We start from the raw sequence: 72,089 nt of genomic DNA on the forward strand, positions 1-72,089 counted from the left end.
GCTGTGAGCTGTGTAATTACCTATGTCTGATCTGTCTCAGGCAGTTGAAATAAACCCTCCCATCCCTTTCTTTGGCTCTCATGACTTAAATGTGTTCAGGACCATAAGCAGGTGATGTGAGACAGAAAGGTGCTTGTGAAGGGATACTAGTTGACCAGATTGCTCACTGCCAATCAGTAATACTTAGCTGTAGCTCAGTGAGAACTTGGGTGAGATAAATAAGTAACTGAACAGTACATTGACATTGTGTACAACTAAAGGAATAAAACGACACAATAGGGTTCTAAGGAAGGCCATATTGCATGGAAAGTGAGCACGTTGCAGAAGAAAAACACTGAATTAGAAGTTAGGAGACCAAAATCCTCTTTCAGGTCTCGCTAACACGTGACCTTGGAACAATAATTTTATGTATTGCAATAAATTATATATAAGCTACTTTCGAATGCATGATTCAATTGTGTGTCCTTACCTGTAATAGCTGACTTTATTGTCTTAGGCGTGCCTCGTATGCATAGTGACGTAAGGATAAAACTATCATTAAACTTTGGGTAGCCCGATTTTTCATCAAAGTGGTCACACTCTGTGTGGGCTTCTCGATTTCATTACCATCATTTCTCTTTTGTACAGTCACTCTTTTGGGGGGGAAAAAACAAAGAAAAAATATTGTGGTGACATTCTTTTATTGAACATGATAAATATATCAGTATTCATGTATGACATTGAGCAATAATTCATGGCAGTTTTTATTTGTCTGAAAGCTTGGGTTCTAAGAACCAAACATTAAGAAATGAAGCCTCGATAGCATTATCTCATTACTCTTAATAACATCTCATCTAGTCGACAGAATAATGTGATTTTCATTGCTTTTAATTTGAAGTCCATTAGATTACATGCACCAATAATAAGGCCTGGCATCAAAATCTGCACAAGGCAGAAAGAAACAAAATATAATGGATCCCGTGCAAGGCTTATCAGTTACTAACACCAGGTAAGATGCTAAGTAACATCCAGTCAGGAAATCAATACCTATTTATGCAGAATTTTTCTCCAGCAATGGAATGATAATATTAACATTCAGGCATATTAAAACATTGTGCTTGTACCGCTTCAGGTGTGAAACTACATAATAAAGTCATTCCAGTCTCTAAAGATTTACAGGATCTCTCTGATTCATTGATGGCACATGAAGTCAGAATAGTTATCGAAATGTACAGAGCACAGACCTTTGGAGATCTGATCCTTTCTCTTGCTGTTCATTCCACTCCCTTTCTCCCTTCCTCTCCTTTGATTCCATGCTGGGATATTTATAGAAAACTTTAAGCCTTTATATGGCTTCTGACATTCCCAGACTCAAGCAGAAGAGAAATTTCCCTATCAAGAATTTTTTTTTTTTTTTTTTTGGCTTTAACCTGAAACCCACACACTTGTGTTGGTTTGATTTACATTACCCTCAGAAGGCCCTTGAAGAAACAAAAAGATATTATTTGAGAAAAGATACTTTACCAAATTATATCCATGCCTAATTAATCATGGAATTGGGTTTTTAGATTAGCCTTTATCTTGTCAAGGCCATAAGCTAATGAATGCAGGCACTATTTGGTTGTATAATAACTTGGCAGGGCAAATGGAATGGTCTTATTGACAAACAGGAACCCTGGGATTCTATTTCTGTTGTTAATTTTTATCCTTATACATTTTTTTCTTCAGAAAGAAATGTTTTTCAACCATCCTAATATTTAAGCTCAACATCAACTTACTCATCCTAAAGTTACTTATCTGGCAACATTACCACCCCAGAGGATGAATGAAATGTGTGTGCGCGCTCATGTGCACGGTCACATATGCAGAAGGGGAATCCCCAAGGGAGACAGTGGAAAATTGAACATATTTCTTTGCATAATAATATTCACAAACACTTTTTCCTTTATTCTTCTCATATTGAGTAGGAGTAAAATAAATCTATATTGGCTGTTGACTTTCATATTGCTCCAGAAACGCTAGAGAACTATAAAAAATATTACTATTGACATATAACTTCTGGCTAATTATTGGCTGCTGACTGCCATTTTTTTACTCACAGAGGAGAGAGTAAACATTCTCAATTGGAGACAATTGTTATAAGGAAGTGGGTGCAGAGAATTATCCTTGTTAGAGCTGGAACTTGAACAGGGAGGGAAGACTAAAGCGCCTATCTTTGTACTTATCACTTAGTGGATTTTAGAAAATGCTCAAAAGTATCCGTGGCTTAGAAGCATATTTTTATATTATTTGGATAATATAAGTACTTCTATTATGCCTCTTATTCCTAAGTACAAGCTATCTGGTAACTCAAACAAATTCAGTGTCTGACTATGTTCTCTTCTTTCAGATTACTCTCAAATAATTGATAAATCTCAAAATCCATTCAAGTCCTGCTGTAATTGCTTTACATAGCTTAGATGTAAAGATGATTAAATCTTTTTATTTATTTATTTTTTTGGACTATTTAAAAATTATGTATATATTATTTTTATTTTTCAATTACAGTTTACATTCATGATTATTTTGTAATAGTTTCAGATGTATAGCAATCATACTTCAGGTTAGATAATCATATACTTTACAAAGTGCTTCCTCCCCCAATTTTTCAAGAACCCAACTGGCCTCATACATAGTTATTACAATATTGTTGACTATATTCCCTGTGCTGTACTTTACATCCCCATGACTATTCTGTAACTATGAATTTATACTTATTAATCATAATTTAAAAGTTACGTATACCAATTTTTAAAAGTGAAGAAATTATAGATTACAGGTTAAGTTCCTTGTATAAGGTGGTCACACAATATTTGCTGACCCAAAACTGAACCCAGCAAAAGCTATGAATAACTATGAAAGACTCATATACTATACATAGCAGATTCTTGAAATATATTAAATAATTTCTACTTCATACTTGTTTCTCAGGTATTACTCAGCTAAAAAGTTATTTTTCCGTATAAAACTGAGACGATTCACCAAATCTATTTAGCTTTTTCAGTTTCTCATTGTAGCTCATCTTCATTAGAAGATGTTTCTACCCTTATCAATCATTCCACCAGTTTCGAGGTTTCAGATTCATATAATATTCTGCTTAATAGAAAACTCCTGAAAATGTCTTAGAGACATATCTGTATGTATGAAATAGAGCCCACTCTTTCTACCCTTAGCCAGCTTCTGGAAGCATTACCTCAGACTGGTTTCTGCTGTTGTATTTCCCACCTTGTTCCATGATGTCAAATTCTACCCTGTCTACAAGCCAGAAACCATGGAGAACATGTGGCCCACTCCCTCTCTCTCTCATTCCTCATGTCCTATCCCTATAGACCTTCCTCAAATATGCTTCTTTTTCCCCATAGTTGATTTAAACTAAGCCCCTTTTAGTTTTTGTCTGGATGAAGGAATAACCCTATGATTTTCTCCAAATCTGGAACAGGCAGCTCTACCAGTGGCTATGGATTTGGCTTAATTGCTTACCTACACAAGAAGCTCAACCTGGAATAGAGCTATGTTGATCTAGTGAAGATCTATAATGACCCTAAAGCCAATCAGATCTGAATTCTATCAGGTCTGCCAGAGATTCCCCTCTCTTCTTGGAATGACTTCAATCTATTAAGCAATTATCTGTTCATGGAGTCGGATAAATGCTGAAATGCCCAGAGGTTCCTTAGGCTTTTCCAATCAGAAGCCTAACTCAATGCTGTGTACATCTGGTGCTATAGTCCACACATGCAACTATTGATTTATCTAAAAATCTAAATTCTAATTTTTAGAATGGTCTTTACAATTTTTATTAATTTTGAGGTGGAGTAAAAGAAATACTACAGTTTAGTTTGAATCAACTTCTATTCCCTTGGATGATAAATCCAGTGAATATATGGTTATATGGATAAGGTATTATTGGTACAATATAACTAGCTAATGCAAAGCCAATCCAAAATCCTACTTGTCAATCCTCCAAAGAAAAATGAAGGCAGATCACCTTTAGGCCATTTACTGGTTTAATAATGGAACAACAACAACAAAAAATCCACAAATCAAACTCAAAAAGTTAAACTTGAAAATATACATAGACTATGCAAAGCCATTTTATAAAAAGTATATGGAAAGAGAATAACATGCTGAAAGATTTCTTAACATTTTTTTTTATAAAGAAGATAAAAGGAAATGGGCCTCCAGGAAATACTTATAATCTAACTATATTGGGTTTTTGTTCCACTCAGTCAGAAACGGTTTACATACTATATATGTAATATGATTTTATGTTTACTATTTTTACTTGAGTAAAAGTAATTTCCTTTTTATTGATAGAGAAAGAAGCCCAACACTTTTCAGTGCAACTAGAAATCAGACTCCTTAAAGATAAAGAGAAAATTTACAAAGTCTCCTATTGAGACTATTTCTGTTTCAGCATGCCACCCCAAAGGCATTGTTCAAATTTGGGGTTGAAAGGGAAATTGAAAATTCTTTCTTTTTTTAAAATCTTTTTAATTGTTGAAAATATTACAGATGCCCCTTTTTTGTCCCCATTGATCCCCTCCACCTCACCCCCAGGCCTTCCCCAGACCAATGTCTGTGTCCATGGGTTATGCTTACAAACATATAAGTTCTTTGATTAATCTCTCCTTCCCACTGTCCCATTGCCACCTTCCCTCTGAGATCCTTCAGTCTCTTCCATGCTTCTATATCTGTATCCATTTTGTTCATCAGTTCATTTTGTTTATTACATTCCACATATAAGTGAGACCATGTGGTACTTGTCTTTCTCTGACTGGCTTATTTCACTTAGCATAATACTTTCTAGTTTCCTCCAAAGGATAAAAGATCCTTCTTTTTACAGCTGCATAGTATTCAATGGCATGAATGTCCAACAGATTTTATCCACTCATCTACTGATGGGCACTTGGGCTATTTCCAGATCTTAGCTATTGTGAATTGCACTGCTATGAACACAGGGGTGCATAAATACTTTCTGATTAGTGTTTCAGGTTTCTTAGGATATATTCCTAGAAGTGGGATCACTGGGTCAAATGGCAGGTCAATTTTTAATTTTTTGAGGACACTCCATACTGTTTTCCATAGTGGCTGCACCAGTCTGCATTCCCACCAGCAGTGTACCAGGGTGCCCTTTTCTCTACACCCTTGCCAGCACTTGTAGGTCATTGACTTGTTGATGGAGCCATTCTGACATGTGTGAAGTGATACCTCATTGTGGTTTTAATTTGCATCTCTCTGATGAATAGCGACTTTGAGCATTTATTCATATGTCTCTTAGCCATCTGTATGTCCTCTTTGGAGATGTGTTTAATTAGGTCCTTTGCCCATTTTTTAATTGGGTTGTTTGTCTTCTTTTTGTTAAGTTGTATGAGTTCCTTATATATTTTGGATATTAACCCTTTATCAGATGTGTCATTGGCAAATATGTTCTCCCATAAAGTGGGCTCCCTTTTTGTGTTGTTGATGGTTTCTTTTGCTGTGCAGAAGCTTTTTATTTTGATACAGTCCCATTTGTTTACTTTCTCCTTCGTTTCTCTTGTCCTAGGAGATGTATCGGCAAACATATTGCTACAAGAGATGTCTGAGATTTTGCTACCTATGTTTTCCTCTAGGATTTTTATGGTTTCACATCTTACATTTAAGTCTTTTATCCATTTTGAGTTTACTTTTGTGTATGGTGTAAATTGGTGGTCTAGTTTCATTTTTTTGCATGTGCCTGTCCAATTTTCACAGCACCATTTATTGAAGAGACTATCTTTACTCCCTTGTATGTTCTTGACTCCTTTGTCAAATGTTAATTGATTACCATGGCATCGGTCAATTTCTGGGTTCTCTGTTCTGTTCCACTCTTCCATGTGTCTGTTCTTGTGCCAGTAACAGGCTCTTTGGATTACAGTGACTTTGTAGTATTACTTGATATCTGGTATTGTGATCCCTCCAACTTTATTCTTCTTTCTCAAGATTGCCATGGCTATTCAGGGTGTTTTTTGGTTCCATATAAATTTTTGAAGTGTTTGTTCTAACTCTGTGAAATATGCTGTTGGTATTTTAATAGGGATTGCATTGAATTTATAGATTGCTTTGGGTAGTATGGGCATTTTAATGATGTTAATTCTTCCAATTCATGAACATGGTATATTTTTCCATTTGTTTATATCTTCCTCTATTTCTTTTTTCAGTGTCCTGTAGTTCTCTGAGTACAGGTCATTTACATCTTTGGTTTAGTTTATTCTTAGGTATCTTATTTTTTTAGTTGCAATGGTAAATGAGATTGTTTTTTTAGTTTCTCTTTCTGAGAGTTCATTATTTGTGTATAAAAATGCCATCAATTTCTGGGTGTTAATTTTGTAACCTGCTGAATTCATTTATTATATCTAGTAGTATTTTGGCAGAGTCTTTAGGATTTTCTATGTACAATATCATGTCATCTGCAAATAATGACAGTTTTGTTTCCTGCTTTCTAATTTGCATGCCTGCTATGTTTTCTTCTTGTCTGACTACTGTGGCTAAGTACTATGTTGAATAAGGGTGGTAAAAGTGGACACCCCTGAATTGTTCCTGTTCTTAGAGGAAATGATTTTAGTTTTTTCCCATTGAGTATGATGTTGGCTGTAGGTTTGTCATATATGGCCTTTATTATGTTCAGGTATGAACCCTCTATTTCCACTTTGCTGAGAGTTTTTATCAAAAATCGGTGTTGGGTTTTATCAAATGCATTTTCTGCATCTATTGATATGATCACACGATTTTTGTCTTTTAATTTGTTTATGTGATATATTACATTTATTGATTTGTGAATATTGTACCAGCTTTGCATACCTGGAATAAATCCCACCTGGTCATGGTGTATGATCTTTTTAATACATTGCTGGATTCAGTTTGCTAATATTTTGTTGTAGATTTTAGCGTCTATGTTCATCAGAGATATTGACCTGTAATTCTCTTTCTTTGTAGTGTCTTTATCTGGTTTTAGAATTATGCTAATACTGGTTTCCTAAAAGAATTTGGAAGTGTTCCTTCCCCTTGGATTATTTAAAATAGTTTGAGGAGGGTGGGTGATAATTCTTCTTTGAATGTTTGGTAAAATTCCCCTGTGAAGCCATTCGGGCCAGGGCTTTTGAGTGCTGGGAGCCCTTTGATAACTGCTTCAACTTCATCAGCAGTTATTGGCCTATTCAGGTTTTCTGACTCTTCCTAATTGAGTTTTGGAAGGTTGTATTTTTCTAAGAATTTGTCTATTTCATCCAGGTTGTCCAGCTTGGTGGAATATAGTTGTTCATAGTATTTTCTTACAATCCTTTGTATTTCTGTTGGGTCAGTTGTTATTTCACCTTTTTTGTTTCTGATTTTGTACATTTGGGTCCTCTCTCTTTGTTTCTTGATGAGTCTGGCTAAAGGTTCATCAATTTTGTTTATCTTTTCAAAGAACCAGCTCTAGTTTTCATTGATCTCTTGTCTTGTTTTTGTAGTCTCTATGTTATTTATTTCTGCTCTGATCTTTATTATTTCCTTCCTTCTACTTACTCTGGGCTTTTCTTGTTGTTCTCTTTCTAAGTTTTTAAGTTGTTGGATTAGAGAGTCTATTGGAAGTTTTTCTTATTTTTTGAAGTAGGCTTGTAGTGTCATGGACTTCCCTCTCAGGACTGCTTTCATTGCGCCCCATTAATGTGGAGTTGTTGTTTGTTTGTTTTCATTTGTTTGCAGAAAGTTTTTTATTTCTTTCTTTATCTTATTGGTAAGCCATTCATTGTTTAATAACATGTTTTTTAGCCTGTTGAGCCTTTTAGCCTTTTTAGCCTTTTTAGTGTTTGAATGTTTTTTGTGTTTTTTATTGTGGTTGATTTCTAATTTCATGCCATTGTAGTCTGAGAAGATGTTTGATATGATTTCAATCTTCTTGAACTTGTAGAGACATGTTTTGTATCTTAATATGTGGTCTATCTTTGAGAATGTCCTGTGTGCACTTGAAAAGAAAGTATATTCTGCAGCTTCTGGGGTGGAATGTTCTGTAAATGTCAATTAAATCCATCTGATCTAGTGTGTCATTTAGGTTCACTGTTTCTTTGTTGATTTTTTTGGTCTGGAAGACCTATCCAGTGAAGTCAGTGGGGTGTTAAACTCCCCTAGTGTGACTGAATTGCTGTTGATCTCTCTCCTAAAGTCCTCTAGAAATTTTATAAATTTAAGTGCTCCTATGTTGAGTGCATATATGTTTACCAGGGTTGTATCCTCTTGTTGGATTCATCACTTTAGTATTATGTAATGATCTTTCTTGTCCATTGTTATGGTCTTCATTTTGAAGTCTATTTTGTCCAATATGAGTATTGCTACTACAGCTTTTTTTTTTCATTTTCTTTTGCATGGAAAATTTTTTTTCCCATCCCTTCACTCTTATCCTGTGTGAGTTTTTTGTTCTGAGGTGGGTCTCCTGTAGACAGCATATATTTGGGTCATGTTTTCTTATCCATTCAGCCAACCTATGTCTTTTTGTTGGAGCATTTAATCCATTTACATTTAAGGTTATTATTGAAAGATACTTATCTACTGCCATTTTATTTCTTTATACTTATGCCTCTCATTGACTCTGTTTCTGCTTTTAATTACAGCAGTTTCTTTAACATTTACTGTAATGCTGGTTTTGTGGTGATAAACTCCTCTAGCCTTCTTTTGTCTCGGAAGCTCTTTATTTCACCATCTATCTTGAATGATAATCTTGCTGGATAGAGTAGTTTTGGTTTCAGATCCTTGTTTTGCATTACCTTGAATACTTCATGCCATTCCCTTCTAGCCTGTAGTGTTTCTGATAAGAAGTCAGCTGACAGCTCTATGGGGGCTCCTTTGCAGGTAACAGATTGCTTTTCTCTAGCTTCCTTTAAGATTCTTTCTTTGCCTTGAATTCTTGGCATTTTAATTATGATATTTCTGGGCATGAGCCTCTTTGAATTCTTCTAGCTTGGGACTCTCTGTGCCTCCTGAACTTGTGTGACATTTTCCTTGACCAGGTTAGGGAAATTTTCTGCCCTTATTCCATCAAACAGGTTCTCTAACCCTTGCTTACTTTTGACCTCCTCTGGCACGCCTATAATGCTAATATTGTTGTCCAACAGCTCCCTTAGACTGTCCTTCTGTTTTTTAATTGTTTCTTGTTTTTGGGTCTCTGATTGAGTGATTTTTTTTCTACCCTGTCTTCTAATTCACTGATCTGACCCTCAGCTCCCTCTAATCTGCTATTTATTCCTTCCAATATATTCTTTATTTCTGCTATTTCATTCTTAATTTCCTTCATAGTATCCATATCTTTTTTCACGCTGTTGAGCATCTTTACAATCAGTATTCTGAACTGTATATCTGAGAGGTTGCTTATCTCCATTTTATTTAGCTCATTTTCTGGAGACTTCTCTTGTTCTTCTATTTGGGGCTTCTTTTCTGGTCTCCCCATTTTGGCTGCCTATTTATTTGGGTTTGTTTCTAAGTATTAGGTAGATCTGCTAGGACTTTCAGTCTTTTTGGAGGGTCTCTGATATAGGCCAATGTCAGATGCAGTTTGTGACTGGCCCTGAGTACCCTGTTTGGAGCTATCAAGAACCTTAGACTTGAGGTCTCCTCTTTTGGGCTGGGTCATTTGGACTTGACCAAGATGCACACCAAAGTCTGCTTTTCCAAGGCCCAGGTCTTGAAGCAGATCAGGTAAAGAGTCAAAGCACTCTGAGGTCTGCCTCTGCCTACGTGCTGATTAATCTGATTCTCTTAATGATCCTCAGGCTGTAGAAGCTCCACAGGATGGGGTGCTGGTTGTTATCAGTCTCTTAACAAGACTCAAGCTATAGAAACTCCTCTGGGTAGGGCAAGAAGTTTTCCAACAGGGTGGCAAAATTGCTTCCCCCCTTAGACAAAAGTCAAAAATTGTCCGCTCAAGAAAGATGTCCTCCACAGTCTGGGGGAATGGCTAGGCCCAGGAATCCAGACTGGCATACCCTGATCTCACTCTCTAGAGCCCACAATCCCAGACTCTCCCCACATAGCTCCAGTCCACTCAGCTCTCCCTCCACTGGAGCCCAATGTGAGTGGCGGCACAGGAAACTTTGTGCATTGGCTCTTTCAGAGGGTGCCAGCAGTTCCAGCTGCCTCTTCCTGGCAGACAGAAACCCTGCTGCTTTCATAGCCAGATGTTATGTGGGCACCTTTTTCAGTTATGGTGCTGTGGGATGGGAAGCCCAGCCTGGGGTGTAGGCCCCAGAGTCCTCAGTGGGAACCTTCCACAGCTGAGATCTCCCTCCAAACCTTCAGGGCTGCCTGTGGGAGCCCAACCAGCCCTCTCACCTCCGCACTTCCTACCAGTCTCTCTGTGGTCTCCACTTTTCCTCCTTGGTGATGAGGGTGCTCTCCAGCTTGTCTGCAGTTGCAGTTGATTATTCAGGGTGTTTTTTTCTATATTTTAGTTGTAATTCCAGTTTGGTCCTGGGAGAGTGTCAGTGTAGCTTCCACTCAGTCAGCCACCATCTTGGGTCTTGTCAAAAAATCATTTTTTTTTTGCAGTGACATTTCAAATGCACACTTTTGACAATATCTGGTTAATTGAAGGATTTAATTAGTCAAATGAATGCCAAGGACCCCCTTTTTCCACCATTTTTGCAGTCTTTTATGCAGATAGAAATATAGCTGTGTGTATCTAGATTTTTTTCATTGTTTCCGTTTTTGGAAATAAGATAAAGCATATATATAAATCTACCCTGTGCACCTGACAAGGGCCTGTAATATATTTTCGTAGGTAAAGTTAATGGTTTTAGTATGGCCTTTTGTTCAGTAAATACTGACAAGCATAATTTGGATTCCCTCTTTGTGAGTGCTAAGAAAGGACATGTTCGGAGCTGGTAGTGAATTTGCTTTGTCAATTTCATAATTGCTTTCATGACTCATTAATATACTTAATCTCATAAGAGATAATACGGTGTAGAAACAGAAGGAAATCAAGCTGCCCTGGCTTTGTATCCCAGACTTATTAACTATGTGGTCCTAAGATAGTCACTCAAATTTTTCATACCTCAATTTTTACATCTAAATGGAGATAATGGTATTCCTTTTTAGATTTATTATTGATAATAAAGACAGTATCTACAAAGTTCATGAAATATCTACCTATGTAATTTAGGCAATAATCTATCCACATAAACAAGACAGTATTTCTTTAAATGAGGGCCATCTCCCTTGTAGTTGAATAAAATGGAAAATTTATTAAAGTAAGTGGAGAGATGTGTCATATATGCTATTTTCTTAACTCTAGAAAGGGAAAAATTATGAATAAATTACTAAATGATTTCCAAAATGCAATCACTAATTTGGGATAGTTGTTAACTTCTAAACTTGAGGAGTCTCTTTCACAAAGTAGGCTGACATTTTCCCCTATCAACCCACTATTTCAGGATTTTGGGGCTCTATTCCCTGTATTAATTTCAAATTAAAAACCACAGGGACAACAGTAAAAAGCCTAAAAGTGTTGCAATTTACAAAGAACTACCTTGTTTATTAACAAGTCAAATGTTCAAACTCTAACTCCATCTAACACCAGGATTAAATATTATATGATATTTTCTACTTTAGAGTTTAGTATGATAAGATCCTGAACCCACAGAACCTGATCTTGTAAACTGTTTTTTCACTGCAGCCATTGGGAACTAAAAGGAAGCATAATTGCTCAAGGAAACAACTTACCATTAAGGGAGTCTCTCTCTACTTCTGCAATTTCTCAGGAACAGTGTGATACTGATTAGAGTAGATAAAGGTGTGCCATTAAAGGCCTGATGGTCAAAGGGTCAATGGCCACTCATTTCTATCTGGATATAGGCCATTCAGATGGTTTATTCTGGGATGTCACTATCATTTTATCAGTTCAATTCAAGAAAATGCAATTGAGTGATTACTAGGTACCCAGCAATGTGCAATATACAGGGATATAAAACTAAGCAATGTGTTGGTCATGCTCTCAAGAACATCTCAGTTTAATGGGTGAAATGATATTAAAAAAAAAAAATCTTTATTATAATAGGTGCTAGGATAGAGAGACAGCTCAAAGTAAAATGGTGGTATCATCATAGCACAAAGACAGGACATTTTGAGGTTTCACAAGGTAAGTGAAACATTGCCTGACAGAGAGATTATTTGTTCCATTCACAATTCAACCTATTAAGTAGGATTAAAGCCTGGCCCTATGTGTGTTAGATTTTTCTGAATATACACCCTGTTGCATTGGGACCCAATCTATTCTGAATCAGAGACAATAAAAAGGTGATAAAATAAAAATTGTATCAGTTGAAATAAATAGTTCACAAAATTGACAATTCAAGAAATGAAAAAGACATTCTTACTTACTTTGCCACTAAACTGAAATAAAAATCATAGATTTTAAATTAATCAAAATGAAGACAATAACACACAAACCAAATCCAAATTTTAATGATCACATTAAACTGTAAAAATGATTAAATTCTAAATACATCAAGGTTTAATTTTGCAAAGGTCTAGGGCTATGGAATGTTCATTATAATTTGCTAACATGCTGAAGTTGTTGGTCATATTTTAATCCATTCTCCAGAATGTTCAATGAGTCCTTCTTGACTTGTCTATGTATGTAACATTGACTTCCATAAGTACATCTTTATTAGTTTTATTCAATTCCCCATCCTCTTTTATTTGAAGCAAAGCACTATTATGTTGAACATGCTTCAGAAGAATTAGATATAATTTAACATTTCTCCTTTAGAGTTTTAGTATGATAAAGAAATCTCCTAAACCCATACACCCCAACCTTATTTTCTAGGAGCAATTCTTTCTTCTTTCTCTTTCCTTCTTTCTCTTTCCTTCTTTCTCTTTCTCTCTCTCTCTCTCTCTTTCTCTCTCTCTCTCTCTTTCTTTCTTTCTTTCTTTCTTTCTTTCTTTCTTTCTTTCTTTCTTTCTTTCTTTCTTTCTTCTTCTTCTTCTTCTTCTTTTCTTTCTTTCTTTCTTTCTTTCTTTCTTTCTTTCTTTCTTTCTTTCTTTCTTTCTTTCTTTCTTTCTTTCTTTCTTTCTTTCTTTCTTCTTTCCTTCCCTCTCTCGCTCTTGCTCTCCTTTCTTTCTTTCTCTCTTTCAGAATATACCCGCAAAACTCCTTATAATAAAGCCAGAGTTTCTTGGGAGCCATACAACCCTGGATGTACAAAAATGTACATCCATCATTTCACATAGATACAAAAAAATAAAAAGAAAAATTGTTTTTCCTTTTGACAAGAACTTTTAAGATTTACTCTCTTGACAACGTACATACATACCATACAGAGATGTTAATTATTGCCATTGCACGTACATTACATTTAGTACTTATTTGTCTTGTAATTGGAAATCTGTACCCTTGACCACCTTCATCCAACTCCCTCTTCCCCCATATCCTGCTACTGCTAACCACAGATAAGCTGATCTGTTTTTTCTATGAGCTTTGTTGCTTGTTTGTGTTTGTATGTTTGGTTTGTTTTGTATTTTAATTCCACATATACGTGAGATCATAGAGTATTTGTCTTTCTATGACTGACTTATTCTGTCACAAATGGCAGATTTCTTTCTTTGCAGCTGAATAATATTCCTGTGTGTGTGTGTGTGTGTGTGTGTGTGTGTAATTTCTTTATCCATTTATCTGTTGATGGACACTTAAATTGTTTCCATATCTTGGCTATTGTAAAATATGTTATAATAAACATGAATGTGCAGATATCTCTTCCTTGAGATAGTGATTTTATTTCTTTTAGATGTATGCTCTGAAGTAGGAGTACTAGAGCATATAGTGGTTCTATTTTTTTAATTTTTTAATGCTGTTTTTCATACTGGCTGTATCACTTCCTCTCTCATTTGACCTGAATTTTGGACCATTGACCTCAGTTTTAAATTTGAGATTAACTGAAAGGGTGCCATTGACCTTGTTAAACTGGTGCGATTTTGTTCTCTTAATTTCTAAACTTACTTTCAATGAGATTGCTATATTTGTCTACACATGACCAGAAGAGAATAAACAACAGCAGTGGAGACAGGAGAATGGATTCATTTATTTCTTTGACTTGCTTACCACAATACTATTCCTTAAGGCACTATGCTAGACACAAGTAACTAAATAAGAGTTGCAAGTACCATTCAATGTCAAAATTCAAACAAAAATGCCCAGCTGGTGTGACTCAGTGGATGAGTGTCGACCCATGCAACAAGAGGTCACAGGTTCAATTCCCAGTCAAGGCGTATGCCTGGGTTGTGGGTTCTGTCCCCAGCAGGGGGTGTGCAGGAGGCAGCCAATCGATGCTAATGTTTCTCTCTCATCAATGTTTCTATCTCTCTCTAAAATCAATAAAACATAATTTAAAAAATTCAAACAAAAATATTAGAATTCTAGAATTAGGTAAAAATAAATTCAGTAAAATCTATTTTTAAATAGTTCTAGAAACTACAGCATAAATATTTCTCAAGGGTGGGGGCGCTTCACATCTGCTTTAGTAAACAACTTCAGAATTTTATATTTGAATAGTCAGGAAGTTCCTTTACAATTTGCTGTATGAAAAATGCAATCAGTTTTTTCCATCTCATTCTATTGAATACGTTCCTGTCCATAATTCAAGTTGGCAGAATATATAATATATGTTACTTCCTGGACTCAATTTAAAACTTGTGAATGCCTAATGTATCCTCAGAGCTCTTATTAATTGTAAAAGACATAATTTTCAGGTTCTGAAAGAAATGGGGAGAGTTATTTTAGCATGCAAAACAATTATCAATTGCATTTCTTTTTTAAAAAATATATTTTTATTGATTTCAGAGAAAGGAAGGGAGAGGGGGAAAGTTAAAAACATCAATGATGAGATAGAATCATTGATTGGCTGCCTCCTGCACACCCCCTGCTGAAGACCTAGCCTGAAACCTGGGCATGGGCCCTGACTGGGAATCAAGCCGTGACCTCCTGGTCACTGAGCCACACCCACCGGCTCAATTGCATTTCTTGATTCTTATTTTATATAAGTATATACAAGTGGTTCTCTTTGGTTACATTTTTCCCTCTATGGTTACAGTATGTGAAAAAAGCAATCACTGCTCAACCAATATTCTACATGCTTACCTCCATTCCTTTGTTTTCAGTTGGGGTTATGTGGCCAATTCTGACAAAAGGACTATGGGTTAGTGTGTCCTTTGTTCTCCTGGCTCTGCTCCCAGTGGAAACGAGTGCTTTGGTGGAGTAACTAAAAGACAGAGAATGGCCATCTGGCCTATATCAAACATTACATAATGACAAATAAACCTTTATTGTGTTAAATCACTCAGACTTTGAGATTTCACTCCTATGCAAACAGAATTACCTCAACTAATACTACATTTTGTATAATATTTAGGTAATTCAGAGTTGAGCAAGGAATTTGGTTCCTAGTTCTATATAGCTTTTTTATCTGGGACCAAGTTATATAACATCTTGAGTCTTGATATCTTTGCAAAATAGGAAAAAAATTCTGCCTTCAAAGATTATTATGAAGGTAAAATTTTCTATTGTAGGTGAAGTATATAGTATCTATACTGGCACATACTAGATTGTAAATAGGAGATATTGGGTAACCTCCTTTTCATTTTCAATTAGCCATGTACTCAACATTTTCCAAGTTTTCATAATTTTATTTGTATTTGTAATGTCTATGTAGACTTTTTATAAAGGTTTACAGTATAAGAATAACTCAGTGGCAGAGAAAAAAAGACATGGAGGCAAATTTACACAGTATTTTCAGGATGATATATCACACTGTTAGATCAAAGAGAGAGAAGTGTGAAGCAAATTATCAGTCTTATACTTGTAATTAGACCACATTCAGCTGGGTCATTGTGTGTTGGAGTGTGTGACACTTCTCATTGTTTCCACTTCTCATTGCCTTTCCTCTAAAAGGATTAAACACACCTGCCCCATTGCTGGCAGTCTTGGATATATGACCTGCTCACATACCTTAATGTGAGTACAAACAAAGTATGATGCTTTGCATAGAAGCTTTAAGGACCAAGTGTTGTTCCAATACTTGACATACCCTCTGCTATGAAGAGGAATATCGCAGTTAGGGATGTTACTTTAGACTAGAACAGAACCATAAATCATCAGTCATTTACATGCATCAGGATTGAGAAGTAAAGCTTTCTTGTGGTAGAACACTGAGAATATTGTTCTTTGGGGTTTTTTTGTTATTAAGGCACAATATAGTAAAAGTTGAATGTATCAATATCCAAGTAGGACTTTTAGATATAAGCCTTTTTTCCATTCCTGGGAGAACAGAAAAGCAGAGTAATCCATCTCTTCCCTGGTTCCAGATGGATAAGATGAATATGGGTATTCAGAACTGTTTTCAGTGCTCTCACCTGTAGCCATAACAATACATTGTGTGGGATGTTTGTTGTTGTGTTGTTTTAACTTTTATTTCAAAGTAATTTAGATAATAAAAAATGCATTTATACTTATCACTGGCGTTACCAATTCCAGTGCTATGCTTTCCGTTTTGTAGACCCAGATTTCTACCCTATCTCATTTTTCTCCACCTAATTGACTTCCTTTAATATTTCTTAGTTTAGCTCTGTCAGTGAGGAGTTCTTTCAGCTTTGTCTATCTCGAAGTGTCTTTATTTCTCCTTCATTTTTAAAAGACATTTTTGCTGGGCATAAAATTTTAGGTTGACATTTGTTGTCCTTCTGTACTTTAAAGATGTTGTTGCATCATTTTCTGCCTTGAAATGCATCCAAACAGAAACCAGCTATCCTCCTTATCAATATTTCTCAGTTTTTAATTTGCATTTTTTGCCTCCTTTAAAGATTTATCTCTTTAAGACTGAATTATGATGTGCCATGGTGTACTTTTCTTTATGTTTCTTGTGCTTCAGAATTCTTGGATCTGTGGGTTTAGAGGTTTCATCAAAACATTTTTTAAATAACTATTATTTTTAAAAATATTTTTCTCTTTCTCCTTGTCTCCATAAAATTTAATTACATATTTTAAATCAGCTAGAATTGTTCTTTGGCTCCCTGAAGTGTGTTTAGTTTTTCTCAGTCATTTTTTTATGTGTTTTATTTTGGATATTTTCTATTGCTATGTGTTCAAGTTCACTAAACTTTTCTTCTTCAATATCTAATATGCTGTTAATTCCAATTTGTGTACTTTTTATATCAACCATTTTAGTTTTTAACTCAAAAATTTTTATTTGTATCTTTGTGTATATTCCATGTATCTGCTTACCATATTTAATCTTTCTTTTAAATATTTGAACACATCACCCAGCAAGTGTGGATCAGTGGTTGAACATCAACTCATAAACCAAGAAGTCACCTGTTGGATTCCCAGTCAAGGCACATGCCCAGGCTGTGGGCTCAGTCCTTGGTGGAGGGAGTAAAGCAGGCTGTCAATCAGTGTTCTCTCTCATCGATGTTTCTATTTCTCTATCCCTCTCCCTTCCTCTCTCTCCAAGATACATAAAAACATAAAAAATATTGGAACACATATAGTTATAATTACTGATTTTATTTCCTTGTCAGCTAGTTCTATCATCTGTGTCACTATGAGTCTGCTGTTATGGATTTACCTCTCATGTGATTTGTATTTTATTGCTTCTTTGCCTGCCTAGTAATTTTTTATTAAATGCCAGATATTTTGAGTTTTATCTTATTGAGTTTTGAATATTTTTGAATTTCTTTAAATATTGTTGAGCCTTGTTTTACGATATATTAATTACTGGGAAACAATTTGACCTTCTTTGTCTTTCTCTTAAACTTTGTTAGTTAGAACCAGAGCAGGATATTGCTTAAGGCTAATTTTTTACCCAATACTGAGACAAAATCTTTCTGATTACTCTGCCCAATACCTCATAAATTATGGAATTTTCTAATGTGGCTGGTGAGAACAGGAGCTATTTATAGTACTATGTCAGCATGTGGTAATTCTTTTATGTATCTCTTGTCCTCCTTTGGTTAGTTTCTTTACAGGTATGCACTACTAAAGATTCAGCTTAAGAGTACACATATCTCTAGAGGTCTTTCCATGTTCAGCTTTCTCGTCTTTGTTGCTCATCCTGGCTCACTCTTGTCCTCTTGTTCTCCCTGGGTTCTCAGCATCATCTTGTCAACTCAAGTTCCTGCCAGGCTCCACCTGAGTTCTCCATCACTTATCAGGGTCTAAGAAGTTTCTCAGGGACATAAGTTGGGCGGTTGCAGAGTTCACTTCATTTGTTTTTTACTTTGCAGGGATCATTGTTATCCATATCTTAATGTCTAATATCTTAAAAACTATTGCATTATATATTTAATATTATTTTTAGTTGTTTCATACAGGAGGGTGTATTCCATCTCTGATGCTTATGGTAGCCTAAAAGAAATTCCCATTACAATGGATTTTATTTTTTATAAAAAGCCATTCCTCTATGAGATATTCTTTATATACATTATGCCTTTTAAACAAGTGTGTATAAATTAGCCTTTTTCTTAGGGTTGTGTTTATTGTTTTATTATAATTTTTGAAGACTGACATAATTTCTCCACTTCCACTGAGTCACCATATATGAAATTTAAATATAATCTAATATCTACTTCCCTTTTGTCTTCCCTACCTGTCTCCTATTAAAAGACAAACATGGAATGAGAATCTCTCCTATAGACACCAAATAAATGTTCAGTCATTCTTTGCTATGACACTTTTATTTTCTGTGAAACAGTCTTTTCTATGTTGGGGAAGATTCAATAAAAGAAACTCTTGCTGTTGTAAATTGAAATGTGTAACCCAGTGACATTCAGACACTGGTTTTAGCTTTGCCCTTTAGAAGTTCAAAAAATAGCTTGTATTTCCTCTCCTAAGAGATGGCCTCTCCACCACGTGAAGACAGTTACATGTGTCCTTCACACTCTCTCATTTGATGTGATGGTTCTTTTGCAAAAAAATATTTTCTAAAGGCCTCATTATTTCATTATTTTTTGTTTTCAAGCTTGTTTTTTGTGGTCCATACCCTAAAAGTCCATTAATTTTATTTATTTATTTATTTATTTATTTATTTATTTATTTATTTATTTACTTATTTACTTATTTACTCATTATTTTTGCTTAATTCCTTCACCTTTTTCACCCAGCCCTGCAACCTACATAATTATACCAACTAATGTAACCTTAATAAACTCAATAAAAAGGTGAAATAACTAAATAAATAACAGTCCATTAATTTTTATAGAAATATTGTGTTAAGCTTTGAGACCATTGCCTCACTTTGAGAAACATTTAGCCTCTTGCAGAACTAAAAGTATCAGATAATTTTCATGTAATTATTAAAGATACATTTAATACATTTATTTTGACTTCAATTGTCAATAACTTTTAGAAATTTTAAGATTTCAAACCCTGCCAAATTTCCATAAAGTAAAAAAAATCATATATTTTTAAACTTTATGGATGCCTGAACAGAAAATTAATTCAACAAAATTTCCTGAGTAGGAGATTGTCTGTAGCAATTGTCACCTAATATATGTTTAGATTTTTAGACTTTAAAAAATACCTTATATGAATGCATAACGATATTTACCATAACTTAATAATTATTTTTAAATATCCTAGAAATTGTCACAGGACTGTAACCTCCTCTAGGGTATAAACCCAATCTCATTTATTTATTAAATATATTTTTTATCCCTTAGTATCTGGTTTTATATTTGTAACAAAGCAAAGATTCAGTTCCTATGTGCTAAAATAACAGGTAGGCATTAGCTTTTCCAGAGAAAATGTGGGCACATTACAGGAGAGCAGACATTGATTTTGTATGACAAAAGATTTTCTAAAATTGAAACTCCTCCAAAGAGCTCTGCTTTGAAAAGTTACTGCTCTTCACCTGAACTATTCAAGCAGATAGCTGGTGACAGGCTGTCACTGTAAGTATTGCAGAGCACTGTACCAGAGTGAATTATCAGAGTCAGCAGAAATTTTATCTAGATAAGCTTTAGATTTGTTTGTTCGTTGGTTGGTTTTCCCAACTACTAAGACTCTATGCTACTAACTTTCTGTGATACACTTACAGTATAGGGACCTTAGTTGTATTATATTCCAATCATACTAAGACCAAAATTTTAAAAAGAATAAAGATACTTGTATATTTTGACATTTTTAGTCTAAAAACTAACATGGGCATAGTATATATGTAAAACTGAATCTGCATACATAACAATCAAATAAAATATATTATGAGGAAGAAACCATCATCTTTACAGTTTGCTGTTTTTTATATCCTTTGAGAATTGCAATTTCAGGTTAGCTCTGTTTTTAAGAATATTTTTTTAATATATGTTTAAGCTGAGTCCTGAAGGATGAGTGGATGACGGTTAGTCAAAAGAGGGCGAGGAGAGCTCAGTCTCTGCAGTCCTGGTAGCAAGAAAGAACAACGGGAGAAACCCACCTGGAGCTGCTTCTGCATGACCCCGGCCGGGAAAGAAGGCCGCACCCGAGGAAAATGCACTTCACTGAAGCCGAGGGAAGAATGGAGTACGCCGAAGATCAGAGTTTTTTCTGGGAGAGGGTCAGCTCCAGCTTTTCATGGAAGATTCTTCCCAAAAGGTGGCCGGGGAAAAAGAATGGCTACACATTGAAAAAGAACAGAAGGCTGGGGTGTGGGGGCAGCTGCCGGAAGCCTAGCAGTGGCTGAGAGGGCGTCCTAAATGCCTAGACAGAGGAGAAAAAGCATCAGGATCACCTCTGGAAACAAAGAAAAACAAAAACCAAAACCAACATGAAAGCACAAGAGAGAAAGAAGCAGCAATTGTGTCGTTTCACCTGGTGCCGGGAGAGCCACTGTCATATCGCAGTGTCACCACACTAGCAGTGTGCTCTCTGTTCCTCCTGCCAAGGAGAGGAGAAGGCACAGAGCTAGGTCATAGGATAAAACCAGACCACATCACCCTCATTTCAGCATTCCAAGATGAACAGGCGGAAACGATGGAAGATAAAAAATATTAAGAATTAAATAAAGCTCAGAGAATGGATTATTATAATGGACAAACACAGTCATCTCTGAAGTAAAAATGTACTTGGGACAGGGAGGGAGAGGAGCTGTGAGACATGCCTGGAATTTCTTTGATAGTCTGAAAAAGACCAAATCCAGGGAGGGTTTTGAAGGAATCCTGACAAAAATAACTTTGCTTTACATAGATAAAATAGTTAGGAATAAACCTAACTAGAAATGGACACTATATATATAAAGAAATCTTTAAAATCCTTTTAAAAGACACAGAGAAAGACTGAACCAGTGTTAGAGAGGAAGGCTGACTAGCATAAAGATATCAACTCTTTAATTTGCTTTAATGTGATCCAAATAATAATACCAATGATTTTTCTCACATCCTTTGAACTCAAGTAGGGACAGGACTAGGTAAAGTGTTTTGTTAGTTCACTTGGGAAAATATACAAACATTTTCAAATACTCAAGAAATTACAGAAAAAGTGATAATCAGCCTTAATCAATATTAAACCTTACAGCCAATAATTATAACTATGCATTATTGACATATAATACAATAAAATTATATTTAGCCAGACAGATCAATAAGTAAAATAGGAAGTTGAAAAATAAACCAAACCTATATGAAAATTTAATATATTTTGTATGTCATCCCAAGCCAGTGGATAATTAGGTGGGTCATTCAGTCAATGGTATTGAGAACACTAGGGGTCATCTGAAATAATCCAAAGGTGAATCTATTCTTCTTTGTACTGAATATCACAATGAATTCCAAGTCTGTCCCATATTTACATGCAAACAATAAAATCAAATCTATAAAAATAAAAGAGGGAAACATGGAAGCCTATTTTATAGACTCTTAGGGGCTGAATTCTTAACTGCTATAACAGCTTTTTAAAAGGATAAATTCAACAACATAAAAAATATTATATATATGGCAAAACACCATAACCAAAAACAAATGACAAACTGAGAAAAATATTTGCAATTTGTATCACAAAGGATTAAGGAGTTTCAGAAATAAGTATGAAAAAGATTAATAAATTGATAGAAAAATAAACAAAGGGTACAAACAAGCAATTAAAATAAATGAAAATAGAAATGCCTTTTAAAATATGACATCATGTTCAACCTCAATTTAATAAGGAAATAAAAGCAAAGACTATAATAAATTTTTTCTTTTATCTGCATGGCCAAAACACATAAAGCTGATAACACTGTGCTGTTGAGGCTGTGGGAAAATATTGCTATTGGAAATATAAATTTATAAAATCCTCCCAATAAGGAAATTGGCATAGATTTATAAATTGAAAGCACCTTTTGACCCAACTATTCAAATTTCTGATTTTATCCTACACACCTATTTTCACATATGTGAAATGATCTGTGTGGGGCTGCTCCACAGGAAATAGTGTATGGAAGAGTTGTATCATACATCAATGCTTTCCGATCAATGGGAGACAAACAACCTTTGCTTTATTTCAAAGGCGGCTGTCCAAGAGAGCAGTTGTTCCAATCAAGCCAAAAACTTTGAACACATAGGCATCTCTGGCTCCATGATAATCAGCAGTTTGTATGCAAACCGTGTCTCACTGCATTCCTCTTGGCAGTTGGCGTGTGCTGAATAGGTGAGGTGCTCAATGATTGCTGATGCACCATAGATGGAAGTCCAAAGTGCGTGAGCAAAATACCTGTACTTATCACTCTTTATCACTGTTGATGCATTTAGAATGACTGTTAGGCATTGCCGGGGATTGTCTACTCCCACTGCAATGTAAGTTCCACAAAGGCAAGGGTCTTTACAGGTTTATTAGAGATGTATTTCACCCACCTAGAACATTGCCTTGTATAAAGAAGGCAATAAGTTGTTAGATGAATAAATGAAGCAAATGTCGTTTCATGTTCCCTTTAGCAGGGTTGTATCTTTATTTGATGGACCTGTCCTCTTAGTATCTGTTTACCTCTGGGCTACTAACTGTCAATCTGCACTTTGGAGAACCATTCTTACCATTTGGGCCAGTTTTACATGTGTTTGTTTTTTTTTTTAAATGTATAATGTTAGAAAATTTTCAGATAATTTTCTTTAATTGATCTTACAATAGATTCCCCCCCCACAAATAAGATAATATGTATAACCGAGCATTCTCCTTAAAATGAGGATATGAATTTGTTTTGTCTTTGAATTAATTTATGGACATTAGTTAAGCCTCAGATATGTGCGGAACAGTTTTAGTGACTACACAGTTTTGGTAAAAGGACACAGCTTCTCAATTAGAGGCTATGCAAGCACAGAAATAAAAATCCTAACTTTGCAGATTAGGAAAATATTTCAGTATATAAAAATTTCCCATGCTCTAAAAAAATGTAAAAAAATATATATATATGTTCTCTAGACCAGTCATAACTCTCTCTTCATGACTCCTGCTCTGTGTTTTAAATGTCTTTATCCTGGTGCACTCATTTATAGCTTCTGAGTTACTTAATCTTTTAATAAATTATTTAAAGACCACACCAAGTAGAATATGGGTTCTTTTAACAATAAAGATTTGCAGGCAGATGGAAGTAATAGAAGGTCAAGCCTTTCTACTGGAGTTCAATTTGTTTCTTGTATAGATAGTGATATTGTCCTGCAGCCTTTTTAGTGGCTATTTACTGCCTTTGCAAGACCTTGTTTGTTACGAGAGCTCTATCTTAATGGCTACATTAAATTTGATCGCCCCATTATTTAAGAATCTATCACATTTTTATCTCTCAAAATTGACAGCTCTAAGTGATGAAAGGTTAGGCCAACTCCATCCCCTCAAGTCTTTTATTGAAGGATGGATACTAAATAAGTAATAGTTAATAGTATAAACTCAGTGATGAAAGTGCCCTTGAGCACACCCTTCATTGTTCACTGTTGAACTATAAGTTGGGCGGCTCCCGGTCAGAAAATCTCTCTGCCTTGTTCTGATCCACCACTGTCCTTCTGGTTAGGAACCACTCTTCCTTTCTCCCACAGCACAGTAAGAATTACTCTATCGGAGCAGATAGAGCGTGATACCATTGCAATTAGCTAGTTATTAACAATAGGAAAGGAGCAAAAGCCCAGACATTAAAGGCATGTTGCTTGCAAAGCACTGGAAGGAAGGGGACTGGACAAAGGAAAGATGGAAGGGTGCCCAGTAAAGTTGGGATGACTAGGGAAGGTGCTTGATGTTGGTCACACCTGGGATCAGAGGTCACTGGCCAAAATGGGCATGGCTACTGCAAACCCTTGAAGATTTAGGATACTGAACCACCACAACAAAGGAGTTTGCTCCCTGGGTTCCTCTTGGCACACTTGGCTCATGGCTCATGCTTGACTTCCTGGCACTCTCCCATGTGGCCAAGGCCATGCAGACCCCCTCAGACAATGGGCTAAGGGACTGTAGCTAGCCTGAGGCTATACTGGACCTGGCTCCAACATGGAAAGGAAACTCTGGACACTGGCTTTGCTTCTAGCTCTGCTGAAACTGCAGCTATACTTCTTCTATGACTGGACTAAGGGAAATGAGGCTTTGGAAGCCCAGGGTGTAATTCCATGGGAATAAAGCTTTCTTTCATATTGCATCCTCCAGCGGGGGCCTCTGGAAATGCTTATTCCAGTGGTACCCCAAGAACCTCACTTCCACAGATAACAATTGCACTGTATTATAATAACTACTTAACTCCGCCATAACATTCTGCACTAAAAGCTCCTTAAAACCAGTGGTGTGTTGTGTACGTCTTCGTGGGTGCACAGAATATGGCAAAAAGTAGAGGCTCAAAAAGGAATTGCTGAACAAAGGGAAGAATAAATGAGTAAGAGCCTTTCATTAACTCTGGAAGTTTGAAAAATGTATAGACATCACTGAATGCAAGAAGGAAGAATGATAACAGAAATTGCATATTTCTGCTAATATTTAATTCAACACTAAGCATGGTTTTATTCTTATTTAGCCCACCGATATTTAAATACCAATTTCTTTATTCACCAAATAATTGTTGCTAAAAGTGCACTTTTATTTCATTTATAGTTTGAAGAAATTAATTCTTCTTGATTTATGCCATGAAATTACTTTAAGCCTTGAGTCCCTTATGTGTGGGTGTCTGCTGTCAGTCACTGAATGACAATCTGTCCACACAACATCCCAGCCCCGCGCACAGTTGCTGCAATATTGCCAATTAAGGAGAACTAACTTCTACTGAGAACCTGCTGTTTCTCAAAAGAACTAGATTATCATTTTTCAAATAGAATTTTTAGTGATTTTAACTTCCTGGAATTCAACTTATGTGATAAACCACACAAAAAAAGAAAACTTTACATTTTTCTTGAAATATAATGTACAGAATAGTGTACAAACCATAATCATAAATACCTACACAGCATCCAAAATGTGCACTTGTCAGTAGATAAAAAATGTCCAGCATCCAAGAAGCTCCCCTTGTGACTCTTCCTAATCTCCACCCCTTTCTCCTCCCAAAGAAACCACTATGCTGATTTTGGATTAATTTTTCTATTATTTGAAAAGTATAGACATAGTGGTATACTTATGTAACATTTTGTGTCTTTCTTTATTTTCAAATTATAGGCCTGAAATTATGCATTCTATATTATTTTGTGTTTTTAAGATTCATTCATGTTGTGTGTTGTGTATGGCAATTGTTGGTTCATTACGATTTCTGTGGAATATCCTATTGTCAGAATATTTTCCATCGTTCTTACCATTATTCATGGGAGATACACTCCAAGACTCCCAGAGGTTCTGAAGCTATATATAGGGTGTCCCCCCAAAATTGTATACAAACACTTTGAATAATTATAAAGGCAGTGTTTATTAAAATAGATCTCATTTTCAATATTGAGCTATCAGCTGTAAAGTGTGTATACATTTGGGGGGGTCACCCTGTATACTATGTTTTTTCCTATGCATACATACCTATGATAAAGTTTAATATATAAATTATGCACAGTATCAGGTTAACAACAATAACTAATAATAAAGTAGAGCAATGATAACAGTACTCTGTAAGAAAAGCTATGTGAACGTGGCCACTCATTCACCTCAGGTGATCCCTTGCTGAAGTCTTTGTATGGGCTCAATGCTTTCTGGCAGAACATGTTGCTGTCAAATAAAACCATTTCCTTCTCATGTCTTCTACCCACAAATTTAATGCTTTTCCCAATCTTAACTAAGCACCTATCACTCACAATGGCCATAGCTTTTGCAGTTTGGAGTGTGAGAGCAAAACTAAAACAATTATTTTCTTCTTTTTTCATTTTTATTTTTTATTGAATTTATTGTGGTGACATTGGTTAAAAAAATTGTATAGATTTCAGGAATACAATGCTACAAAACATCATTTGTATATTGCATTGTGTATTTACACCTTTAGTCAATTCTCCTTTCATCACCATTTATTTCCCCTTCCCTTCTGCCATCACCATACAGTGGTCTGCGTCTGGTCTGTGAGTGTTTCTTTTATTTGCTTCCTTAACCGCTTCACCCTTCTTACTCAGCCCTCAAGCCCCTCCCCTCTGACAGCTCTCAGCCTGTTCTCTGTATCTATGTTTGTTTCTATTTTGTTTTCTAGTTTATTTTGTTCATTAGATTCCACATATAAGTGAAATCAGATGGTATTTGTCTTTCTCTGATTGGCATATTTCACACAGCAGAATAATCTCCAGGCCCATCCATGCTGTCCCAAAAGGGAAGATTTCCTTCCCTTTTATGGCGGAGCAGTGTTCCATTGCATAAATGTACGACTAGTTTTTTATCTACTCAGCTATTGATGGGCACTTGGGCTGCTTCCAATCTTGGCTACTGTAAATAGCACTGCAATGAACATAGGAGCGCATATATTCTCTTGAGTTAGTGTTTCGGGTTTCTTTGCATATATTCCCAGAAGTGGAATTGTTGGGTCATAAAGCAGTTCAATTCTTAATTTTTTGAGGTAACTCCATGCTTTCTACAGTGGCTGCACCCGTCTGCATTCTCACCAATAGTGGACCGGGGCTCCCTTCTCTCTCCACATCCTTGCCAAAGCTTATAGTTTGTTGCTTTATTGACGGTAGCCATTCTGATGGGTGTGAGGTGATACCTCATTGTGCTTTTAATTTGCATCTCTCTGATGATTAATGATGTTGAACATCTTTTCATGTTTATTGGCCATCTGCATGTCCTCTTTGGAGAAGTGTCCACTCAGGTCCTCTGTCCATTTTTGAATTGGATGGATTGTTTATTTTTTGGTGTTGTGTTATATGAGTTCTTTATAATTTTTACATATTAACCATTTTTTGACACATGTGCATGTATTTCTGTTGATTATATGCAAAGGAGTATGTATGTGGGTATTTATTTCATTCTTGAAAATGAATTGAAATCAACAGGTAAGTGAAGTAATGCAGCATGAAGTGTACTTTTAAATTGGTAAAACCTGTGAAACAAGTGTGTAGAAGATTTTAAGGGTTTCCATTCATTGACAAATAACTGGAAATCTGGGTAGGTGAGTGGGTGGTCATCTTCATGGGTGTCTTGATGAAGAAATAAAGAAATATTAATTTTAAATATGTAGAGAAGCAGGTAAAAATATCTCTAGAAGTCTGTGTTTTACTGATTCAGTGTTTAATTTATAACTTACTCTAAAACAAAATTTGTCTCCACGGTACCCATTATGAAGTTTGAGCCTTCAACATATATTTTTTAACCCACCAAAAAATTACTGTCCAAATTTTACAGATAAGAAAACCAAATCTCAGTGAACTTAGGTAAGTTACCCAAAGTAAAAAAACCTATTAAATAGAAAATAAAATATTTTATATATTATACTTTTTATTTAGAATATGATTAAATAAATTATAAAAGCAGGCCATAGACAATATGAATTATTTGAGTTGGAAGAAAAAAAATATCACTATTGCCTCATACAATTAAGGGACAGTATATAGGTTTGTATGCCAAGAACTGAGGTTTGTGGCAAAAGTGGCATCTTCCTAAGGTCAGAAGTGGGTGAGTGGGGAAAGGAATGCACCCTTCTTTTCTCTGGAGATACACCACACTCAGCCACTCTCAATAAATACAGGTCTGCTAGGAAATAAAACTTCTCTTAGTCAACAGATTTGAGCTTATGAGCTCCTTTTCCACTTTTCACTCCCATGAGCTACAAGATTCTCACATTAATGTAATCAAGCCTTTTATTACTTCTAGGCATAGGAGAAATTGAAACTGCCTGGGAATTTGAGTTCTACTTGACCCACAAGTTTGCAATTAAAAGAGAAAAAAAGAATGCTTGTTTTTAAGAATATTAAAAATAATTGAAGCCTTTATTTGTGATTTTTTTAAGGAGACACAAAAGTTAAAAAGAAAATAAATTATAGGTACTTGAGGGACTCTTGGAAATCTTATTGTTTCTTGGTCTTATGGATCAGGGCTATGAAAAACATGCTCTAAAATACCACTTTTTGATCTTAATTTGTGGGGTGGATCCTGGAGGATCTCTACCTACAGTTTTCTAGATATCATGGTCAGGACCAGCTGAACTGGAAAGAGAATTGATAAGAATAGACTACAGAAAAATAGCCAGAATTATGATAAATATATATGCAAAGTCTTTGAGATACAGCTTTGTTGAGTTCAAAGGATAAGGTAAGACTGGAACCCAATGGAAAAATGAAAGCATGGCAAAGTAGAATATTGTGTTCTTAACACACACACACGCACACACAGAAAAACAAATTTAAAAAGACAAAGGGACACAACAACATTTTAGGAAGTATTTCATACGTGGTGACAGTATCCTGAGTGTTTGCATAGATCCAAACTCATCCCGTGGTACATATTAAATATGTGCAGTTCTTGGTATATCAATTATATCTTGATAAAACTATTTTTAAAAACCTGTTGGATTAAAAAGAAAGCCTAAGTTCAAACCAAACAATAGTGAGAACCTTGAGTTTCTCTTCAATTACATGATCTCAATGTTGTGAAAATAAGAGTAAAGGCATAAAGGACCCTGCAGTTATAAACATATGATGAGGCAAATATTTTGTATATGAAAAATTGGGCACCAGTAGCTTTAATGGGCTTGAAGAGTCTGAGTTAACTGATTCTTACGAAGCATGTTAAGTAGGACTGGCATTGCTTACGCTGAGGTCGCTGCTATGCCATTCTCGGACCCTGCTTCTCGATTCTACCTTACACATCTAGTTCCCAACCCAGGGAAATCTAGAAAATAAAACTGGAATGAAGAAGGAAAACACCAAGAATAGCCACAAGTGATAAATGATGGCCAGATTGCCAACAGGGCCCTAAAAATAAGACGCAGGGTTCGAAAAAGCATAGAGTCACCTGGAGATTTACACAATGGAGGTGAATTCATGAGCCTGAGTTATCAAAGTCAATGGGACGCAACAAGGGAGGGTTTATAAAAATTAATGGCACTTACAACTGTAACCCCCAATAAGTGGCACAGTCCCTCCTCATGGATCATTTCTTTCTTCAACAATTTAAGACAATTGAGCTATAGCTGAAGTGAGCCAGGCCTGTTTCTGTTGCTTCCTTCATATACAGCACTGAGCACATTTCTTAATCCCTTTGAGACTCAGTTTCACTAACTGTAAAATGATACTGAAATGTGCATCATGGGTGTAATGAAATTATTAGTAAATGCCATTTATAACATATATGTATATAAACTATGTATATATTATATCTAGTATATATATACTCTAAATACTAAATTATATATATCATTTACATTTAGTGTGTGTGTGTGTGAGTGTGTGTGTGTGTGTGTGTGTATACACTAAGTTATAGTTTTAATCAGAAAGTGAAAAAAACAATATAAGTTTACACTTTTAGCTCAGTCTGATTCTAAATGCCAACCCCTGGACATTTTTACCTTTCTCATTACTGATTGAATGATAAGTCTTCAGATTTGATTGCTATAGGGTGAGCAACATTTAAAATGGATTTTTTGAGGTGTAATGAGAAAAAGAGCTCCTATTTGCTCAAGCTGACATCCCACACACGTTACCACAGTCAAATGTAAGCAACTTGTAACATTAAATGTAGGTGGCATTATCAGTTACAGTATTTTTTTTTCCTCTGAAAAGAACTAGGCTCAAAGAATAAACAAACAAACAATCCCATCACAGCCAAAAAGCTAACAATATCTAAGTCTAATTAAATTCCTTTTTAGCAGTTTTCTTTAACCAATATCTCATTACTATGATCTCGATTCCCCTCCTGAAGTCATGAGGCACTCTCTTGAGTTTCTCTTTTCTCCTACCATGCAGCCTAAGAATGAAAATAACATGTGCAAAGATGTCTATCTGATGCCAATAATTTCATTTTAATAAGAATCTTCTTGTTTCTCCATTTTTATTTGACCACTGGGACTGCGCATTCCTGGAATTGGAATTAACCACCTTTATTTTTCTTTTATTAATAAAGATATTTATTGGAACAGAGTATAAAGAGATTTACACAAAATGAAACAAGGTGTCAAATCAATTAGGTTCTTGGACAAAGCAACCATATGTTACTCAAATTAAAATTCAATGCAGAAGGCACATTTATTTTATTTATTGGAAGTTTACTCTGAGCCAATGAGGAAGAAATCAGCTTCCACAATGAATAGAATTTTGTCTTGTTGAAAAGTTAAAAATCTCAAGTAACAAAGAGCTACTTAACATTTTGCCACCCAGAATAGGCACTGCAACCCAATTACATAAATTTAGTGCTGTTCTAGTCTGCACAAATAAATGCCAAGACTCCTTCATAGATCCTCAATCTCTCATAGTAGTACGTTTTCTTGCAAATGCATGGTGTTACTATCTCTTTTAAATCGTCATTGTTTCCTCTTTTTCTCTGCAAGGCGCACCTCCCTCTCTGCTGTTAAGAATGGCATGATCTCTTCTCTCCCAGTGTCCCAGGGCCCCTCTTTCCCTTTTCGATACAAGACAGTTCTTTGGGTGGATCTTTGGTTTTGCTCATGTATAAACTATAAATTTGCTGGGTTAAGGAATATGGATTCTGGATGGTACCCATTCCCTAACTTCCTTCCTGAAATATTGTTCTTATGAATGACAAGGGCCTTTAACATTTTTTTTTTTTTTTTTTTGCCCGTGGCCTTATTTCACACAACATAAAATATCCATAGTGCTTTCCAAATAGCATCATTAAATCCTACAATAAATAAGGCACATGCAATAATATCAGTTTTTAAACCGAGGAAACTGAGATTCAGAAAGGATTAATAATTTGCCAAATATTTTACAAATAAGTGATAAAACCAGGACGTCAATGAAACTTTGGGTCTCAGAAAATACTGAAACCTCATGGCCCTCCCTCTTTATAAAAATGCCCACTAGGTATTTGTAACGCATGGAGAAAACATTATCTTCCAAGCAATTGTCCTGAAAGTTTCTTCTTAAGGAATATTGCTTTGATAACTCTTTTGAAGGACAGAAAACTGCAAGCATTTTAAAGCAGAAAGAGAAAGGCAAGTAGGTCAATAAAGAAAAGAGGGAACAAGGTAGAAAGCTGAGCCATGTCGGTGAGCTGGGGCTGGAGAGGGTTGGTGGAGGGTTGATAGTCCCTGGTTAAGAGGACCGAACAGGGGCTTTGGGGAAAGTCTGAAGGGCTCCTGAAGTTTATGGTGGTTTGGATATATATTCTGTATATCACATTCAGTAAATCTTCAGTAAATCTTATAGTCTAACAATTTTTGAGGATTTTTTTTTTTAGTAAAACATATGGAGAAATGCCGAGTCCTGCTGGAAGGATTGTCTCCCATAATAGATGTTGCCTTTGGGGGCAGCCAACCTATGGGTGTGGCATCCGGGGCTGCAAGGTGCTAAAGACAATGAGAAAGGGGGGAGCCATAGCTCCTGCCACAGGGGACTTAAGATGTAGTCAAAATTTTGGAATAAAATGTAGAATAAACATTTAATACTTTAACTGGCTTGGTGTTTTATGAGAAAAGGAGATGGATATGCCAGGGCTCTTGGAGAGAATTAAAACCATTTTAATAATATTTAAATGACATTTATGATATTTTTTAAATATTAAATAATTTAAATTATTATAATAAAGATGTACATATCTACTTAAAAAATTATTAAAATAGTTGCCATATTTTTTTTTTATATCACCACAAACAAATACATGTGGATCTCATTTTAATTTGGGGACATAAGAATTATATTGCTAAGGCGCTGTCACCAGCCAGGATTTTTACTTAAGACCGAATGGCTGAAATTATACAGCGGTGCCTCGGTTTCCGAGTGCGATCCCTTCCAGGAGCCCGTTCGCAAACCGAGGGGCCCGCAGCCCACAGCGGGGCCGCAGGGACCTGCCTTCAGCGGAGCCGCGGGGCGGGCTCCACTCCCGAGGCGTGTTCGAGAACCGAAGCATCGCCTCCGGGGTTCACCGCGTCCATGAACCAAAATGCTCATCAACGGAGATGTTGGAAAATCCAGGCGCCACCGTGCCACATGCATGCGACAGAAATCTCAAGGAAGAACCAGCTCCAAAGCCTCTGCTGAACCAGCTTTATTCCGTCCTCCGAGTTGACCTGAACCCCTGCTGCTCGGGGCCTGCAGGGAACAGAGGGAGGGAAGGGCCAGAGCGCTTCCTTCCACACTCAGGGAGGAGTCTGCTTCCCGAAGCCACCAAAACGCAGGCCCCCTGCCACCCGGCCCCTTCCCACTGTGTCATTCGTAGAACACTTGTGATGGTGTCTGTCTAAACCTAAAGCCTCCAAAGGAAAATAAAGCAGAAATCTAAAAAACCAACCAGTCAACCAACCGACAGAACCAAACACAATGTAATCATGACAGTGGGCTTACTTAAAAAAACCCCATATACTCTATCATGTACCAAGGTAATAGGACTATTTTTGCAGTATTGTGTGCTCTTTTATATTCTGCCATGAGAACTTTTTTTCAGGGAATTATATGTAAACATATTATTGTTATATTTTTCTTTATCCCTCTAATGGCAGATATTATACCAAGAACAGAACATTACCCTCCAAAAAATAATAATAGAGATAATTATTTCCTTTGACAAGGACTATAATGAGGCCATAAAATGGAAAGGAAGAAAGTATACATTTATTCTTACGACAAATATTTCAGTGCGCAGAAAATTGTGGCCCATTAACCTATTTGTATGACAGGCTTTGGCTGGACTATCATGGGACTCAGAGGATGCCATGTCCTATATCAGTTTCTCTCTCCAGGGGGAAAACTATTTATCTGGCGGAATATGGATGAATACAGATTGAAAGTACAAGTGTAGGCTGCCAAACTACACACAGAAACCTGTCTCTCAGCAATTTCGTAAACACCCATTTTCAAGCGCCAGAGGATACAATTACCATAATTAATTAGCTATATGGAGCTGTGCTCAGCAGTCACCTGCTTTCAGAAGGAAATTAAAATTAAGGTTACTGTTTCTAATAATTTAAAGAATCATTATCAATATACTGAAATTTTAAACCATACTGTTCTTATAGTGGCAAGTTTTCCACAGAAATGGAAAGAAATAAATATTTCTAGAAGTCACTAAACTTCCTATGGCATAAAAAACATAAATAAACTGTATAAATGCTTGTAAGTCAGTGGGTAACTGGAGATCAAGGGTTACAATGTAGCTGAGGTCAGGACCCCCCTCAAGCTTTATATCTACCCATTTTCTACTTTTGTCCTTGGAATGACAGTGGACCTCTCTCCTGCCTCAGATGAGTAATATTGGCCACATGTTTACATGAGGCTGACCTTCCATTATGAATGTGGATTACCAGGCAGAACGTCTAGAAAGAAATCTTGAACAACGAAAACAGATTATACATTATTTTAGTACTTTGTATTTTTCTGAAGAACAATAAAATTTGAAAACATATATTTTTAAATAAACCTGCTTGAATATATGTGTTTTTGATGTCATTGTAATAACCTAGATATTATTTAATGGAAATGGAGGAAAGGGAAGACCAGAGACACATGCCCAGTGAGAGCTGAGTGACAGTTTGAAGGTGCTTGCCAGTCAGTCACACCTGGAAGCACTCAAAACCTCAATACTTAAAACTCCTAAACAAAGGAGCCCTCCTCTCTCTCTCTGGTCTCTGGGTTCCTGGCTCCCCAGTGCCCACAGGGCTCACGGCCCTGTTGGCCTCCACACACGGACCAATGGGCTTTAATTAGCTTGGATGCTGAACCGCATCTGGTTGCAACATGGAGCAGAAGCTCTGGACTCTGGCCTTGTTTTTGACTTCGCCCAACTCCCAGCTGCCCCTCTTTCCAGGACTGGCTTGGGGGAAATGGGACACTGGAAACAGGAGTGTAACTCCGCGCCGATAAAACCTTCGACAGCCTCTCCCTCTCCTGTGGGGGCTTCTGAATCTGCTTGTTTCAGCAGTGCCCCAAGAACCCCACTCCCACAAACAGCGGAGGACCCCCACTGGTGTGCGCCTCCAGCAGTGCTTTGATACAGGCAGAATCTTAGAAGAAACCAGCATGTTTCAGAGCTCAGTTTAGACACAGATAAGCGGGGACGTCCACTGGTAGGAGTGGAGAACATTGTGCCCTGCCTGAGCCAAGGAAAGACAGACACGGACTAGGCAATCAGGACAAACAAAACCAGCCACAGGTGTGGGAAGAGTGTGGGTTCACTCCATCACATGCCCCGTCTTGATCTCACCATGTACAGCAGGCTGAATGGTGGCCCCCAAAAGGACCTGCCTATGTCCAAATCCCCGGAAATTCGGAATGGTAGTTTATTTTGGAAAGGAGTCTTTGCAGATGTAATTAAATACAAAATCTAGAGATGTGACCATCTTGAGATACTGGGTGGGCTCTGATAATGACAAATGTCTGTACAATAGAGAAAAAGAGAACACAGACAGAAAGGAGGTGGCACCGTGATGATAGACGCAGAGGTAGAAGTGATGCATCTGTAAGCTAAGGACTGGCGAGCACTGGTCGCCTTGATTGCAGATTTCTGGCCTCCAAAATTGTGAGCCAATACACTTAGGCTGCTTTAAGCCACCCATTTGTAGTAGTTTGTGATGACAGCCCTAGGAAAATAAAACACTGTATCATCCCCAAAGTAAAATGGTAAATAAAAATATGCAAATGGAAAGGAAAGATGGATATTCCCTTTTCTTTAATCATTCAACCTATTGGGAAGTTTTAGGGGTAAAATATGCTGTTATCTCAGAAGCCTGGCCAAGAGAAAGCAGGGGTGGGGGGTGGGGGTGAGGGGGTGGGGTGGAGAGGTGGGGGGGGAGCCTGGTTCTAGCAAGATGAAGGAGAAGCTGCAGATGAGAAGGACCCAGGTGGAGATGGCATCTTCTATGTTCCTCCTAAGCACAACAGCTAATGAGAAAGGCCAACTCTGATGTGGTTCCTAAAAGTACTACAATTAAGGAAAACTGTCTGGTGAGAATGTAGGCACAGACTTAAGAGGAAGGAGAAGTCTCTTGGTGGAAAACATGGTGGGTCCTGGGAAGACCAGAGGAAGGAAAAAGAGGCAGGTGCTGGGAAATTTCATATTCCGGTTGTAGCCAAAGAGGCTGAACCGCTGACTACCAGTTTATTCCCCAGGCGGAGCTGGCAGCCTAGCGTTCCTCAATACGTGAGACGGGATACAAAAAACTAAGTGGTTTGAGATGCCCCGATGGAATGTAAAAACTGTACCATATTCCGGTTTTTAATAAGCCTCTTTCAAATCTCTATAACTCTGTTTTGTTTCTTGTTTTCAGAAGAGTGTGAAAGCCCTTGAGAAGGCGCAATGATTTCAGTTTTTCTAATTATTTGTGTGTTTATTTTAACCACCCAGCGGACATGGGTAAATGGTTAAACCTAGTGTGTTAAATTATTTCCACAGTATTCAGCATTGTTTAACAGTGGAGAGCTACTCTGATATATCAGGAAGATTATGCCGTGTGAAATGTTCTTTTATTTGATAACGACAATGTCATTGCCATCGTATGGTGCAGGTCCCATGGGTGAAGTCACGGTGATGTGTTGGCATCACTGAGATCTTCCTAATAGGGCGATTTTCCAGCAATCCTACAACCTCTGCCTTGGTTCCTATCTGGCTTCAGCCACAGGCCTCGGACTACACACTTGGCTACAGATTTTTACCTGAAGGTCAGCAGGAAGCATAAAAAGGGCAGACAGCATTTAGGGATACGCAGTAAATCAAATAAAATATTTTGTCATGGTGACAGGCTTAACGTCAGCTCTACCGTTTACTTCCTGTGTAACACAGGGTGAGCAAAAGTAAGTTTACAGTTGCTCATATGGAAAATTGCAAATTAATAAATAATAATATAAGAACAAACTGCTATAAACTTACTTTTGCTCACCCCTGTATAAGAGAAATTTCTTACCTACACAGAGTCTCAGTTTCTGTGTCAGTCAGTAACTATAATCTGCTCCTACAATTAATTTATCCATTTTTCTACCAATGGTATTTTGAGAGCTTCCAGTTTTGAGGTACTATGGATAAAATTTTACAATGTTTGTACATATTATTTATGCTGAATATATGTATTTACTTCCATTGAGTATACATTGAGGAGTGGGATTACTGAGGTGTATTTTATGTCCATATTTGGTTTTTTTAAGATGATGCTCGGCAACTTTCTGAAGTTGATATATAAATTTTTCTCTTCTGTCTCCATTATATAAGAGTTGTAGTTCTCCGTACCCTGACCAGCGCATGATATTGAACATAATGCCATGTGAGCTACTGGTTTCCGCCCTGAGATCTGCCTTTCGCCTGCGCTTGTGCGTTGTAACACGTGGCGTAGTCGCATTCCTCGCCTGTGTCGGCATCGGCTTCTCTCTCCGCTTCACTCTCTAAATCCAGCGAAGCACAAGTGTTGGTCATTCTGTTTTTAAGCATTTGTCAAGTGTGTCAGCTTCCCCCTCTCTCCATCCCACCTCCTGAGACTAAACAAGCACCATGTCTCAGTTGGTCCACTGCAGTCGCTGCCTATCTGCCCCCCACTTCTCCTGCTCCCTCCAATTAATTCCTCATTTGGCAGCCAATTAGATGTGTTCAGGAGTAAATTGGATTTTTTCCCATCCCTTTGTAAGAACTCTTCATATAAAATGTTCTGTAATTATAATGTTTTCAGGATTCATTCTTCAGAACGTTGTTTCCCTTCACGACTGAATAATGTTCGGTCTTGCAGATAAACCGCATCTTCGCCATTCATTCCTCTGCTGGGGGACACTTAGGTTGATTATATCTTTTGACTGCTGGGAAAAGAGCTGATATGAACACCCCTGTGTGCACATTACGCTGAAGGAAAGGAGCCAGACACAAAAGGCTACACTTTGTATGATTCCCTTATACGAAAGATCCAGAACTGGTAAACCCGTAGAGACGGAAAGTAAGTTAGTAGATTCCTGGGCTGGCGGGTAAGGAATAGAGAGGGACTGCTTCGTGGGTGTAAGGCTGGCATTCAGGGTGATGACAAAGCTCTGGAACTAGATAGGGGTGACCGTTGTACAGCATTGTCAATGCACGTAAACTACTGAATTATACATTTAAAATAGTTAAAATGATAGATTTCATGTGTTTTTCTTACCACAATAAAAAATTGCAATTATAGTGATAGTTGCCCATCTCTGTTAATACACTGAAAGCCACTGGGCCATATAATCTAAATGCATACATGTTATAGTGTGTTCATAACATCTCAGTAAAGCTAAAAAAGCTTTACATATCATTTCCATTTTACTTCAATTAAATTCCAAATTTCTCCCCTAGGGTAACTGACTCCTTCTGACCTGCCGTTACCCTCTAAGCCAGTCTCTTCAAGTGAAGCACCCAGTGGCCATTCTCTCTCCTGCTAATTCCCACAACACACCGTAGTTTTCTTAACGGAGCCCCCTGGGCTTGCCTTTCTCTCTGCCCGGAATGCCAGTCCTATTCTCCCCACAGCTGAACCCTTCGCCCCCTACAAGCTCCACATTGTCACCTCGGAGGACAGACCTCCCCTTGCCTCTTATGTGAGCTCCGCCTCCTGCACTCACAGCCTCTTGGTTCCACCACCACCCCAGGTGACTCACCTTCCTACTGTGTCCCCACCTTGCAGTAACCTGCTTGTTCGTTTGCCTGTTTGACATCTGCTGCTCCCCTGGTAGAGTGTCAGCTACCTGGAAATGGGGAGCATGTCCACTTCATTCACCACGAGCTATCTGGCACACAGGCAGTGCTAAGAAATCCTTAGTGAGCAAAATAATTAAATTATTCATGCGTGCCTCACGCAGGGCGACCCTGGAAGCTCACAGGTGATCAGATGCTCTGAATAAAGGCACTGCAGGCACCTATGTGGGCAGAGAATTCTCACCCTGCTTAACCCATGTAGAACTCCAACACATTTTTTTATAGATAAATGAGTAAATAAGTTAACTTAGAAAACTTCAGCTGAGTCTCTTAGATTTTTAAATGTAAAGCATTTTTAATCTAAAGAGTAATCACTTTTCAATTTATATTAGTTTTTAAATAAAAAATTATTTATTATATATAATAAATATATATATCACTTTGTTTTCAATTGAAATCAAGTTCCACATGGGCAAACTTTGTAACTACATAAATTATAGACACAAAGTAATTTTAATTAAACTAATTGTAAAAATGGAGAAATGTAAGATAAATGGATTATAACCACACTCAACTACTTTCTAGGTAAGAGGAGAATCCCTCAGTCTTGTGAAAATATATGCCAGTGTGTAACGGTTTAGTTGAAAACACAGCTAGCATAAAACAAAACAAAACAAAACAAAACAGCAAAACTGTGTGGTGTAAGAAGCACAGTAAGTGCACCTGCGATGGCTCTAACAGCATTCATCTCGCCGTGGATGAATGCCAGAGAAGTTCGCGATGGAGCAGTCCAGGGATATTTAGTAGCATTTCCACCCCCCTCCCCCCAACTACTGAGAGAATAAAAAATATGAGCTGTGAGAAGTGAGAAAAAGAAAGCGCATAAATTATCCTGGACTGAAGGAAAAGCATTGATCAGAAGCACGGGGACGTCCGCGCGGATGCTGCGTCGGGCACACCGCCTTTTGCTTTCCTTTGAAGCACTCAGTCTCCCAGCTGCCCTGACGTCCGAGAGCCTTTTTGATTTTCTCGGCGCACAGATTCCGCGCCTCTCCTCCAGGCAGCGGCCGAGCTTCTGTGAGCGGGTGGAGCCGAGGGCAAGGGAGTTGTCCAGTTTCATGCTGTGAGGCGTGGAGCTTGTGGCCGCACCCGCCCTGTGGGAGGAGATCTTAACACCTTCCCGGCCGGCCGCGCCGAGAGAGTGCCCGCTGCTTAGCCCCGCCAGCTGGATCCCCGGACACTGACTGACCACTCACTCGGTTTCCACACAGGCTGGCGCACCAAGCGGCACCGCCACAGGACTTTCTGTCTCAATGTCCCTTCACACGGATAGCACTGGGCACGTTCCAGTCTTGCCACATAAAGCTGAAGCCCGGGTTTGGGGTGGGTAAGGTGGTGCTGGACATCTGTGAGGGACACCCTGGTCCCCTGACATCTTTCCGCAAAGGAGGGAGCATTGATTAATTCACTGATTCTGGGTGGGGGGCTGAGGAAAGGGCGGGGTGAGCAGGGGTTTAACAGAATGAAAACTTGTCCTTGAGCCTCAGGGGAAATGGACAAATCAGTGGAATACTTTAGTATTTTCATGAATGAAGACATAGATTTTTTTCCTTTAAATATGTCTTTATTGATTTCAGAGAGGAAGAGAAGAGGAATAGGAACATCAATGATGAGAGTCATTGATCGGCTGCCTCCTGCACGGCCCCTGCTGGGGATCGAGCCCGCAACCCGGGCCTGTGCCCTGACTGGGAATCGAACCTGGATCTCCTAGATCCTAGGTCGATGCTCAACCACTGAGCCATGCTGGCCGAGGGGAAGACAGATTGTATTGTAATGCTTTTAAAGCCATAGTAACACAAACAGTATCACTAATCCATTAATGATGAAAACTCAGCAAAGCGGAGCACTGTAATCCTATGCGGACAGCAAGTGAACAAATGAATGACTGTTACATTCTGGATTCCATGTGAAGCACATCACATCAACATTGTCATTTTGCTCTTGTAACGAACTTTGAGGCAGCCGTTATTTCTCCATTTTATATAAAGTGAAACTTAGGCTCAGAGCACTGAAGTGTCTTTTTATTTTTTAATTCATTATTGACACTATTACAGATGTCTCCCATTTCCCCCCCTTCCCCCTCCTCTACCCCCCCACCCACCCGGGCCATCGTCACAGTGCTCTCTGTGTCCATGGGCTCTGCATATGTTTTCTTTGGCTAATCTCTTCACCTTCTTTCATCCAGTCCCCCCACCAGCCCTCTCTGACCCCTGTCAGTAGGCTCCATGGTATCTGTGCCTCTGGTTCCATTTTGTCCCTCAGTTTACTTTGTTCTTTAGATTCCACATGTAAGTGAGGCCATATGGCATTTGTCTTTCTCTGCCTGGCTTATTTTGCTTAGCATAATACTCTCCAGGTCCTTCCATGCTGTCTTTTTCAATCTCACAAAACTAAACAGAAGCGGAGCCCCCAAATAGACGTCCTACAGGATTTACTCTTGCAATCGCCTTGCTGTTGTGCACAAGAAAAAGGAATGGAGCCGCGTGCCTTAATAGTCTTGCAACATATTGTTCAATATAACTTAGGAAAATGTATACAACTTCACAACTTTAGCTAGTATGGTTATTGAAAATTTAACAGTTGCTGTATAAAAATAGCAGATGCCATTATGTTTTTCTCCAGCAGAAAAACAATAAAGAAAAAGTACATGGTTTAATTTTACATTTGAAGTAAAGGCTAATCACAGTAGCCTATAAAGTTATTCTCTGGAAAGTTGTTCTGTGAAACAAATGTTACTGATTTTAATTACAGTACATGTATGCACAATTTCACATTTAATGCTGAAATGGGGAATTAACAAATTCAATCACATTGGCCTTAAATCAATTTGGAATGAGAAATAGCTTCTCACTCCAGAGCTTAAGCAATGAACACAGCTTTAAAGTTCTGTCTTTGAATTTCAGGCAACTCACTGACTTTTTCTTATCCTTTGGAAGGTTCAATTTTTAACACAAGTTATATCTTATATACAGTTCTCTCCTCCCTGCCCAGGAAACGACGCTGTTCTGAAAATATAACATTTTCAGAGGGTCAAACCCAAAGGCAGTAAGAGGAAAGCAAGCCTCCAGAGATGTTTTTGAGAGGATGTTTTGGGGGTAGTTTCAATTTCTCAGAAGCTCCATCTGCTCATTTGCAATGCAGAGCGCGTTTGCTGCTGCAGGAAGCACTCTGCTTGGCCCTCTTCAGCAGTGGACCCGGTTCCCCAGCAGACCTGCTCTTATTAATGATCAAAAAGGGAATATAACAGAAAGGGGATTAAAAGTTAAGTATTTCAATGATCAGGTCTCTCATGTTTGATATTCGTTGGATATAGGTATCTATTAAGAAATGGAAGGGGAAAGCACCTCCTTGCAGAGAAGCATCTAATGGCCCTGCATTGCCTTGGGGAGAAAGTGCACAATTCAGAATGAGAAATAGCTATGAAGGGGTCTCCGCTGCTCCAATCCAATCTGCACCCCCACGTTGGCAGGCTGGCACCAGGGACTGGGCAGGAGGTGTCGGGAGTGTTAAGGGGGAGCTCGGCCTCAAGGGGTTTCTCCCCTTTTGTTTGCTTGCTTTTGAGAGCAGAGGCTGAGCGCAGGACAGACGGTTTGGGAGCAGCCTTCCCAGGAAGGCCTGGGGCGGTGACAGCCGGGTGAGTGAGGGAACCAAGTGAAGGTGTTCACAGGCTGGGAGGCCACTGTATGTCCTAACCTGACCTAGGAGATTATATAGTAACTCAGAGTATATATTACTTTACCTTCATCCTTAAATTCCTCAAAGTGCTCTATACGCTGGTAAGTTATTGTCAGGTCCATAAATAACTGAGTTAACATTTTCAATGTGAAAACAAAACTGGGACACAGAAAACTAGGTCGTCCGTGGATATTTAAGGGATGGTGATAGAGATGGTGTGTTGAGTCTTAGTCTAGAAATCCGTATTACGTGATGTGACTTCTCCTTTAGTTTCATATCTCCATTCCCTTTCCTTCTACATCAAAAATGTTCATATGCTTGGCCTCATGGCATAAACTGGTATAATTTCACAGTACAACGCCCAACACCTGCTTCCTATTAGGCTGCGCATATTAGCATATTTTTCTCTGCCAAATGAGTCACAAGTGATTAGTAAAAGTTAGGAAAATAATCTTTGTGGATGAAGGGACCAGAGCATTAATTCTCCCTCTTTCCACTCAATAAGTCCTGAAACATTTCTGCTAGATACACATTCGTGAAAGAGAAGACCGTGTAAATTAACTTTGCCTCTTACCTAAAATGGCAGGACAGGAAAATGGCAAGAACTAAAAGTTAGGTCAAAATAACTCAATATATATTTATGTCCTAGCAAACTAACAGCCGTTTAGGAAAAAACACACAAATAATTTAGAAAAAAATGTACCACAGTAAAAAAAAAAAAAAATACTATTAGTAAAAAAAAAAAAAAATACAATTACTAAAGGCATGTATTTAGCTATCTGTCGCTGCACAACTTCTTAATCACAATCAGATTGGCTCAGTCATGTTCATTGCCCGATTCTGGTTAGTTTTTATGCAGTAGTTGTTTATTATCATAGTAACCAACAAAATGTGGCTTTGAAAAGCTATGACATAATTGAAGTGTATGCACTTCATTTGATGACTCAGTATCATCAAATGTCTAATATCACTGTGCTTTCCATGAAAACTTAATATATCCTTCAGCTTCCCTGTGAGTTCACCATGATGCCCTGGGGAAACTTGTTACACATCTTGGGAACCATATATTTAGATTATTGCAGACTTTCTCATAGAAACAAAACTAAATGTTTTTCAACTCCCCTGGAGATAAGGAATACATTCTAAACTAATGAAGCTCATGTATAATTTTCCCATATGGCAAACACCCTTGATTATCAGGTGTTACAGAGTTCTCCAAGCCAGAAAGTGAGAGAAATGTATTTTTGTTTGTTTGTTTATTTGTTTATGTTGTCAGTAAGTCACTGAATATTTGGGGAAAGTTGTGGTGCTTTGATACCTCAATTTTTATCTTCCGTTGGTGAGACAGAGAACGATTTCTGCTCACCACCAGACAAAATCATTTCTTAGTGCTAACTGAAGAATCCATGTGAATGTACTCTGACATAAAACACAGGCTATACAAGTGGTGTTATTATGAACATTAACAAATTGATATAATTAAATAACTGCAATAGAAAAATGACCCACTTAGCTAAGGAAGTAGCTTTCCATTGATTCTATTGATTTTATATACTAGAAGATAAATTGCTGTGTATCATCATAAAAATCCTTCTTCCACTTCCATTTTTGCCCAAATGCTCTACAGAATTCTAGAACTGATTTTATTTACTTAAATTTTTAAAATTTTAAATAAATTTGATACATAGCTACATGTTCATTCTAAAATTTTAAGTACAAATGAAGAAAAGCTCCTCCCTCATGTCTCTGCCCATTTCCACTAACTACTATTCACATAAATAGCCACTACTGTTAGCAATTTAATGTATCTACATCCAGATTTTTTAATATACTAAATACTGTATTAGTCAGTGTTCTCCACACAAAAAGAACCAACAGGATAGATGATAGATACATAGATATATAGACAGATAAGACTTATTATGGGTATTGGTTCACATGACTATGGAGGCTGAGAAGCACAAAATATGGAGAACCAGGAAAGCCAGTGATATAATTCAGTCTAAGGCGGAAGGTCCTACAACCCTGGGGCCACTGGTAAGTCCCAGAGTGAAGGCTAGAGCACTAGAAGCTCTGACGTCTAAGGGAAGGAGAAGATGGGTGTCTCAGCTCAAGAAGAGAGAGAATTCACCCTTCCTTTGTCCTTTTATTCTGTCGGGGATCTCCTTTACTCAGTCTATTGATACAAATGTTAATATCTCTAGAAACACTCACAGACACACCCAGGCATAATGACTGACCAGCGGCCTGGGCATCCCTTAGCCCAGTCAACTTGACATATAAAATTAACCACCACAAATATGTATAGAATTATATAAAAATGTTAGGTTGTAAGTATTGATTTGAGAACTTTTTTTAATTTAACCATGTTGGGGAAATCATTTTTATCAGTACCAATAAGCTTAGTTTAATTTGTTATGCCCTGTTCAATATTCCATTATATTTTGTGCTAAATATCTTCCATCTGTCTCTCCAGATCCGGTCTCTGCTCCTCCACACCCTGCTCTGTGCCCCGGGAACCTGAACTGAAAAGACTGCTTGGAAGAACTCTTCATCTCCAACACTTTTCTTATCCTCCGTCATCTGGTTGCTCTGGCTAATGGTGTGAGAGTCACTGGCAAAGATTCAGAAAGGAGACTGCAAATAGAGCATTTTTCTCCAGCTTCCTTCATACTTCATTTCCTTGAATTCATCTGCCATCTTCCTCTCCCAAGATCATACCTCCTGTCAGGTGGCACAGGTTTCTGACTACAGCTCCAAAATCTTGCCCTTTCAGGCCCAGGATACCTGGAGTTTTTCACTGTTACTAAGCCCAGGGTACTGCACCACTTTGATGCTTCTCCTAAAATTATCCATATCGTTGTAAATAGTGCTGCTATTAAATGATGCTCAGTTACCGAATTTGAGTGTGTCATCTGTTTTCTTTTAAGAAGTATGGTTTTGGGGCCTGTAGTTACAATTTAAATGTTGATACATATTACTGAAACTCCACCCAGACATGGAGGACCAATCTATTCTTTCTCCAAAAGTGAATGACTATCACTGAATTTTATACATATTTCTTAAAATATTGTACAAAATTAACTTTCTATTATTTTAATTTCCATTTCACTGATTACTAATAAAGGTAAATTTCTTGTAATATGTTTATTGGCTACTTATACTTATTTTCTGAATTTTTTCAAATGTTCTGCCTTTGTCATGAAAACAGAGAATGACAGCTGAAGTAATGTGAGAAACACTTGGAGCAGCACTGAGGCCGTAAAGCCAGGACCATCCTCGATCAGCCGATCCCAGCCAGCTCACTGACTGACTGCAGACACCTGAGCAAGCCCGTGTGTCAGCAATGCTGACCCAGATCAACAAAATCTCCTAGGTGGTTTGTAGACTTTTCAGGGACAAAAAAAATGTTTATTACTTTAAACCCTAAGATTTGGGTGGTTTATTACGCAGGAATAAATAATTAATACAATCACCTGGACCACTTTGTAAAGCATTACTTTTTTGTTATTAAAACCTAAAACCTAGTGCTTCCCACCCCCTGAGAGAACACTGCTTCTCCTGTAAGATTCTCAATTGATGTCTGTCACTTTCCTCCCTACTCATATTACTGGTCTGGGGATGGAACTTGGTATCCTCCTTGTCACATCCAATTAATTATCTCCCCTTTTCCTGCAAAACACTTAACTTTGGTGATGTTTCTTCCTCAGCTCTAGATGCACCCAGATTTAAATTTTAAGTCACCTGTCCTTTTAATGAATATCCACAGACATTAGATTTCTTCTCACACCCTGTAAAATTTTACCTCCCTGTGTACTGTCACTCTGTCCAGCATTACTATTTTCATAGCTCTTGATTATTCAAACATTGATATGGATAATTCACCCCAAAATCCCAGTTACACACTAGATCTTTCAGTTACAAATTCATGCAAATCTTCCATAATCTCAATTTCAAGCATGCTGCTCCCTAATTACCTTTTCTTTTCCCATGATCTAAAATCTCAACACCACTCCCCAGAACCTGAAATTTATTAATCCTCTTATTTTTATTGTTTCTCCTTCATTTTATGGCTTCTTTCATATCTTTACCCCGCCTAAATTTCATAGTAAACTATTATAATTCACCCCTTGCTTATGTTTTCGCCTGCTTGCCCCCTCTGCAGCATTATTACACTCACCTGTACTCACCCATAATACCACCACCCGGGGGCGCTCTCTGCCAGCCTCACGCCTGAATCTACCCACGGGAACACAGTGGTGGAAGCCTTACCACCAACTTGACTGCTGCCACTGGGAATCACTGTCTTAGCTTCTGGGCACCCCAACTTCTCTTTGGCAAGCATTATAGTTTCCCTTTCTCTGTTCACGCTGCGGCTCTCCTGGGTGACCATTCAGATACCGAGCGGGCTTCTCGGGCATCCACCGTCTACACTCCTAACTGAAGACCTCACTTTCTTTCCCTCTCGGGGAATAAATTGTCACAGTCAAAGGAGAACTTGCCCAAGCGGCTGCCATCACTTCCCTATAATGGTATTTATGGTGACATATGTCTTTCTGTTTTGCTACAAATAAACTGACCACCCTTCTAGCCAAAGACAGCACCTTCAGCTTTGCAGTAAGTTCTGTCCTCACTAGTTTCTGAAGTACATCACTCCATCAATGTTTGCCACTCTTATTATTTTTATTTGACAATCTAAGGGGGGAAAAATCAGTGCCCCTGATTAAATAGTCAGATATTGTATGTTTTTATTTATTTCTTATTTATTTCTTATTTATTTTCATCACCATTTATCCCCCCAGGCCCTCTTCCACCTCCACGCACCCCACCCCACACTGTTGTCCATGAGTTCTCTCCCTAAAAGTTTCCTTTTTGCCCAAACCCTCCACCCTGCCCCCAACACTCCCCCAACGCTACCACCAGAGCTAGAGCTGTCTGCTTACTCTCTAGGAGCCTGTCTCTATTGTGCTTGTTAGTTTAGTTTGTTCATTAAATTCCGGGTATGACTGAAATCCTATGGTGCTTGCCTCCCTCTCACTGGCTTATTGCACTCAGCATGATGTTCCCCGGGTCCCTCCCTGCTGTTGCAAATGGTAAACTTTTCTTCTTTTTTATGCTGAGTGACATTCCATGGTGCAAAGGAACCACAGCTGGTTTATCTGCCCATCCACTGCTGGGCCTTTGGTCTTGGCCACTCTTTCCCTTGCTATCTTTAGGCATGTGCAGGGCATTTTATGTTCTTCTTCAAGCCTGCTGCTTTTCCTCCCATCTTAAACCAAAACAAACCAAAAAACAAAGAAGACAAATCTCCATATCCTGCTTCCCGCATTGAATATACAAACCTTTTTCTTTTTTTTAAATAAAACAATAAAACTCCTTAGACTTGTCTAATTATTTATTCTGATTCTTCTCTTCACATTATTTCCTGAGCCCACTACAGTTAGGTCCATTGCTTCTATCATGTTACCAAAATTACATAAGTTTAGCAATGGGCTCCTACATACTAAATATAACCATCAATCCTTAGTCTCCACCTTCTTGATTTATCTGCAGCATTTGCTTAGAGAGACATCTTGGAACACATGTTTCACTTGTGTTCCAGACTATCAGCACTCTCCTGGATCCCCTTGTACACACTGACCTTTCATATTTATTTTAACTGTTGTCTCTCATTTCCTCTTCTAATAATATTGGAATTACCAACAGCCAGCTCAGCCTTGGATTTCTTGTTTGTTTGTTTTTATTTACATTATACACTCACCAAATATCATTCAACCACATATTTTTAAATGCAGTTTCTGCACCACAGACTTGAAAATTTATATCTCCAAACTGGATTCCATCCTGACATAAAAATGTATATAATCAACTTTCTACCTGACATCTATCCTTGGTTTTCCACCAAGCAACTCAAACAAACACGCCCCAAACTGATATCTGAGACTCTAATACGTCATCATTACCATCTGTTCTTTCTATGGTCTTTGCAATCTCGGTCTCAGGCAACTCCATTATTTATTCGATAACCCTGTGAAACTGCTTCTGCTACATGCTTTCTTTGTAGAGGCCAAAACACACCTGGTACAACAGGCTTTCAATGGAATAGACGGAATAAGTGAATGCATCTTTTGAAGGATTACAGATTTGATTAACTATAAAGATAGCTATTTGTCCTTTTAAATGTATTAACTAATAAATATTTCCTTTGCTCTAACATTGATAATAACACACATTGTTTGTTTTTTAAAATATATATCTAATACAAGGTTTTTCTTTCTTTTGTAACACCACTTATGAGTCATTTTCTTCTAAATGTAGTGCTTTTAAACAGGAGACAATATCACATTTTTTAAAATCCATTAAAATTGTTAAATTTAGATATTCACTTTGTGATTACTGAGATGTTTAGTCTGTTTCCTGACTACTCTTTCTTCCTTTTTTTTTCCTTTGTATGCTTTAAAAAAAAAAATTACAAGGCTGAGCAGAAGTAGATTTACAGTTATTCATATGGAAAATAATACAATAATTAATAAATAATAATACAAGAATAAACCGTGTTTCAAATACTCACAAGTAAACTTATTTTGCCCACTCCTGTATTATTATCTTTTGATGGATTCATACAGTTTCTTAGTTCCATTTTTTCTCTAATGATTTATAAATGTGACATCTCATTAATATTTGTCAAATAGTTGCACTTGAAACTTTAACATGTGTATTTACACTGTGATATGTCTATCAATGTTTTATGTGAATCATTCCCTTTATATTTTTATCATATAAATCAAGAATCTTTGCATTTCTCTTATTTAAGCCCAACTATAAATTATTCTGGTTTTATTGCTCCTCACTATTTCTTATACAATCTCTCCCTCTGAGTCACTGTTCCTTTTTTCAAAGTGCATCCTCTAGTGATTCTTTCAGGTGGAGTGATGGGTGAGAAATGTACCTTTGGGCAGGCTTCAAATGTTTTTATTTAGTTCTCACAGTTGAATGTTTGTTTAGTAGAATACAGAATTATTGTGTGTTTTTTAACCTTCACCCAAGGATATTTTTTTCCATTGTTTTTCAGAGAGAGTGAAAGGGAGGGAGAGAGAGAGAGGGAAACATTGATGTGAGCGAGACACATGGATTGGTTTTCTCCAGCACCCGTCCTGATGGAGCCGGGGATCGAGCCTGCAACCGAGGTAAGTGTCCTTGACCAGAACTGGACCCAGGACCCTTCAGTCCGAAGGCCAGCGCTCTATCACTTGTGCCTAAGTGGCTAGGGCTGGAATTATTGTTAATTCTTTTTACTTCAGAAATGTGAAGGCATTGCTTGAGAACCTTCTACCTAGAGTTATTAATGAGGATTCAGGTATCTTTCTGCTGGTTATTAGTTTATTAGTTGTTCCTACTCCCAAATCATCCCATGGAATTTCCAATGAAAAAATTCCTTTGAGTTCTAAAATCCCCTCCTGATATGACAAGGTATGGGCCATTTTTAATTTGTTTTTCCTATCTTGAGTTGACAATAAAAATCTAAGGACTTGTGTTTCTGTTCAATTCTAAAGAATTTTTTAAAATTATTTTTTTATATATCTTTCTACCTATTCTCCAAGCTCGCTGCTGTCCCGTTTGTATATAACAAGTATTGATGGATGATGGAACATGATTTATCCTCGGCGTGTGTTAAATTTTAATTTATTTTCTCTTCCTCTCCCTATGTCTTACACACACACACACACACACACACACACACGCACACACTTTTGTAATGTATCCTCAGGACTTCCATTTTAAATCCTGAACATAAACCTTTCTTCTTATTTCTAGAACTATATTAACCTAATTTTCCATCTTCCCCTGAGCTTCTGAATTTCTAGAGCTCTGTCTTGTCTATTTTCATACCAGTTTTCCAGTATCATTCATGTGATTTAGGTACTGGAAGAACTGGAATGATTGATTATAAATAACAGTACACTGTAAGAAATAGTAGTAAACTCAAAATCTCACTTATTCAAACAGAATTTAATCTGCTCATAGCCACACTTTGACAGCAACAATATTTTCCAAAAATAACTTAGTGTTACAAGTCAGAAAGGATCATTATCTTGGGAGGAAATAAAGAACTTATGGTCTCTAAGAAAACATGTGTTATGCAAATACTTTTATTTATGTTAGAAAAATGTCCTTATCTAGGTAGCTTATAACAGTAATAGAAATTTCTATAAAAATAATGAGTGTAGCAATTTACAGCACTGAACCCCTACTGTGAACTAAACAAATAGGACCCGATGATGAACAAAGATTTCGGATGAAGACACCCCAGATCAACACTGCATTTTGTTAGTGACAGCTCCAGAATGTCAGACTAGCAAAACCACAATGATAACTAGAGTACCTGCATTCAAGCATTTATGTTGTGATGATGATGCATTTACATGCAAGGAAAACTTAGAGCTCTCACAGTCAAAGATATTTGACTTTGCAGTGATTGCTATGTGCCTATCAATTGCCCAGACACAATCCCAACAGTCAATATAAATCTTAAATGGTTGAATTAATCAGTCCAAATGAAGACAAGAAAATGTGTGAAAATTTAAAAATAGATTACTACAGAAAAAAAATTACCCAGAGTCTCCAGTATAGAAATATTTATAATTTTCCATTTAGGAAATAGCATGTGTTGTGGTTTTTTAAATTGTTTTTAATATAAAACTCAAAAGTAGTTAAGACAATGCATTTTCAATTATTGTTAAGCAATAACTTCTCTTTGCAATCATCTTCAACCAAAACATTATCAGGTATGAGATTCACAATTATTTATAACATACACATTCAGTTTTATTCCATTTAAAGTCACTATTTGAGGAAAGATGCTTATGGATCTAGGAATACAGGATGTGGTATCAAACAGCACAAGATTTAGTCCTTGTGACAAAGGGACAAAAACTAAAAATACAACAGTATTCCTTTGGCATTGGCTGGAATTAAAGGCAAAGATGTCTAACAAAGGATAGCAAATATAGTAATATTATAAACTAGTAAGGATGGGAAATAGCCTTCACTTGAACCGTTAAGTGGGTATTGCAAAGTGAGAGACAACTTGTAGAAATGAAAATATGTCCACATTCTCTTATCTGTAATTATGAATTTCAATGTCAGAGAAATAAAGATTTTTTCCCCCCATAATCCACTTGGGAGATAAGACTGACCTAAAGTTAATAAGGCAACCGCGAATCCTGATATATTCCACTTGGGGTGCTGAAGAAAAGATGATGTGTCCCTGCCTGTCCCGGGAGTGTTACTTATGATTGTGAATCTTTCTAATTCTGAGAAGTTTTAAAATCTAAACCATATCTTGTCTCAAGTGTTTTAGGAAGGGATGGTAGATCTTTATGTGGATAGTCAACAAGAAGGTATGTCGTCTAATGAAGAAATTGTATCATCTTAAATCAAAATAATATGCTATTTTGAGATATTAAAAACACAGCTATACTTATGTATTCTGCATTTATATATTTGAGCATGTCTTCTTAAAATAGCCAGTTATTTCAACAGTGCTGTCATGGATGGTGTTAGGACTTTCTTCTGTTTTTTGGGGGGAGATTTGGAGGAGGCTATTTTGAGAACCTGAGAAATATTGATTTCATCTTTTTAGTGGTGACTAATTTTGGTCCTGAGAAAGTAGGCATAAACTGGGGAGACAGATAAAAGATGATATTTCAATGAAAATAAAAGTTTTCAATTTGGATGGATAATGCTTTTGGAGTTAAAAAAAAAAGTTACGTAAATGACATAAAACTAGTTTTAGCATTATTTACTGTTTAAAACATTTTAATATAAGAGTTATAACAAAGCAAAAGGGTTTCGAAAATATTTAAACACTAAGTATTGAACTTTTTCAATGAATCATATCAAAGTCAGTCACTTTGTTGCAAGCATTCATTTATGTATGTTTAAAACTCAGTTTTTCACCTGGCCGGGTGTGGCTCAGCGTTTGAGCACTGACTTAGGATCCAGGTGGGGGGGTTCGATTCCCGGTCAGGGCACATGCCCCGGTTGTGGGCTCAATCACTGACTCATCATTGATGTTTCTCTCTCTCTCTCTCCCTCTCTTTTCCTCTCTCTGAAATCAATAAAGATATATTTTCAAAAAGATAAACTTTAAAACTCAGTTTTTCTAACTTGAAAGTAACAACCTACATTTGCTAACATTGAGTAAGGAGACAATAACTCATTGTTTTTTAATTATTATTATTTTGAAAATGACTATTTGCTAACCATACTTCACCACGTCACTCTCAAGGACCCCTCATACTTTTATTCATGCAGGAATATATGTAAATACCTGTGTGTGAACTAACCTATGTTAATTTGTTTGTTCAGCAATTATCAGGTTCTTTGGTAAACATCTGTAGTCCCTAATGCAGAAGGACCTATGTGATTCCTCACCCACAACCTTACTACCAATTATAAATTAGAATAAACAAAGGTTTTACAGTAGGTTTTTTAAAAAACTTACAAATATTTATTGACAAAGACCCAAAAATGTTATGAAATATATTCTTGAGAGCTCAGGGAAGCCCCACTCTATCCACTGGCATTTCAACAAGCAGGTTGCATGAAAGGTTCACTTGGAGTAGATGCAGTATTTTGAGAGCACAATGAGCCCATCTTCTAGGCGACTCAGGCAACAGCGTCCCACATAAAATCGGGAGACAGGAGAGAAGAGAGCACTAGACTAATAGCGCTAGCACTGACTTTAATCATGATGGAATTTCATATCAAGTCTCTGCAGAAGTGGTATACATTTGTTCTAGAACTCCATTCAAGGTTTAAAATTAAATTTCACAAATCAAATCTTTAGCTTTCATTTTCTTAAGTGCTCGTATAATCACTTCTGAAATGTGAACTCTCGACTGTGATATGTCAAATGCTTATGTTCTCATTTTAAGTCCAGAAAAGTGATTTTTAAGCAAAGGATATATTACTCTCCGGAAGCATTTGGAAAAGTATCACAGAGTTTTTGGATTACAAAATGCTTTGGGAGACATTTTGCTTGTGGAAGGGAAGGAATGTTTTAGCATTGGACATACAAGTGAGAGAAAGAGAGAGAGAAAAATATATGAAATTATGCTTTTCCTTCTGGGACTACAGTTATACATGATGAAGAATTCCTAATTCCATTAGGAAGACTTCCTTTCTGTTTTCCATCCCCTTGACTTTGTTCTAAGCAATTTATTCTTATGTTCCTGCATATTATTGTTCTCTTGAACAGTTTTAACCTGCTGTTTAACCTTTTTGAATGTTTATTTAAATTTATAAGTTTAATATTTGTAGTAGTTTCATGTGCTTTGACCTTTCTGATTGATTTATATATAAAAATGTTTTAATTATCCATCTTTGTGACATTGCCCTTTATTCTTTAATCACTCTATAAATAGCTGTTGTTGTTTTTCTTATTCTGACAGTTCTAATACCTTTAGTCTTTGCGAGTCTAAATCAGTTTTTTGTTTGTTTATTGTTATTGTTGTTTTACTATGGTTTGTCTTTTGTATACTCATGGTCTTTGTGCCTTTTGTTTATCAGTATTTGTTTTTAATTTTGGGACCCTTAAGTCTTAAATGGGAAATGTGGATGGTATTCCTGCAGACAGAATTTGCTTTAACCTTCTTTTAAAAGGAAAGGGTGGGAGAGTTCGGGGTGTCTTGAAGGTGGCACTGAGCTAGGACCACATCAGCTCTCTTACATAACCTGTGTTCTGTTGTAAGAGCTTCCTTGCCTCATTGTTGTCCAGGATCAGTACTGCCAATAACACGTGTTCTCAGGCTAGTTTCTCTCTTACAGATTACCCAATGCATGAGTCTTGCCTAATTCTTTTTATTGGAGGGGAGCCCTTGCAATGATTATCAACATTATTCAAAATGATCAGTTTTACTAAAAATTATCTTATGTATCAGAAACTCTTAGAAGGTATAATGATCCTAGTAGAAGTGAAATATTTAAGCTCCTCTTTCTGTAATTCCCAATTCTGCAAGTTCTCCTTTCTGAGTACCCAAACAAATCAAATTATTTTTGCTATAACCTTAAGAATTGTTGTATTAACAAGCATTATTATACTACTTCATAAATTATGGTTTGAAAAACAATTATATTAGTTTATTTGAAATAGAGAAAAATAGTAAAGACAGAAGCTCTTTGAGTATCTTTTTAATGGATTTTTAAAATAAAGAAAATGTTAATCATAAAGGAAATGTCATCTAAAGTACCAATACAGACCTTATAAAGAAATACTGTGCAAATTCCAACATATCACCGTTCTCATAACTCTCAGACTTTAAACTGTGTTTATATATTTAATCTTCAAGAAGATGTTGTATTCCCTATAAATTGACTTAGTTACTAATATGGTATATTTGCAGCAGGTTTTCCCCTTGAAAATATCTACAGGATAAAATTGTATACTACAATTCACTATTTCATGGTGAGCATGGACAATTTATTTGTCCCATCCCATACCCCACACCATATTATATTTCATATATCAATACTTTAATTAATGTATATACAACATAAAGGATTTTGTTCTCATATTTCTCCTAATATATCAATGTGTCTCTATTAATATTGTTTCACACAAATAATGCTTATCACTGATATTTTAAGAGTAAAGTGGACAAAGGCAGCAATTTAATATAGGTTTTCCTAAAATTCACTTTATCTTTATCTGGAGGAATAACGTTGGAAAATGAAAGGGAGGTAAAATATTTGTTCCAAAACCTGATGGTAATTATAAGTCAGCAAAGCTTATTAGAATATTTGTATTTATATAATTAAAAGAGTCTTCATTCACCTTTACTGGTGAATAGAATATGTCATGGTAGAATGATAACAACCAATAGGGTATATTATGTTTTTAATTAGGAACATATCTGCATATTAAAACCAATCCATAATAAATTAACACATCTAATATGTTCATTTTAAATGACATTTTCACTTATACATCATAACCTGAAGTAAATGCAGGAAGTCTCTTCACTTCACTGTGGGCTTATAGCAAAATAACAGGGGTTATGTTATGTTAGAGTTGGCTTGAAAACTGTTTTTATACTTTATCTCATATTATTCACATATCAACCCATAATTAGTCTTAAATTTTTATTACCATATTTATAATTTTATTACTAATATATTTTCCTATAAAACAAACAGAGGACCAAAAATATAGATGTCTAAAAATGTCACTAAAATAAATGGACTTCAACTTATTGAATAATGCATGATGCATCTAAAATTGTTTATAATAATTATTTCTCCTCTTTTTTCATTTGCTAGTGGATTTATTGGGGAATAATAATATAATGAATGAATTATAACCATAATTCCTACCTCAATTTACCAGCCTCTCCCCACCTTCAACTAGTAATCATTTAATCTTGTGCTTCTTGGCTCAAGATATCACTCCCCTAAAATATATGGAAAGTACCATGCCTTATCTTAATCTAATAATTACCCTAGCTTTCTCCATTCTTTCCTTTGGGGGGAGTATTTGTCATTATGAATGATCTGGCATAAAGAAAATTGTTGGAAAAGTGAGGAGGAGAGTCAAGATGGCAGCGTAGGCAAACGTGGTACTCACCTCCACCCACAATCACATCAAAATTACAACTATCATTCTGAACTGCCTGAAATCTGGCTGAATGGAAGTTCTGCAACTAGATAATTAAAGAAGAGACCACACTGGTCAGCTTTAGACCATGCCAGGCCTACCACCTCCACAAGCTACATACTCAAGGGGCAGACTCAGTGAACACCAAAGTCCCACTGAAGCAAGTTCTGCTCCATAGTGGTGTCTCCTACACAGCAGCTCTTCTGCTGTAGTTGCAGCTGGTCATCACAACCAATTAGACTGGAGGTCAATCCCTACCAGTGACATCAACAGCAATCGAGGCTCAACTGCAACAGGACAGTGCACACAGCCCACACAGGGGAGCACCTAGAAGGGGCAGCTCAGGTGACTGGGGAGACTGAGCCACTGGGGCCTACAGGGCACCTACTACACAAAGTCACTCTACCAATTCCAGGAGACATAGAAGCTCTACCTAATACTTAGAAACAAACACAGGGGAGCAATCAAAATGTGGAGACAAAGAAACATGTTGCAAATGAAAGAATAGAAGAAATCTCTAGAAAAAAAGAACTAAATGAAATGGAAGCAAACAAACTATCAGATACAGAGCTCAAAACAATGAATATATGGATGCTTATATTCACAAGAAACGTCACAAGAAACTTAGTAAAAACATAAACAACATAAAAAGGAACAGTCAGAAATGAAGAATAAACTAACTGACATGATGAATAATTTACAGGAAACCAACAGTAGAGTAGAGGATGCTGAGAATCAAACCAGCAATTTGAAATATGAGGAAACAAATAACACCCAATTAGAACAACAAAAAGAAAAAAAATTTTTAAACTATGAAGATATTGTAAGGAGCTTCTGGGACAACTTCAAGTGTACCAACATTCTCATTATAGGGGTAACAGATAGAGAAGAGGGGGAGCAAGAACTTGAAAACTTATTTGAAAAAATAATGACAGAAAACTTCCTTAACCTGATGAAAGAAATAGACTTACAAGTCCAGGAAACACAGAGAGCTCCAAACAAGATAAACCCAAAAAGGCCCACATCAAGACACATCATAATTAAAATGCAAAAGTTTAAAGACAAAGAGAGAATCTTAAAAGCAGTAAAAGAAAAGCAGTTAGTTACCTACAAGGGAGCTCCCATAAGACTGGCGGCATATTTCTCAACAGAAACCTTGCCATAAGGGAGTGGCAGGAAATATTCAAAGTGATGAAAAGCAAGAACCTACAACCAAGATTACTGTACCCAGCAAATTTATCATTTAGAATTCAAAGTTCAGATACAGAACTTCACAGATAAGAAAAAGCTAAAGGAGTTCATCACGACCAAACCAGTACCACATGAAATGTTGAAGGGTCTTCTTTAAAGAGAATGAGGAGAATCTTGACAAACGACTAGGCCTCAGTGGGCTGAAGAGGGAGGCAGGACATTTCTACCAAAACATATTTCTGCCAAGGGCACAATGAATAATAATGGGAAGCACAAGTAAGAAATTATTTTTTACTAGGGTAGAAACAACTGCATGAATGGAAGGATAAGTCCTAGTGCAGCATGGATTGAAAGGGGTTCACCTGGTTTTGAAGAGTACCTGTAGCAAAACTACCTCTCAGCTCACTATACTTGGCTGAACAAAAGCTGAATAGTAGGAGACTGAGTCAACTTAGCTTTACATGTTGAAATAGCTGTGTGGGATCCTAAATTTCACCATCTGAAACACAACAAATAGTCATATCTAAGAAGAGAGGTTGAGGTTTCTTATCTCTAGTGATAGAAATATGAAATCACTCAAATGAATTAAAGTTGGATTAGGTACTGCATTTTTGATATGTTGCTTAACTCCTTCTTTATTGTCTTTTTCCTCAGTGACTACCATTGTGAAACAAATGTTAAAGTAAAAAACAAATCTATAAAGATGAGCACATAATCACTCCTTTAATTAACTCCTCTTATTTTGTTGTTTCCATGTGTATTATAAAAGTTTGTCCATGGTTAGACAAGACAAAACCTCAAACACTCAATTTCAGAAAGTTTTATCACATGAAGGAGGTGAATTCATGAGTATTGGGTAATTTCTCCTTTGTAAGATGAAAATATCTTCAAAGACAGGGCCCCTGGCCTGGTAACTCAGTTGGTTGAAACATCGTTCCGTGCACCAGCAGGTTTCAGGTTTGATTCCTGGGCAAGGTACATACCTAGGTTGTGCCCCGATCTGGGCATGTGTGGGAGGCAACCTATCAATGTTTCTCACCTCTCTCCCTTCTTCTCTCTCTGCAGTCAGTAAAAACATATCTTCTCATGAAGATAAAAAATATAATAAACAAAGGCCTAGCCTATTGTGCAGATACAGAGATATAGTGCAATCTGAAGAAATGCTCGTTGGTCCTGTATCAGCCAGTTACACGTACAGACACAAACATTAAATCACACAACTGTCATGATGACCCTTAGAGTGAAAAATTAGTAATTCCAATTTATGAGTAAGAGAATGGATACAGAGAAGTAAAGTTATTTGCTTAGTGTCACAGCTGATGAATGGTAGAGCAGGGATCTGAATCTGGTCTTTCTCTTCAGTTTCATTTTCCAAAGAAGTCACCTGGAGTCCAGGATGTTGTATCACTCCCCTAAGGAGTGAGAAAGACAAGGGCAGTGCTTGGATGAGGTGACTTGCTGCCATGGGGGAGCTGAGAGTAAATTTGAATCTGGGAGCCATATGGGTACTGTATCTGTTTCTGTTACTATCTGGAAAACAGAAACTGAGTTTAGCTATCTTAAGCTGAAAAGAATGATTTTGTTAAAATGAGAAATGACTCGCAAATAACTGGCAGGCCATTTTGCAGGTGATGTTAAAAAGTTAATTTATGTTAAAGAAAACCTATTAAAAGTAATTGAAACAAAATATGCCTAGGCGGAAGCTGATTAGTGTTCCCTTTCTAATTTAGCTCACTTGCATTTCTGTCTAGAATATCTGATTGTCCATCAATTGTCCTTCATGTAATTGATTCTGTATTTTTTTCCTCCTCAGTTTTCCTTTCCATGCTTCAGAAAAGTCTATGTATCGAGAAGCAGAGAAATTGTGACATAAAAGAGGATAGAAGCTTAAACATTTCCTGTAAAGCTTTTAATTTAGTACCATAGTAATATAATTTTACTTATTCTAAACTAACTAAAGGAATTATTATTTCCTTCCAGTTCTTAACGACCTGCCTGAAAATGTTCATATTTTCTTAACATGAAAATGTATTCCTAAAAGACACTTTTCTTTTTTAACATATACTTTTTCCCTGAAAAAATTTACAAACAACATTTACAATGTACAAAAAGTATAAATAAACATATAAAAAAGGATAAACTGAACATTTGGATCCACAACCTACGTTAGAAATACAGCATTACCAAAACCCTTGTAACCAGACCTGGGTGTTTCTCTCTTACCACATATATTCCCTCTACTTCTTTCCAGATAAAATTTCTGTCCTGAAATTAATGGGTATTTGTCCCATGCCTTGATATAAAGTTGATCCTTGGATAATGTGAGGATTAGGGTCATCGATCTCACACATTTGAAATTTGAGTACAACTTTTGACCCCTCAAAAACTTAACTACTAACAACCTACAGTTGTAATGGAAGTAAACAATAAAACAGACTGGTATCTATATACATTTTATGTACTCTTGGCATGCCTAACTTTTTCTTAAAAATTTTCCCCCAATATTTCTATGCTATGTGATTAGTTTGAGAACTTTTTAAATTTTTTGCAAATCTCCAAAAAAAATTTTTTTTACAACATATTTATTGGAAAAATCAATTTATGTGTGGACATGCCCAGTGCAAACCCTTATTGCTCAAGGGCCAGCTGTATGCTTTTTTGCTATATGTCTCAGTGCAATCAATAAAAGTGTTGTTCAATTTTTTCTACTAAATGTGTATGCTCATCACAGTGTCTAAGAGTATCTGTGTACCACACTCTCACCTGGACCTGATATAAACAGATTCCCTTGTTAATGTGAATGATCTAAAACAGCATTTATGAGTTTAACTTTCACTATTTAATAGCAGGCTCCTGCATCTTTTCATATGTTTATTAGCTGCACAGTTTCTTTATATCTCAATTGTCTACTCACTTTTAAACATTTTTTTCTTTTTATAGAAATCTAAAAAAATATAAACATACTAACAATTGTTATTATACAGACTATAACTCCTTCTACAAGACCATGACTTGTCTTCGTTTCTTCATGGTGGTCTTAGATGAACAGAAGTTTTCTTCTTGTTGTTTGTTGGTTTGATTTCTATAAATTTTTTCCCCCTCTCAATTTTAATAAAATTAAAATTAAATATATCAATAAATTATTTTTTTCCAATCTGGTTGTAAAGTTTCTTCTATACCCAAAGGTAATGATTATATTCTCAAATATTTCCTTCTAAAAAGTTTTAAATATTGCTTTTTATATTTGAGGCTTTTATGCAAACAAAATTGATTCATATAATAGTGTGAAGGGAAGACTAAATGTAACTATTTTCCATTCTAATATTAAATTATCCCAGCATCATTTGTTGTGGAGACCATCATTTCTAAAGTATTTGCAACCACACCTCTGTCATATATCAAGTTCTTTTTTATGTGTAAGTCTGTTTTAAGGCCCTTTATTCTGTTCCATTTGTTGGATTCTTTTCACATATATGTTAATTTTCCTTTCAACTGATTTCTATTCAAGTATTTATCCTTTCTAATTTTATCCATGTGCAACTTTTTCCCCTCTATAAATATTTCATATCATTTTTATATAGTGGGTTTACACAGTAAATTCATTTTTATTTTATGATCCTGTTTTCTGTTAGATTTTGCATTTTAATTTTAAATTTTACTCACATTTTATGAGATCATTGACTTTTTAATAGCTATTTCTATGGTGACAAATTCTGACTGTTCATGAAGATTTAAATTATAGATGTTTCCCTTGGTAGCCTGAAGCCCAGTATCAATTCCAATTATTTAAATTAATTTAATTAAAAATAAAATTAAATTTCTTTTCTATTGAAAATAATTAGCATACTCCAAAGACTACAGTCTCGATTATTTTTAATATTTTAGAAGATTGAAAGTTAATGACAATTAGACATGCTGTAACGTTTAAACATTTACAATAAATTAGACATCACTGTAACAAAAGGCAGTCTAACTAAGATAAAGTCTTAATTATCTCAAAAGAGATAAAATAGCATTTTTATGATAACCATTTGCATCTAAGGAAAATAATTGAATTTTATATCAGCCATCATCTGAATTAAAGAGAAGACTATCATTTGAAAATTACCATTATACTACTAGTAACCCTAATAATCTTATTATCCCCTGAGATCTCTACAAAAGCACTAAAAAATAAAATAATAAAATTTCTTCAGATATGTCTTTGATGCCACTAGAACTTACTTAAAAAAAGAGGTTTACAAATTTTCAATATTTTGTAGCTATATTATCTATAGGGCATTATTTTTATATAAATGAAAAATCATGTAAAATCATATAATTCTCTCTTCAACATCTATGACAGTAATAAATCAAAGCAGGTGTACTTGTGGCTAAAGTTGGGATGAGGAGCATCTTTTTCAACAACCTCATCACTCCCCTCACCTTAAACCTCTGGCTGCCCAGGTAACTGACAGAAGTAGGGTATTGATCAGTGGAAAGTGACAGCAATAAAAATAAAGAAAATGTGGATCCAAGACCCTGTTCATTTTAAGCTAGCAGACAAGCTTGACTTAATAGGTTAAATTTTTGATCCTTAATGTTTTCTATGTTACTATGAAAACATGTTAATAATATAATTGTTATAACTGTCAAAATATACCTAATATGAATCAAGTATAAACAATATGTATTTAAAATTTTATAAATAATAAATTATATTTAAAATGGAGTTTATGATAATTAATAATATCAATAAATTATAATACCAAATCATTCTGCCTGATGTACAAATAATGATAACCAAGGGGAAGTATGTTTACTTCAACATTCTCTCTCAAAATTCACTGTAAAGAACATGAGAAAACATTATTTCAAATAAAAAATCAAAACAAAGATACAATTTTAGCTCTAGATAGTAAAATGCTAAGAACACTTTCAAGATGATCATACAGAGAGCCAACTCATGCTTTCTCAGACTTGAAACTCACGATAGATTTTATTGAAAAAGTTACAGTCTTAAAAGGCATACCTAACAGTTTATGACTAAAGTTAAAAATTTAAGTCCATGGATTAGCCACATGGTGCTGGAGGAGAAGAACCAGGGTATGTGCCTAAACCCCCAATGGGAGAGAAATTGGAGGATCCAGGTAGCCAAGCTAATTCTCAGTAATGCAATCAGTCCGCAGCAGACACTGTTGTAGGTGAAGTGGACTTACGCTACGTGCAGTTCGCTGGGTGTATGCCACTCCCAGCATATGAAAACAGAAATACAAAACACATATTGGATTTCAATTAATTGATGTGCTTTTTTTTCATAATGGCATGGCTTAGCAATTCTAGTACTGTTTTGTGTGGGTTTTAAGCTTCAGTAAAAAAAAGTACATAATTAAGTAAATAAGGTATCAGATTTTTCAGATTCTTAGCTCTGTGTGCTGAAAATGAACAAAACAATGACCTGCAGGAGCAATGGATCATGGCCAGCACCCAGAGCAAGGCTCTTGAAGAAATGGTGAATTTCAGGGCTGAAAAAAGGAGCATGTAGGGTGACTGTGGGATAGCTCAGGATGCCAGAAGTTAAAGAATTGCTCAGAGAATGAAACAGACACATCAAAAGAATATAATAGCCAGGTTGAATGGGTCCCACTAAGAAAACATACACCAATATGAAGTGTCATAATTAATAATGATAGTGGTCATGAGGGAATATCACCTGTTCAATTTTGAGAAAAAAATCCAAGACTCTCCTCAGGAAAAAAATAATAAATAAATGGGCAGAAAAGGAAAGCTCTCTTTTATAGCAAAATGCCAGAAAATATGGAAGTAATTATTAAGCTAGAAAGCCATCAATGAATGCTAAAACTAGCGGGCGTTTGCTCAGGAACAGAAACTTTACACAGTCTTAATGTAGTCCCTCAGAATTATGTATTAGTTACAAAAAGAATGTAATAACTTTAGAGTGAAAATCCTGACATATAATTTATACTAATAAGATGTAATAAGGATACAATGCATCTGTGGTATTTCTGCCAAAACTCTACCAAAATCTAATTATTAAGAAATATCTGACTCACCCAGACTAATGGGTAGTCTATAAGCTCTTGGTTTTTATTCTTCAAAAATTTCAAAGTTAATAAAAGAATGCTGAGGACATGTTCCAGATACCTAACATATCTAACCTGATGTTAAATTCGGGGGCCTCCCAGATTAGCCCAAGGCCAGGGGAGCGGGAGTCAATGATGGATAATACACTAAAGAACATTACTGAGACATTTAAGAAAATCTGAATATGGATTGAGAGTCAGATAACAGCATCGTATTAATGTTAAATTTTCTAATTTTTGTAAGTGTTAATGTTTTAAGAGAAGTTTTTTGTTTTTAGGTGTAAAGTGCCTGACATAAAAGAGGATGGTACCTCTGACCACCTTTAAAAATCCAGAGTTTCTTGTAAAATTCTTGCAAGTTCCAAATTATATAATATAAAAAGTTAAGGTTTATATACAGAGAACAAGATCCATAAACTAATTTTCTCTAAAATTAATGATTTTATCAGAGCTTCGTCAAACTGCATATAACTTTTATTCTTGAGTTTTAACTTATCCCATCAGTTAACCTGCCAGTGTTAAAAGGCAATGTTTGTATAGGTGTCTTATGCTGGAAATTTGGAGAAACAAAACTAACTTTGCAATGCCTCCAGTATACATGACATTTAGAATCTGGCTGGAGAATCCAACCCCACAAAATATAACAAAGGAGCAATCGGCTGGCTGGTGTGCGCAGTGTTGAGGACTGAGGCGTGGGGAAGGGGACCAGTCATGAGGCACGAACCACTGCGGCGAGCAACGTGTGCTCAGCGGGAAACCTGGATGGGAGCACAGGGAGCCTGGGCGTAATGGGGAATTTAAGAAATGCTCACTGAACATCTAGCATATGTTTAGCTTTGAGCTCAGTGTCTGCTGCCTTCCTTAATCCTCACTACAAGCCTGGGCAGTCAATATTTCTGTTTCTCACAATTCAGGGATGAGAAAATTGTTACTGATAAAGCGTAAGCGGCTTACCTGAGATAGTGGAGTCAGGGTTTCCATTTATGCAGCTCTGATTCCAGAGCCAACCCTGAAAATAAAACATGGGAAACAAAGTACTAGAGACCTTAATAAACCATCTTATTGTTCTATCTAAATAATCTAACCACGTAAGTCATCTATCTTTGTCATTTTCCCATTTGGATAAAAGCCTGTTAGCAGCAACCTGCAATCTCTTTCACCCTTAACCCATCTGGCTTTTAGCATGATGTACCAGGGCCAGCCTGATTATTAAATTAAATAAATTAAACTGAAAAAGAGGGCTTTATAAAGCATAAAAGTATGGCATAATCTATGCAAGTATTTGAGTATGTATTACAGATATTTTATAACCAACATGGTCCCTGTTGTAATGATGCTCCACTCGCCAGAGCACATTGTAATGTGGTGAGAAAGGATTGGGGAGCAAGGTGATCCCTCCATGCCTCACGTGCATTATGTAATCAGCTGCACCCCCTCTTTTCTCTTTTCTTTTCTTTTCTTTTCTTTTCTTTTCTTTTCTTTTCTTTTCTTTTCTTTTCTTTTCTTTTCTTTTCTTTTCTTTTCTTTCCTTTCCTTTCCTTTCCTTTCCTTTCCTTTCCTTTCCTTTCCTTTCCTTTCCTTGTTTTTGTCTTTCTTTTTCTTTTCTTTGTAGGGTGTGCTGATCAGGGGAAAATGTGCATCTGGAAGCACAGACAGTGGTGGCAAGGGTGGGGGGAGCAGGCAGGGCACAGCCGGCGCCCTCTGCTCTACCCTCTGCCCTCGGCAGGTCCACTGCCCCAGGCAGCGTGCTATCAGCTGGGCGGCGCCCTTTACAGAAACGAAAGGGAAGAGGGCCCTGGAGGGCGAGGGGAGGGCACGGAGGCAGGAGACCAGCCTCGCCCAGGCCGGCACCCGGCACAGTGCACTGCACCTACTAACTATTCGGTGTATATTTGTGGAAGAATAAAATAAATTTCGCGTTGTTTCTGATATTACTCTGGCCAGCCCTGTGGCCACCATTCACTTAAAACTAATAAATTAAAAATTATTTAAATAGATGACCCCTGTTGAAAAAATATGCTTTTCTCAATATTTGTAGTCTTTTCCTACCTTCTCTTCCATCTTTCCCCCCTAAGGATTTTGCCTAGAAAAGTAGAATCACAAAAGGCCATCAGAGTATAATTAATATCACTGTATTGCACATTTGAAAGTTGCTAAGGAAATAGATCTTAAAGTGCCCATCACAAGAAACAAATCTATGTGTGGTGACAGATGTTAACTAGACTTATTGTGGTGATTGTATCACAATATATACAAATATCGAGTCATTATGCTGTACACCTGACACTAATATAATGATATATATCAATTGTACCTCAATTAAAAAAACACCCAGTAACTGTAATGATATATTAAACTGTATTAAAACCACCACCACCACCACCACCACATTAAGGCCACAGGACAATGAAGTTAAATTTAATAACTTTCTCTTAACTCTGAGGATTAGTTGTTGATAATGATTAAGTTTATCCTGTCCCTTCCTAATTTGGTTAAATGGTTTCCCAACTTCTCCAGGAGGATGCCACAGAGCCAGTGCTGCTTCTCTTCATCACCGTGTACTGGAACCTGGCAACAATTTCTCAGGGTTTATGTATTCTGGATAAGCCAGAAAGGATAAGTCTTCTTTTTGATTCACATTGAAGAGATTTATTCATTCACTTCTATAAAACTCTACAATAGTTGTGGACTTCATATCTTAATTAACATTCTAAACACAAGCCAAAACTAATAAAAATTTGGCATTTTCCCATTCTTCTCTGTTTTATAACTACAGTTATAAAACTTTCCTTGTAACACTCCAGTGCTGCAAATATAGCCAACTTTCTTAAGTAATTAGGTTGTCTATTTTCGGTAAACAAGCCAGAGTGTGAAAACAGGTAAAGGTGTCTGTGTGACTTGATATAAATCATGTTAATTAAACACACCATTGTTTGAAGCAGCAGCTTTTACAAACAACCAACAAAGACTTAGTTTTCTGTGCAGTGCTCGGATCCTGGCGTTTCAAAGGCTTAAGCCTAATGAGCTCCAAGAACTACCATGAAGTAAAGATTTTTTGTTTCAGTGAAACTGGAACCAGTGTGGGGCAGAGATGTGGTGGGGACAATCGTGTCATCAGTGCCACTCGGTAAGACAGTCATCAACAGGGATAACCTTGGAGACAGAGCTGGGAAAAGGGAAGCAAATGATTACTGAGTACATGCTGTAAACTTCAAACAGAGCCATGTTCTAGGTAATATATATGACATTTCTTTTATAAGCTGTGCCACAACCACATGGGGACGTATTTTCTCTAAAGATGACTAACTTGAGCTCAAAGAATGTAACTTAGAGAAGGCCATAGCCTTAAATAATATAACTACATTTGAATGCCCATTTCTGCAGCTACATGATACCAGCACTTTCTAAGTGACCAAGGTTTAATCAAGGGGTAGTGAAGGGCTGTGTGAGGGGACAATGGACGAAACAAACTAGAAAGCAGGTTAGAAGAGAGGTTACAGAAAGCAAGAGATCTGGGAGTATCCTAGTTACCTGAAGCTTATGCAATTGGATGAGGCATCTTTATATTAAACAAGGCAAAATTATGAAGAGAAAATTAAGTGTGAGGCAATGGGAAGGCGCCCTGAAAATAAGGAGCTCTGAAGATGCCCGTTTCAATTACATTTTTCAGCATAATAAAATACCTACAAAGTTAAGAAGCTTAAATTAATGAATTTATATTATCTCTCATATTTTAGGGGGTTGATAGGATCAACTAAGAAGTACTTTCCTAGTGTTCTTCATAGTTGGAATTAGATGGCAGCTGAGGCTGGAGTCAGCTGAACACTTGACCAGCTGGACAACCAAGATGACTTCCACATGGCTGGCAGTCCACGCTGGCCGTCAGCTCTGTGACAGGCCAAGGCTGTTGGTCATGACCTCATCTGGGCTGTCATCATGGTTTCACATCTGCATGTGGCTGTGCTTCTCATGGCATGGCAGCTGGGTTCTAAGCCGTATCATCGCCAGACGAAGCTTTCCGATAGGATGGAGCAGATGTCGCCAGTCCTCTTAGAGAGTTGCCAAAAGGCACAGCATCACCTCTACTGCATTCCATGGGTTAAGCAGTCACTGAGCTACTCTACACTCAAGGGAAAGGCAAATAAGCTCTACCTCCCAATGTGGGGAGATGACAGAGGTGGCAACCACCTTCAGTCCACCTCTGCAATGCAGATAAGTTGTTACCAAAGAGATTCATAGAGCGCTGTGGTCTTTCAACATTGGTAAACATGAACAGACCGATAAGCCGGTGATAAGCTTTGGAGTTTAAAATCACTGACCAAGGCAAATGGGAAATTCTATTACTTTCTGCTTTTCTTTTAGCCTGATTCTCATAAAAGAAATAGAGAAAATGGTAAAGCTATAAATTTAAGAGGTTAATCTATGAATGGTACCTACCCTGAAGGATAACAAATCATTTTCAGCCGGAAGCATCAAGGCCAGTCACACTTATACTACATATACAAAAATTGCCAGGGTAAAGTAAGTGAACTGCTCAAAATTACACAGCAAACGAGGGACAAATTAAGATTAATTCTAGATTTTATGCTCCTATAGACTTGAGAGTTAAAATTTTTAAACTCTCTTTTTCATAGAAAGAACTACAATTTTACTTCTGTAAATCTATCCGAGTTTAAATTTAGCATCACGTAAAAAGGGAGAATCTAGGGTTTCAGCTTGAACATACATCCTTGCCCTCCTCATGGTGTCAGCTTTTCGAAGGAAGGGAACGTGTCTACTCAATTCAACTTTGCCTCTCTGGGATTTAGCACAATGCCTGGCACATGGCGTATATAAGCATTAAATAAATATTGTTAAATAAATCATTTAATAAAAATAAATTTTACTATTATGAATTTCTCAAACATCTTAAAAGGTAAATGTGATTTCTCTGTCCAGTTTATGTCCCAAGTTATTAGTTAGGTTGTATACTCTGTACTATCTTGTTTCTTGTTTCTTCCTTCCTTCCCTGAAAGTCCACTAGTCTTAGAAGAGAGGTGCAGGAGGCAGAGCCATTCTTGGTTCATGGACCTGCAGTCGGAGGCAGATCTGCCCAGTGGACCTGAGGCCTCTTAGAATGATAATAATTCTATGCTGTTGTATGTTACTGAGCTTTGGGGTGCTTTATTATGTAGCATCAACTGACCAATAAAAATGTGGGATATTATTGGGGCGGGACATTGGTTAGTATTGTTGGTTTGTTCTGCATTTAAGTTTTTCTTGTGAAAAAAGAAGTAAATGAAAGAAATTGCTCGAAAGGTTATCACTAACTTCTTTTTCATAAAGAATAAATTAGTAACATAATTCCATGCACCAAAATATAGGACCTTAGAACGTGTGATCATTCATGGAGTAGGGATAATTCTTAAGGACAAACAGGAAACAGCTAATGACAACTATCCCCCACATTACAATTTAACTTTAGTTTAATCATTAGAAAATGTTATAAAATATTTTTTAGGATAATACAAGCAATAAACTGGTTTAGTCTCCTTTTTCTTGCACTCCCTCATTTTAAGTCCTTTAAAATTAAGTGGCAGTAGACATCATTAAGCTAAATGTACAACTAGCCTCAACACAGATCTCTATGTATTAAAATTTTCATATCTAAAGACTTTCAAAGGTTATCATTTCAGTGAAATTTAGCAGTGATATAGGAAATACACAGTCACCTAGTCATACACTCTTAGGCTACTGAGAGTAATTGAGGACTGAAGGCATTTCAGGTAAAAACAATTTCTTTGTTTTAGGTTTATTTCTCCAGAAAGACACACTGTCGATCGTTCAGTAAAATTGAGACCACTATAGCTATACCAATTTCCCAACTTCTCAAATATAAAAGCATGTCTCACAGTCTCATCAACTTTTTCCAGTCCTGGGTTGTACACCAGTGAAAGAGAAATGTACTGGGGTCTGATGATTTAGACATTTATGATGAACAGAAAAAACAGTAATTAAAAGGCAATGTAACTGGATAGATGTTGAAGGGAACAAATAATGTTGTAGATAAAATTAATAAAAGGCTGAGTGTAATAATTAACAATTAAATGTTGCATGTGAAAACAAGAAATGTTTCCTGGCAGCAGTGGGAATAGAGGAACACCTTGGGGCCAGTCTCAGGACAGAATAAGAGTTGTAGCAAAATTCTAAAGAAGACTGAATTTTCAGTCCCAGTAGGTCTGTTATCCCAAAGCAAAGACTCTGAGAGAGAAGGGAACCCTGAAATATGAATTTAGGGACATCTGGGGTCATGCACTTAAAACTCTTGCATTCTATGGTCTTCAGTAGTGATCCACTCCTCCCTATCGAAGATCAGTGCTGTCCTCATATTTGAAAATGATTAGAGACCTCTCTTAATCTTCCCCAACTACCTTTTAGCCACTACTCCATTAAAACAATATAATGCAGTGCTGGGCCTTAAAGGAGGAAAAAGACTACACTGAATGGCCTCCAAAACCAATCAGCACATGCAAGCAAGAATGGGGATGTATTTATGAGAATGGATTCTGAGACTTCTAGATCAAGGAGCTGAAACATAAAGCTGGGTAAAGGTGAGTTTGTTCCTATGGAATCCCTCTTCTAGTTTATAATAAGGATTTTTGGCTCTGGAAAAGACGCTTGGAGATAGCATTAACAAGTAGAAAATAATGGAATACAGTAAGTGAAATAGAAATACCCCAACTACTGTGACAGGTAATGGAAGAAGGGATTGAGAGGCTCAGAGAATTGGATATGATAGGTAGATATATTATACAAAGTTGGGATACCCAGAAGATGACCATACTGCTGATGGACACTGCATTTACCAAAATAATAAATAATATGTTGGTGAGAGAGGCCCAGCACCACTGAGAAACCCTGTGGTAGATGTCTTCTAAAGTTCGTAGCTGATAGGAGGATATGCATTTACGTTAATTGGGCAACAGGATAACAAAGAGAATAATAGGCTTTGAAAGGATAGAGGTTAAAATAAATTTGGACACAATTGTTTATTATTGAAAAATACAGAAAGTCAGAGAGAAAGCCAGGGATCAGAAAGAGTTATGGAGATGGTTAATAATACAGTTTTCCCTTCAAAGCTAAAGACAAATGTTTCCATCTTGTACTTCTCAATACTAAGAAGGAAGCACGGCCTTTTAGGTCTCAGAGAAAGCAAATGCTACACCTAAGAATATTGCTGAGCACAGAAATTTGGTGACATATAAGCCTCCAGCTTTAAGTAGGCCTAGAGCAAATATAGGTTTTGAAACAAGTCCAGGTTGAGATGGAAGAGGTCCTGCCACTAGGACAGTGGACCCTGTGGTATTAGAAATATCTGTGTTAGGAAAAGATAGCATGTAGTGTTTACAGCAAGACCCAAATGAGAATCACAATGTAAACTTCTATTGCTCTGGAGTAAATCCATTTCATCTGGGGCAGAAAATCATACCCATTTTAGAAAATTATTATTGGCATACTGGTTGGTCCTGGAAGAGACAGATTGTCTGGTGATATGGTACAAACTGACAATATAGACACACTGTCATGAGCTGGCTTTTGTCAAATTCACAAGTCATAGCCCAGGCAGACCCAGCAGCAATTCATTATAACGTGTAAGAAATATAGCCTGTTACCAAATTGCACCATAGGACTCAAAAGTTGCACAAGAAGTGGCCTAGAAATGACCCTCCACCCCATGTTATTTACCACTTTAGCACTGAATTCTTTCCTTCAGATCTTGCAGACAATTGCATGAGAGATGCCTTAAAATTTATTGACAAAGTCCTGGTCGGTGGTTCAGTTAGTTGGGAGTTGCCCCGTGCACCTGAAGTTTACCATTCGATGCCCCGTCAGGACATATGCTCAGGTTGTGAGGCTGAATCCCCGGTGGAGGGTGTACAGAAGGCAGCCCATCAATGCTTCACTATCACATCAATATTTCTCTCTGTCTCCGTCTCCTTCCTCTTTCTCTAAAAAGTCAATAATATATATATATATATATTTTAATTTACTGACAAAGAAGAAAAAGCCCAAGATAACATGTGGATGAACAAACCCTGTGCTTCACGCAAGCTGAAAGTGGATTGCAGTTCTATTACAGCCCTACTCAAGGATGCCCTGGAAAGGCAGTAATGAGGGGAAATTTTCCAGAATTCCAGGTGGATCATCAGAGAGATAGATCCTGAGAGAATTTATATGGATTAATAGACTGGTTCCTCAATGAAAGTGGGAGGAGATATATTGAAAGGCTGGAAGAAGATCATCTGTAGAACAGACATATGGATGGATCTATGGAAATGGGCATAAGGCGTGAAGATCTTTGAATCACAAGGTAAGGCAGAGAGTACATATAGCATTTACAGCAAGGTCCAAGGGAGAATCACAATGTAGACTTCTGTTGTTCTGGAGCAAATCCATTTCATCTGGAGCAGAGAATCGTACACATTTTAGAAAATTGTTATTGGCCAGAGTCAAGGTTCAAACAGTCAAGTAACAGAATGGCTCAGATAGTACAGAGCAGAGAGCTGGGGCACCAGTTTCAAAATAATGGGTATTATTAAAGAGAAGACATTGTCAAAACTCTCAACAATTGCCATCAGACGTTTCTGTGTCTGCAGTAAATAAAGTGCATGAGTCCAGAAACTAAATATAACTGAATATGACCTAATTAAAGAATTTGTTATTTCCTTTCTTGTAACTTACAGGTTTTACAGGTACTGGTCTTGTTTCCAAGACTGCAATTATTAATCTCACATATAGTTAAATTTTTAAAAAGTATGATCTGCTTATGTAAACTTTTTAAAGCATACACAGACAAAATACAGAATAAAATATGAGCATCTACTTAGCCACGCTGACTATGCTTTAGAATAATGAATGGTTCTAAAAGCAGAAGAAGGTTTAAACTAAAAGAAAGTCTGGGAATTCTATGTCACATGACTAGCTAAGGATATAAAAGTGAGTACAATCTTGTTATCCTAATTCTCTTTATCCTAACTCATGTTTTGATTTGGTTGAAGCACTGGTTTTAAAGCAGTATTTGAAAACAAAATAAAAATAAAATAAAAGTAATATCAGGTGTTGTTTTATCCCCAAATAATTGTATTTGTGAAAGAAGATAACATAGAGGTTTAAAGAAAACAAATTACCAAGTCTTAATTAAAGAAACTAATAAAAATGGCCATGGATGTGTCAACTAAAATATCTATTGTCTCTTTATATTAAGGATTCAAAGTGAAAAACTGTA

The sequence above is a fragment of the Miniopterus schreibersii genome (genome assembly GCF_964146895.1).
Source record: "Miniopterus schreibersii genome assembly, chromosome: 7".
NCBI classification, from domain to species: Eukaryota; Metazoa; Chordata; class Mammalia; order Chiroptera; family Miniopteridae; genus Miniopterus; species Miniopterus schreibersii.